Genomic DNA, 71,679 nt, shown 5'->3' with positions numbered 1-71,679 from the left:
TTTCTATGACTACACAGAGAGAGAGAGCGAGTGAGAGAGTGGGCTGCCAGTCACACAGAGTGGTTGGCCGTTGGTTTGCACATCTCCGCATTGAATGTGAAACACATGTTAATGTGTGGGTGGGAGTCAAGAGAATAGAGGAGAGGGTATCCATGTCTCAATATGAAAACACCCTGTCTGTCCATCTGCAGGAACATTTAATAAGACTTGCACACCAGCAGACCTTTTTTCCACCCTCCTTCTCTCTCTCTCCCTCTCTTCCTTAATCTCTCCAGTCTCAAACTCTCGTTATCTTTGATCTCCAACCTCAAATTCTTTTCTATGCAAACTAATTTTTCTGGAAACTGAAAGAAAGTGTGTTTTGGTAAAGTTGTGAATGTTTGCACCTGTATAATGTTTCACTTTTCACTGTGCTTTCTGTTTGTTTAGGTGTATAAATGTTTGTGATATGAACTCTGTCATATGGTAGAAGATTTCCTGTGTGTGTGTGTGTGTGTGTGTGTGTGTGTGTGTGTGTGTGTGTGCGTGCGTGCGTGCGTGCGTGCGTGCGTGCGTGCGTGCGTGCGTGCACTATCTACAGCATGTTTCACCATATGTGTTTGCTTGAAGAATGTGATATTGTGAGGCTGAATGTACAAGAGGGACCTGAGTGCATGGCAGCCCCCTGCCTGCCCCCCTCAGTGGTCTGGTGTGTCTCAGTGCTCTGCCGTGGGTTTATGATGTCTGGCAGAGAATGTAGAGAGTGCAGATGGCAAGAGTGAGAGAGAAAAGGAGGAGGGAGGGAGGGAGAGGTGTGTGGCTGCATTAATATGGTCTGCAATTCTCATTAGTGCTAATCAGGGGCTTCCTGTACCGAGAGTAGCATAAGTTCACCTTCCCCAGTACCCTAGCACCACACACTTATATACAAACAGAGACACATGCAGGCACACCTTCAGAAAATCTGATATACACCAACGCACAAAGGCAAGTACATGCACCCACACCTGCAAACTCTCTGTCAATCCTAATGGCTCAGTCACATCGTACTCCCTCTTGTTGAATGCGGTATAGAAGGCCCATCTCTGTCTTTGTGTTTCAGATCCCTCTCCCTGACCATTTATTCCTCTCTGTTTGTTTGGCTCCTCACGCTCTGAAACTGGCCATAAAATGAGTTGGAAAGAAGTCCAAGCAAAAGTGGAGTTTTTCCACTCTCGGGGTGACTTACCATATGCTAGAGTCACGTGAGACCGCAGCGAAGAGTTCATTCTCCCTGAGTAAGGGCCTGTCCCAACATGAACTATGAGGGGTCATGAACTTCAGCTGGAGTGCAGGGGGAACTGGCACTGAGGGCGGAGATCCACAAAGAGAGGCTAGTTGGCATAAAGGTAGCACAGTCGACATCCTGGAATGTGGCAACACAATGACACACTCATAAGCGGTAAATCACATGCTGACATTGGCATTTTACAGAAAAAAAGCATCTAAGCCTGACAGAAATCAAGTCATCTGCATGCGCACAAAGTGTGTAATACCATCTGTGACCGTTTAGCAGCTTGGAGCTTGTGTGGCCATGATGGCATGTGGAATCTTTGGGCAATATGTTGACCATAGAAACAATAGAAACAAGATTCCACAATGAAAATGTCATAAGTACCCTCGCTCCTTTTCCTCTCCCTCCTCCCATCCCTTCCCTTCCTTTCTCTTGACTTTAAAAGAGCCTCAGGGTAAGATAAATTAATGTATTTAAGATGTGGAAATCAGATATTGAAATCTTTGCCCTCACCATCCTCCCCCTTCTTCCCCTGCTTCTCCCCAAACCCCCAGCCTCCCGTACCCCTTCTCTCTGCACTGCTGCTCTCTTTAATAGAGTTTAATAGTGCACAGGGAGACAGTGTGATAGATAGACTGAGAGAAACAGAAGAAATTCAGTTCAAACTAAATTCTTTTTTTTCACAGTGCACTTTTTGTGTCAAATCTTTTTTTTTCTTTTACTGTGCCCTGGGCTTTGCAATTGATAGCCTCCTTGAAACCACCTCCCCTTCCCCTTCTCCTACTCCTCTTCTTCCCTCCACACCTTCCCTTCCCAGCCCCACTGAAACCTGGCCAGCCACAGCTGCCTGACCAGATGTGAAAGAGAAAGAAAGAGAGCAGAAGAAGAGATGGAGGACAGGGAGAGGCCATCTCCTGCGGGGAATGAGGATTGAAAAAGAGAGTGGAGAAGAAAGAGATGAAGAAAAGAAGAGAAAAATAGTATATATATATATATGTGTGTGTGTGTGTGTGTGTATGCGTATAAAAGTTGCAGTACCGTAGCTGGGAATCTAATGTGAGAGAGCAAGCATAAATTCTCTCTCTTCAGACAGTGACTGGCCTTGTCATTAGAGACCACCTACCCAGACCACACCATGGTCATCAAATAATGGCAAATTCATTATTTCTGCTGCTTCACACCTCTTTTCACAGCTTTAATCACCACGAGGACTGAAACATGATTGAAACCCCCTCAAAAAGTCACCAGAAAGGAATAACACTTTGCAGCTCCATCACTGAGTTAGTGGAGTCCGCATGTATCAAGGTCTCTCTATGGGTAGAGCTGATTTATGAAGCAGCTCAGCACTCTAAGCCCCGAGTCCGCTCTCACACCGTACTCCTGGGGACTGCCTGATTAGAGATGGGGGAGAGAAACCATGCACTCGCACACCCCACCATTTGGTTCTTATTACACACATGTACATGTACACCCAGGACACACACACACACACACACACACACATTCATACATGCACACATAAGCACACTCGCAGCTATGCAGATGCGGACTTGTGCAATTTCTCACAGTGCCATTTCTAATTTACCTGTGTATTGTGAAATTGGACATTGGCAGCTGTAGTGCTGGATACATGGTGCAACAATAAAATCTAGAAGTGGAACGGCAAAAAGAAAATAGCATCCCATTAAGAAAGAATGCAGCAAACTTTCCACACAATATTTATGATGCACATTTGAACCAATTCATGATCTAAAAGCATAAACAGTGTTCTCCTCCACTAAAGTCTGGATTTCATTGGTTCTACATCTCCACTTTGAAAATGTCCTACTTCTCCATTTTCTCAGTTTTCATTTCTCTTTAAAACACTGCTTCATCTGTTTAAAGCAATAAATAAATATAGGCTGAGGTAGTTTATTTAGACATGCTCGTCCTGCCTCACATAAGCAGATACGTGATTTTGGCAGGTACCATCAAGCTGATGGTGTCAACTCTAAGCCCAATTCTGTGCATCTGAAAAAAGCTAGTCCAGGATGGTACCCCATGCTGTTTAACACAAGTGTTAATATGGGAGGATTGTAAACACTTGGCTGTAATCACAGACCACAGCATGAGGTGGCTTTGAGTGCAATACGATGAGGAGATGCATGTAATAGAGGTAGAAATGAGAGAGACTGGGTGGTGCAGAACTAATCTACAGCATGAAATGCTGATTTTAACAGCTGACCAGTGTATGAAAACCCAGACGGGGTCTCTGAGATCCAGTGTAGTCTGTTCTGTTCTGGATCACGGGCCATTTGTAGCATATCATTAAAACCTTGTTAAAACTGTGTTCCCCAAGCACCCCTACCTCTTAAACATACACTGTCTCCTAACTCAACATGAGATATGTCCCTCTCCATGCTCTCCCCATCTTTGTTATGACAGACAGTGCCCACTAGTTTCCACTTCGACTGAATCCCCTTACGGGGTGATATCAGAGCTCAGCAATGGAAGGAAGCACATTAAACACGTAGCTTCACCGGCCTCGATGTGCTCCTCACCAGGTCAAGGATATGACAATGGAGCTGAGATTGGTAAACCAGATGCACACAAAGACAAACACACGCATGCATAGCAGAGACACACACAAAAACATAATAGATCACCATTTCAGAGAAAAGAGGAAGAAGATGGAAGGACAGAATCTGTTGTAAATAATTAACCCTTCTCTCCTCGTCTCTCATCTAACTATTTATTCCAAAGTTTGAACTATAAATCTATTTAAAAGCTACACAGAGGCTGTCTCATATCAGTAAATGCATGATTAGTGCTTAATTAATATTTCAGATAGCCACGACAGTGTATTTTTTTAGGTTTTATAGCACTTATTTATGGAGAAAAACATCTACTTTCACACAGTATCCTAGACATCAAAACATAACAGCCACAGTGACTAAATTAAATGCATTTCTACTCTCTTGGATTACTCAAAGTGCTCTATACAACATGCCACATTCACCCAATCACACACTTTCTCTGGACTGAGTACTTCGTAACTACATTCATTCATCAGTAGGTGACCTGCTCTACCGCCTGAGCTACAAGCACCCAGTGGCAAAGATGAGTAAATTGCCTATAGGTTTTGGATAAAGTGTACACTCACAAACCTGTCAAATATGCATTTGGAACTTTGGCTACGTTGGCAGTATAGTATTGCAACATGGCATTTGGGTCTTTTAACTAAAATAGGAAAATAGGAACATAAACAGTGGCATCATTGCCAGACCTGGCCCACATCTGGTTGACATACACCCTGCCATGACACCAGTCACTCAGAAGTGACAGCTTGATGCCAGATCTGGGCCAGACCTGTTTTCTATGAGCCTGGGCCACATAACCCAAACCACAATCGGGCCAGATGTGGCATGCCATCCCATAGACAGTGCCATCTATGCCAGGTCTGGCCCACATCTGGATGCCATACATCTTATCATGCCAGAAGTCAACTAGCAGTGCCAGCTTGATACCAGATCCGGCCCAGACCTGCTTGCTATGTGGGGTGTCAAGCCACCCTTTTACATTGGTTCCTTATGATCACTCCTATTTTGCTTTATTATTTCAGATTCCCCCATAATTTCTGAAAGACCATAAGGTACCTCTTTCTACAGGAACATGGATAAATATGTTGGAAACAGACAGTTCATGTAACACTGTCAACCCCCCCTTGAACTTTGCCCCAATAAGACAAACACTCAGACATGGGATGTTCAGGTTCACAGTTTCAAAAGTCCATAAAACCACCATTTTGCTTGAATATTTTTGTAAGAAAGGAGACATTACATTTTATTTGGAATTTGCTGTATGAGCAAATAGGGTACATTTCAATATATCTTTGGTTGCGTTTTGTTTATTTTCGTGTTTAAAATCATTTATTAACTTACTTATTGCTATTAGTTTTAGTTATTTATATGATTATCCATCAGAGTTATTTTTTTACACTGAAAAGGTTATTCTCACAGGAACTTAATGAGATGACATATATTATTTTTAAACTTTCTGACACTTGTGTTATAGCTAACACCTGTAGACGGCTGCCATCTTTTCAGCCATGGTCCCTTGTGACCATATTCAAGTGTGAAAAGAACAATGAGGTGGACAAAACTGCATAAGAGGATTCTGCGGGGGATGTAGTGGAGACATATCACGCTCTCTCTCAAAAGGGGTGTCCCTGCCTGACAGGAAGTGTATAGGTCAGTCCTAGACATGGATGTGTGTGTGCTTGTCTGGGTCTGTGTGTGTGTGGCCCAGTCCACACCAGGAGGTCAAGGCTTTACAGCTAGCCAGGAAATGACTGAAAACATGCACATTAAGACTTAACCCTGTATGTACTGTAATGTCTTCTTAACCTGAGGTTCTTATCCAAACAATAATTATTACCAGAGATTTCAGTTTTTGAGTAAACGTCTCTTTTTGTATCTAAAAACTGATAAGTACTGTGTAAAGTGGGGTAAAGTCTGAATAAATCGAGCAGAAGTTTTAAAATCACTAATCCTGGTCTGGCATAATGATGTAATTCTTGGAAACAGATGAAGTAACAACCTGTATACGTGAGCAACCAAATATACGTAAGAATATTTGGAATACTTGAGCGGAGGCGCTCTAAATTTAGCCTCTCCTTGACTTTCCCTCTCCCCTCCCAACACTTCTGCCTTCCAGTTTGAAACAATGGACCCCCTAATGTCCCTCCTCCATCCTCCCCCTCACCAAACACACACACACACACACACATGCACACACACACAAACACTGCGTGCCATTATTGGACATGCTGCCTCTCCCTACTTAGGTGTGTGTCCACTTGGAGTCCATCTGGCCTCTGGAGTCCCATAAGGAAGAGTACACTGTTTAGCAACTCCTGTAGTCACTTTGCAGTGTTGTTTCCGTGGCGATAGGGACACTATGCCTTGGCGGACAGGAAGTGACTCTAAGGGGCGAAGAAATTCTCAGACAGTAAGCTCTAACGGAAGCACAAAATATGTCACTGGAACCAAGAGTATGAAATTTTTGGACTGGATTTCTCTGCCTGTCAGCAGACACGTTTACATAAGTCCCGTCCAACTCTGATTGACCTATTAACTCATCAGGTTATGTAAGCACCGCTCTGAAAATGAAAAAGGTATTGAGTTTCAGCTTGGAGTGCCTATCTGTGTCTTATCCTGCTGCCACTCTGTAAGGGCATAGTCTACAGCAGCCTACAAACAGGAGTTGGTGGCGTGATCTAAGGTTCATCCTGTTTTGGAGAATGAGTGCAACCTTGAGAGTTTTTTTTTCTGGAGTATCTTGGTAAAAAAAAAGACATTTGTTATCATCCACTATTTGTAAGGAAGCCTTGCTGGCAGCTCATTAGTTTATCCTCCCTCTTGGTCCTTTCTCTTTCCCTCTCTTCTCCGCTCTCCTCCTCCAGTTTTTCTATTCTTACTGACCACTCAAAGCACTTTAGACTACAAGCCACATTTGCCCATGCATTATATATATTATGTACTTTATCCATATCCAATCCAATACCAAACCTAGCGTGCACGTCCATAGACTGCTGAACCCCAATTTCACCAGAGGAAATCCACATAATAAAAAAATGGACAAAATATAAACTCCAGAGAGAAAAATGACCTGTCTAAATAATCAAATCTTCCTAACATTTGCTTAAACATTGTTTATTAATTAATTTATAGATATTGTTTGCTTAATTTAAAAAAAAAATAAAGTGAAAAGACACAGTTTGGTGTTTTTGGGTTAGCCGTCTTTCCAGAAATTTCCCTGAATGCCTAAAAGTCTGTTTCGAGCTAAGAAATATTGGAATGACCACACAAGATGACATTTTCAGAGTTTAGTATGAATAAGAAACCTTTTTTCTGTTTTCGTAAATGGAGCATGTTACCATTGTTGTTGAACTGTCTTGGACAGAGCCAGGCCAGCTGTTTCCCTGGACAGACTGAGACTTACAAGCAGCCCCGGAGTTTGACCCAGGGCACATGAAGACAATGCAGTCCCTGGCAGGATTGTCTTATTTCAGTAAAGATAACATTACTTAATTAATATCTCATTGTAATGTTTATCATATCAGGGGCTAGCTACTGTTACTAAACATAGCTAAAGGACTTCCTTTGAACTTTTTCCCTGCTACTTCATCAGCTATCTATGTGGAGCATGGAAACCTACACCTCGTATCTCTTGTCTGACATGAATGTGACCAAGTTAGGCAAAAAACTTGTTGCAGAGAGAAAAAAGGAAAGCTCAAATTTAAAAGCAGTGTTTTTCCTTACCATTGTATGGCTGTGCAAATGTTATCTTAGATCTCTGTCCTTGTCCTGTAGCCATGCTCACCTTGTCCTTGATTTTCACTATCCATCCATCCATCCATTCGCTTCTGCTTATCCTTTTCAGGGTCACGGGGGGCGCTGGAGCCTATCCCAGCTGTCATAGGGCGAGAGGCAGGGTACACCCTGGACAGGTCGCCAGTCTGTTGCAGGGCATTTTCACTATTGTACAAAATTATCTCAGTATGCAATTCAAGTTATAATACTGAAAAATAGTAATGAGCAGTAATGATAGTAGCAATAATTATAATTTTGTTTCGAATAATGTCTAAAAACGAGTTCAAAATGTTAAGAAAATCTAGGAATATGCAGGAATTTGCAATGACAGAATGTCTTAAAAGGCAAGCAGTCATCTACATCATTTTAGCTCTGTACATCACTACAGTGGATTTCAAGTCAAACAGTCAAGATGAGAAACAAGAAATGCTGACATTCAGCTTCAATTCAAAGAGGTTAACAAAAGTACTGCATTAACTGCTCAGTAACATGACAAGTACTGGGGTCATGGTCAACTGGTCCTCAGTAGTTCAGAATATTAATAGGATAACTTCCAAGCCAACCATATGCCAACTCCCACTGACATTTCTGCTATGAATGCTTCTATTATTATTTGTACCAGCTTTGTGTATTTCTACTGCATCAGATCTAATTTAATTAAAGGCAAAATGTGCACAATGCAACATGAACTATGTTGCATTACAGACATCATTTTACATTGCTCTTCTCAAATTCTGAAATAGTTGATATCTATGGAAAGTATATCTCCCAGTATAAAGCTAATAAAATAAACTTTTGTAAGCTTTTACTGCATAAGTTTCCTAATGACTGTGCCCACGGAAACCAGCTGCTTGGGTTTTTTAAGAAAGATGCTCCTCAGAACTCTTTGGCCTTGCTTTCCCTCATCCCATACTCTCCAGTAACTCCAGTATCCTTGTTCTGCTCTCACTGTACAAATGTGTGCGCACGTGGTTGTGTGTGTGTGTGTGTGTGTGTGTGTGTGTGTGTGTGTGTGTGTGTGTGTGTGTGTGTGTGTGTGTTTGCGTCTAAAGCATGTGAGTCAGTGTCCATCTCTCCATGGCAGCATTCCAGTAAAACTGAGCCAGTGAGGGGTCTCTGTCTCACATCCCTCTTCAATCAAACACAAACACACACGTCCGGCCAGCCTGGCCCACGCTATCTTCCCCTGCCTCCCTGTGCCAGATGCACACACCCTGTGCTCTCCCTCCTCTTTCTCCTCTGCTTGCTTTTCCTCCTTCTCCTCCCCTCCAGTTCAGCACCCCTGTGCATCACATTGTCTCCCGACTCTTCATCTTTCCCCACTTCCTGTGTCCTGCTCCTTGTGCCCCTTACACCCCCTCCTCCTTCCTACCCCGCTTCTCTCTCTCTCTCCTCGCGACGTGACTTTTTGCACAGACAGTGGGGCCGCTGCCAGTAAACTAGGGCAGAACTGGCTGAAGATGTGCACTCACTTGGTGTGGTGTCCATGAGCACTGAGACATAGTGAATACATCCAGACACCTCAACACAGACATAGATATGTGGTTAGCACCAAATTATATTTGGCACCTTCACTTCTGCCTTTTCAAGGACAGATGGATGATGCAAAGGTAAACATTTCTTGAAGAGACTTTGCACTCATTTACTTGTATGCAATTACTTTTTCATTACTTTAGATTAGCCATGGTTACTTTAGCAGATTTGCAAAGATAAGACAAAAAAAACTAGCAGCTCCTCAAAGCTGGCAGCTGGTTTGCTGACCTTAGAATAAGACTAGAATGTGAAAGTTTACAACTGACCATGTTTTGTTTTGCGTGCAAAGCTGAAATATAAAAATTGAATCATCAGGTCAAGAAGTGGCTCACACTTGATCCAGCTTGAAACCGCAACCTGTAGTTTGTAAAATGTTGTTTTCAGTATGGATTAAGCCAACAAAACATATCCTGTTAATCATTGAGGGCACAGGTTTTTTTTAAAACCTTTAAATGTGTTGAGGTGGGTGTTTCCCCCAGTTTCCAGTCTCTTTATTCTAAGCTCAGCAAACCAGCTGCCAGCTGTACAGCCTCAGATACTGCACAGACCCACAAATGACTTCCTCATCTAACTGTCGGCAAGAGCGCAAATATGCATTTTTCTCAAAAAAAAAGAAAGAAAGAAAAAGAGTGAAAAAAAGTTTTTTAAAAATGTAGATGATTTAACAGATGGAACAAGACCTCCCTCAGTAATTTGATAAGAATGAAAACTTTGTGAATTGCAATGACCAGAACTCAGACCAGCTAAAATCCTATGGGAGCTCAACAACACACCAAATTAAGCAATATTGTTTAGAAGAAATGTGTTTATTCCCATCTGTAGAGCTCCAGAGGCTTGTAGAGTCTGTAAATATTCTTTTGGCTCACGGGCCAACCTTGCTTTATCACTTTATGTTTGTTTTTTTTAATGCATGACTAATTTAAATCAATAGAGCCTCACTGGACAACAACAACATGTTTTGAGTATTTACTATAACTCCTATATTTAGGTGTCTTACAAGAAATGCAGTTATTTTTAATTCTTTTAATTTTTTCCACTTTAAACCACCAACAACTGATAGGAGCATTGTGCTCATGACTCAGCTGACAAACACTTTTTTATGTGATCATGGGAATGAAAGAAAATTCAGATTGCCCTGAAGAGAGCAACAGGGAGAACGAGGCGGGGAGACGAGCTGCAGCTGGTACAGGAAGTGAGGAGGATGATGCCAGTGGAGGGCATGAGAGCAGTCCACAGAGCAGTCTCACTGGAGACCTCTTAGTCCACACACACTCACTATGTGAATAAAGAAAGTCTGGTTGCCCAGACATGTTGTTGTGTGTTTGCAAGTGTTATCGGGAGATTGAGGATGGAGAAACAAGACGTCGAGCCATCCCTCCCTCTGTGTTTATACTCAGTCTAAACAGCAGACCAGCCACTGAGGCTAATGGGGTTCTAATCTACAGCTGGATGACACACACATGTCATCCTCTGCATTTCTCAGACAGACGAGTAACCCCTCCGTGCCACATGTGCATTTACACATACTCTCACTCTTACCTTAATGTACTTTTTATACATTTTACTGGATGCAATGACCCCAGCGTGGAGAAGTGATATGTTTTTCTGGTCTGCTTTTTTTAAATAAGTTATTTACATTCCATTCATTTGGCAGATGCTTTTTCCAGAGTAACTTACATTTTTCACCCACACAGAAAACAATTTGGGGTTTGTGTCTTCCTTGAGGCTATTACCAACATATGGGCAGGAAGAGCAAAAGATTAAACCAGCAAAGTTGCAATTAATAGCAAGCCCAACTGAGCTCCTTCAAGAGCTGCAGTATTCCCCTTAGACCTTTTTGTTAACTGGAAATCAGTGTGACACTTGGAGATAAGATGTTCACACATAAATGAGCAGATACACACAGAGCCAAACTGAAATAACACTTCTGCTATCTTCTCACCTTTCTGCCATCTACGCCCATTTACTCAAGCGCGCGCACACACACACCGCACACACACATACACAAAGTGAAAGTGATGAGGCACTTGATAATTTATTACCCTTGTCAAACTGAATGGAATAGTAATGGACTGCTTTTAAGTGTGTAACTCCATGCTGAGAAGGTAATGGACACTCTGTTCTTAACAGGTCAGTGAATTTCTCTGTTCTGTGACACAAGGAAATACTCACACACACAAACACACACTCACACACACAAACACACACATGCTGGGCCCCAGAGCTTGTCACCATACACAATAGCGTCATAGTTCCAGCAACAGATCCGGTATTCTCACCTTCACACTTTGTGTGATACACAGAGCACATCTTACTGCCAACGCTTTCACATGAAGTAATTCTCAATAAATCAAAGGTCAAAGCCTGTACAGGCAAACACGTAGAACCTATATGTGCCTCTTACAGCAACACTCACGCTTTCTAGTTCACCTTGAACTGCAGTTGTTTGCATGCCAGCTCATTAGTTTGTTAAATTTGTTTCCCTTCAGGCCTACATTATAAAGGCTCTTTCTGCCTTTTCCTTAATAGATAAGGATCTCATTATTGCCTTCAGTGTTTGGGTTGCCTTTATTTATATGCATGTATATGTGTATCACCCAGCCAGGCTGGCCGTCAGCCTCTCTCCCCCAAGGCCAGACAACTTTGTCCTGGCTTGTCTACCCGATGGACCGCTCAGTGCTAGATGTACAAAATTTATGATGTAAAGTTCCTGTTTAGTTTAATGTGTGTGCTTCTCGCTGTAGCTTCCAGCATCTGTGAATGACTAATGCATGAGCCTCTTGTACCAGTTTATATTTTCAGTGGGCTGGTATGAAACACAAAGTTTCAGAAACACTGATCTCATTCTCAAGATCCGCTAATAGATGATATGAGGTCCAGATGCACAAATTTTATGTATGGTTTAAACATCTTTTTGTGTGTGTGTGTGTGTGTGTGTGTGTGTGTGTGTGTGTGTGTAGTTTGTGCTCGCTGCATGTATGTACAGCAGCAAAGAGCAATGCATTGTGAGCTGAAAGAAACAGGATGGGTGGATTTGTCAAGGCAGGTGCCCACATGTTAGTCAATCTGCAGGCAGGAAATTGCACTGGCATAGACACACAAATACACACGTTGCCCACAATATACACCCAATTTGTCACCCAGGCCTCCACGGCAGCTGAAGCAATACTTCCTTCTTGTACTTCTCTTGACCTTGCACTGCTTCGAACACTGTCTTCAGTTCTCTAGAAAATTGATTTCATCTTGTGATGTAAACACCTTAGAGAGAGACCAAGTTTTTAACTACTGCCACCGTAGAAGTGACAGTAGGGACAGAGTGACGACACTTCAAATTTCCCTTTATTTCCTAAGATTATGATTATTATCATGATTCAACTTTAAAAATCTGGCCTTTTAAACACAGCAAATATTTATTTACTTTTAATAAAGAAAGTTTAAAAGCATTCTCTTTGCTGTCACAGCACAGCAATAAAGATCAAAAGGATAGTAACTGACTAGCTGGTCAGCTTAATGGAGCATTTAGCAACTGAAGAGCCAGATATTTCTATCAGGGCTAAAAAGGCAATAGGAACTATAGTAGTCATTTTTTATTCTTTGGCTTAGAATGAGTTCTTTTATTTGTGTTGTTTTACTCAGCTTTCCTCATTTTGTTGTTTTCTGCTATGTTTTTATCTTTTGTGATTAATTTAGACATACGTCACTTTGGTCAAGAGCTGTTGTTTCTAAATGTGCTACATAAATAAATTGGACTCAACTAAATGTGCAAGCAGATAACACCAAGTTGTGTGACAAATTTTTAAAAGAAAATGGACATCAAGTGTCTCACTAAGGCATCAGGTCACATCCTGTCACCAGAACACCTTCAGTGCACTTTAGCGTTTTGCAGGAACAAACGTTGTTCTTCCAAAACACATTGCCTCATTTGGTGTTTTGATGACGGTGGTGGAGATTGCTGTAACACAATGGTTCACATGTTGAAAGATTTCAGGATTTCATCATAGGATGAAGAGGTCAACTAGAACAATTTTGCACTTTGACACTTCTCTCTCAGCTGGGTTCAAAATGCCCTCCGCAGTTAAACAAATCCCTCAGATGACCAACACAATCAAGAGTTGTCCTTGGCACTGTTTTTCTTGTCACAACAGTAGTGGTCAAAGTTTTTCCTTTAATTTGTCACCCATCCATACTATCATTACAAGCTCACATTAACAACTTCCTATGTACTTTTTGTGTTACCCTGTCCTGAGACTGAATTGCCATCCTGAATTATGTTTTGTCGACAGCAGACAGACACAGTTATCAGCTGGCTATCATTAACAATATGTCCCTGAGGTTTATTGGTTATAGTGTGAGTACTGGAAGTATTACTAGTAACACCGATAGCATCAGAGATGCTAAATTGGTTTTTAGGGATGGTGGTTCAAAAGACCAATGGCCACAGTTAAATTTTTTCAAAGCAAACTTTGATACTTTGAAACAACACGCGCTAACATGCATTTCATCCGAGCATCCCACTAGTCTACAGTGCGGTTTGGTGTAACCTAAAACATATTATTGTTCTTGGGAAATCATAGCAGAGTTTTATGAGTGTTTGTCTTCACACGATTCATCGTCTACCACAGCAGGTGAACTATGGGTATCGGGGCAAACTAATAATTCTGACACATTACTCTGTATTCATACTTGGCCATTCAGCTCAGCTGCATTATATCTTGGTGCTTTTCAGCTTGTCAAAAGCAGAACCAGCCATAACAGCAGAGTATCACCAGGGAGTAGGGTTGGGAAACAAATTCACAGAAAGGAGGAGAGGGAGAAAGTGTACCATATGTGGGTGAGAAACATGTTCTCATGCAGGCTGTTTTTCTTTTGTTTCAGCTGCACAGCCCCACCTTAAATGAGGACAGGGAGCAGGGGAGCGCACTGGACAGAGAGGGAGCGGGGAGAGGTAGATGGGAATTCATTGAAGAATTGGGCATAATGTGCTCTGGGCAGTCCCCGACCCAGCTGTTTTCCATTCAGTGGGAGTCTTAAGCGGTGAAATGTAGCAAGGGTGGGATAGACGGACAAAGAAAGAAGTGAAAAAGAGGATGAGGAGGAGAGAGACAATAAAATATGACGTGAGACACTTCATATCAAGGTCATGATGGGGGCTATTTAAGTGATCTGTTTGTCTCCTTTTTTTCCTTTTTCCCGATGTTGTCGTATTTTTCTCACAAACCTAATTGGAGCATATTTCAGAGTTCGGATCTTGAGTTTGAAATTCCTAGCCCTTGAACGAACGGTTTTCTTTTTTATGTAATATGGGAAAACAATGTACTGCCTTACAATTCCTTCATCCACTTCATGTAATAATGAGAAAGGCAGCAGCGCAAAAAGAGACCGGGGGAGCATTTGTTTTAGTTATTACAGCAGACTAAAGCTTCCTAAGTCAGACGTGTATATATGGTGATAATAAATGCCACTTCAGCAGTGGTTTAAAAGTTATAAGCTACTGCAAAAGTACAATTACCAACACAAACACAGCATTCCCAGTGATAAACTAAAAGCATCAACTAACCACAATAAAATTATAAAATGCGAAGCAGTTAAATAGCCTTTTTAACCTGAGAGTGAATTCAAAAACTGTGGACACATTTCTGAGGTCAAGTAAGAGTCAGACATAACTATTGTGCAAACTTTAGTAACTAAACATGTAAAGAACATACTAAACAAAAACTTAAGCTCCGCTCCTGATAAACATTAAGCACTGTTTTCATACCATCCTACTCAAGCACATAAATGTCTCACTTGTTTTCTCTGCCATTCATATTTGAAGCCCTCTGCATATAGATGTCACGGGGAGTTACTGGCAGGACTTTCATAATCAGTATCTGGCCATCCTGTTCTGAGTAAAGCAAATATCATAGGTCTTTAAAAAAATTCTGTGCTACACTTATAGAAAGGGCATAGTATATACACGATAAATAAATATTTAAACCCATTTGCTAGTTCTCTGGTTTGTTTCAAGTTTGCCAGAATCACTTTACAGCTAATAGGTACTTTATATTGCTGGTACATTCTTTATTTGAACACACACAAAAGAAAATCAGAGAAAGATGTCAATCTTAAACTCATTACTTATTATATGGACAACAACCAACTGAACTATCTTGCTTTGGTTTGATTGCTGGCTCCACTGAGGTGTGACTGACAAAAGAGAATGCCTGTCTGATTGTGGGCTCAAAGGACAGGAGCTATTGAATGAAAATTTAATTTGAAAGAGGAAAAAAGCAGATGTCAGTGAAGCAAGAAATAATCCTATCTCATTTCAGTTTTTTGGTTTCTGAGTGATTGCATATTGCTATAAAAGCGGGACTGAAACTTATGTTGACCTTTTGACAGCTCCAGAGCAAACTTTAGATGCAAAAATGTGTCATAATGTTGGAAACCGTATTAGGAGTCCCCAAGCAAATTCCTGGAATTTAAGAGAAGCTGCAGAAGTGTATGCACCTAATTTAAACATAAGTCATTTCTCTGTAATGGTATAGATACTTACTCTCTGGAGCACAACTACAGTTATGATTAAGTCCCTTAATGTGCCCACAGCAGACAGTCCCTGACTGTTTAAATGACTCAGCAGTCAATACCTTTGCCCTTCTCATGTCTCACCTACTGAAGAATGTTTGTGAGAAGGTTACGCAAACTTCCACTGGAAACCTACTGATCATCCACCTTATCTATTTATGTTTTTCCACAATTATCCCAGATCAGGGTGAAAAAGGTCTAGCACTTCTTCCAGTGTACATTTCCCCCCCAAGGAGGGCAAACATCCGTAATATTTCCATCACTTAGATGACACAGAAGGACTGACAATCTCTCACATTTTTTATTAACGTCTGCGAAAATTTCATTGACTATGTTTTGTGGGAGTAAACCAAAGCAAACTTAAGGAGAAGGTGTAAACTCTACACAGACTAGCGTAGAGTTTACAGCCCCTGAGCTTCTGGTAGTTTCTCTGACAGAGGGCACTGAAAGCTCAAAGGGATGGTGGAGTTTCCAGAGCCTGGCACCCAGTTTCTGTCACCCACTGAGGGAAACCAAACACCACAGACCTTTGCCATTTAATATGCAGTGTCTCTGAATGGAAGAGTGGCAAGAGACCAGAGTGGCTGTAGGCCACCTGCCATGAATATCCTGGTTTCTCAGAGTGAGCAGTGGGTACCAACTGCCCTTCAACTTTAGACCTAGTGCACCTATCTTCTTTCTCATGGACACATATAGCTTTCTGACTATGTGTGTCCACACAGAGGAATTTTTGCCAACATAACTATGTTTCAATTTTAGGCTGAAAGCACAAACTCTATCATTGCTTTGAATGAGGCTATCACACTTATTTATCAAGCACGCTAGCACAGGGCCAGACTGAACCAAGCTCAAATTCTGCCGTTCCTCATTATCACAGCTGCTTCATTAGCCAACGTGCATGCAAACACTGCTAAATATATACTATTCATTAAAATAAGTTATAGAATTATTCTGCATAAAGGTATAACCTGCTATGCATACATTTTTGGCCACAGATAGGTTTTTGAAAAGTCCTAATTTATCACACAGGTTGAACTTCCTGGAAAATATTTCCTGTCTTACTAGTATCTAAGGCAACAAGCCATCACACCGTGTAGTTTTTTGTTTTGTTTTTTTGTATGCAGGGTTGTTCTATTTACACAATTACACTCGAATAAAGCGGTTTAGATAATCTGGTTAAACTGCCGGCAGTCTTTATGACCTGTCTTCTGTTCTGAAAGTTTGTGCCTCATACGACCTACATGTAACAGGGCCATTTGATGACACATCTAAATAATTCACTGAGGAGTTTCAATGCATATTAACAGCTAATAATTGGGAAATGTCTGGGGAGGGGGAAGCTGTTAAGTTAGACATTCTGTTAATATTTTTGCTAAACATGCATACAATGACCGTAACTGATTAAACAGTACGTGGATTGTAATGTGAGGGGATTACCATGAGAGAAAAATGTTCCTGTTCCACGTTTGTGTAGCAGAATTGTGCGAGACTTGTGATAAATGTCATGCTGTTCCTTTTGTTTTCACCCACTGTTCAAGCAGCATAGAGCGGATGATGTCTGTCATTACACCTGGTGAATATGATCTCTCAGGAAGCACCTCCAGCTCATGAATGTTGATTTAATGCACCTGAGAGAAGAAATGCTAATTTGTTTAATGTCAAGAAGTAATTTGTGGCAAGTTGCTTGAATTATATAAAACATCTGGAAGGCACTATGATTTCTTATGTGCTGGTGATAATAAGGTGATTTTCACACAGTGGAAAAGGATGTGTGTGTGTGTGTGTGTGTGTGTGTGTGTGTGTGTGTGTGTGTGTGTGTGTGTGTGTGTGTGTGTGTGTGTGTGTGTGTGTCTGCCTGGCTGGCTTTGCTCCTGCTGACAGAGTAATGGATCTGTTCATTGTTGCATGTGGACTGTGTGTGATGTATGAGATTCATTTGAAATTCTCTGTCTTAAATGAGGCACTCACATGTCTCCATGTGGGAGAATACAGACCTGAAGGCCAGCGTGTTGTAGGAAAATGAACAGAAGTCGTTCGTTTTTGCGGTCATCATTGCTGTGAAATGGTCTCCGCTGTGGTCTTATGTCCCATTCTTTCTTTTAATGTAAAACTCATTTCATGCAAAATAAATTTTCCAAAAACACAAATCATTGCAGTGGTCTACAACAAGTTTTGTTATGAGAGATTTTGCACTGCAGTAATCAAGGGTAATTAAATTAATAAAAATATAAATGTGATCATTTACTGGACTATTTGATTTGGATGTGCAAATTAATTAAATAACTTGACAAACGTCCGTGTAAATCCGTTATGCAATTCATTTTATTGCCAAGTTGATTTCGAGTATAGTAACAAACAAACAAGAAAAGACATTTTTCACATTGGCTTTTAAAAAAAATAAAAGCCTTATCAACATTTTATCGAGACACCATAATCAAATAAAATGATAAAAACCCACAATAAGAATTTACACAAAAGAAATTACCTATAAAACTTTTGACATGCAATAAATACATTCATTTCACTAAAGCAAAGTAAGATCAATATAGACACTGAAATACGCAGAATGCACAAAGAGAAAATACTGTTTTGGTTTAAGTGTATTGCTTTTACTTGTCATTTTGGTATAAAAGGTAAAACCATGTAACAAAAACACCGGACGCTGCTGATGCTTCTGGCACGCCTGGTTCATGCTGCTGAAATATGATCCTGTCGTCTACTAAAAAAAAAAAAAAAAAAAAAAAAAAAATCTAATTTCCATTGTAAATTTGTGATGCATGTATTCTGCCATGCATTTTTCCATTTATTCACAGCTACAATTGTCTACGTGGCAGCCTGTGTTCCTGCATAACATATTTGTCCCTGAACCACAGTCGGGCACAACCACCTCAAAATGTCAAAGTGGTCTTCATTAGATCATAATCCATCATTTCTACACTTCTCCTTACCGATTTTCCAAAACCAAAATAGATGCTTGTGCCTTTGTGTACGTAAGTGTGTGTGAGGACCCTGAGGCTCTGTAACATTTTGGCACAGGTTTCAGCGTGTGACGGGTGAAAGCCGTCAGTGGAATCGCCTTTCTTTAAAAATGGGTTTTTCTACAAGAAGCGACACTCCAAACGGAGCAGAGCAAGCTAATTAAATCTGACCTAATCTGGAGCAGCAGTCTGCCATCCAGCTGTGTGTTTATGTGTGCGTGAGCAGGAGTGTGTTAGAGAGATATACAATCGAATATTCTCCCCCAGCTGACTTTCACTGCACCAAATTCCTGCTTGTTTTGTCCTAGCTCTCTGTTTGTCTTCAGATTTAAACTTCTGGAGCAGAAGTTGTGCACTGTAAACTAAGCAATTAAAGCCAAGGTCCACTCAGTGGACTTTGTATGTGTTCAAGGTAGAGAGAGAAAAAGAGATCCAAACAAAACAGATGCAGGAGGATATGGACAGACAGAAGCCCCTTCACTATTTCGCTACAAAGAGCCTACTGTAGGTCATGTGCTGATTTGGTGATAATTGCTAGGCCTGGAAAGAGGGTGTCATTTCCAATGTCACACTGACATGAACGTTAAAATTAAAAACCTGAAATTGACCTGCAGTGATAAAAAAAAAAAAAAAGAAAAATAAACATGTCCTCATAAGATTAAATTGGAAGCGGGTGGAAAAAGAGTGGTGAGCAGACACACACAACGCTGCCAGCTTTCCTTTGTTATTTACTGAAGGTTAAGACTATCAAGCACAAGCTATTTTTCTCTCTGTTTCTGCTTCTTTTCCTCTCAACCCTCTCTCTGTTTGTTCTCTCCATCTCAGCGCATGACTTGGCTGGTGCAGCTGAGGCCCGACTCAATTGTGCAATTTCATACATGTTTACTTTACTGGCATCTTTCTGAGCATATTTTCCCTGAACATTTCCTCTCACATTATTCTGCATTTCCTCTACAACAATAAGATGTCTTTAATCTCTCCTTTGTAAGCCATTCCTTGGCTTGAAGATCACAATACAATAATGTTGTCAAATACAGGGTTTTTTTGGGTCCGTCATTTGTTGTATTTTAACACATGCCACAAAGTTCATTTTGGAAATTGATCAGGGCTTAAAGAAAAAGAAAGTAGCTCTTCACATAAACATTTAGACAACTGTCTTCTTCAGCATGAAAAACAGCTGGAAGTAAGTGGATCATGGGAGAGGAGGGGAGGCAGCGGGTGCTGTGGGTCAGCGGTTTGTGTTAAGTGTAAGAAGAGAGAAGGCACAGAGAGAGGTGAAGAGGGAAGCTGTGCTTTGAGGGTACGAGGGCGGTGAACGAGTGTGGCCGAGCTCTGCACTGGAGGGAGGAAGAAAAGGAAGCAAAGTGCCAGAGGAAAGGCAATTGTGGGACTTCTAGGGGATCATAAGAGCAATAAAAAATCACAATACAATGATTTTTCCAGAAAAGTGCAGTTCAGAGAAATAAATCAAAAGCAGCTGCTTGTAATAAAGAGCCTCGAAAGTGTCAGGTATCTCCCTTGTACTTCACCCTGCTACACTGTGGGAAAGGCATTCAGACATGTAGATGGGCAGGTGCATTAAGTAGCCACATCAGAAACCTCCCCATGCTACAGTCGTACAATTTATTGCAGGATAACTTCATACTTTTTATACCGAAGGCACGTTTGAACTGACTGACTTCAGAGTCAGTTTTCCCATTTAAAGGACAAGCTTAGGCTTGAATATCAATATCTGACTCTAGCTTATATTTAAACATAAGTGCTCATAAATAGAAAAATATGTACTGTACACAGGACAATAGTAACTTGTGCTCACGTTCTCACGATTACCCACACTGATAATGACTTTCCTAACAAGGTAAAGATGGTTACAAGCTAAGCTCACCGATGCAAACCTCAACGTTTGTTGCTGAGTTTAGTTTTGTGCATCTGCGATGTCTATCGAAAGCTTCAGTCTTTTGTGGCACACCTTGCAAAATATAATAAATGTCAAACAGTGGTATGATTTCAGACTGTGATGCCGACAGGCGGCACAGAGGTGACCTTGGCCTCCTGCGACTGGAAGAAAGCTTAAAGGCATGCTTTGCATTTTTTAACGTTAAAGCCAAATCCTTTTTTGGTCCACGAGATGCTACTGCAGATCATCCAGAACCCTTTTAACTTCTATAATGTTAGTGTTACAAAAAGTTACAGGACTGGGATGGTTGCCATAAAAAAAGAAAGAAATTAAAAAAGGGGAAATGACATGACAAGTAAAGTACAAAAACAACCCACACCTAATTTTTTGTGGCTTTTGTTAGTGCATTCATTTATATTTGCATTCACTCATTTGATTCTAAAAATTCATTTAACTAATAAACTCTTTAGATGCCTAATTATGTTACGCTCCAAACATCTTCATCAAAACCACTGTGGTGGCAATAAGAGTTTTGCTGGGCTTACTTGTCATATAAATAACATTAACAAAGGCAAAGGGCATAAAACCCATGGGGTGGGTGGCTACATCAGTAAATTGAAACAAGGCTCTTCTAATTAGACTAAGTGAAACAACCACAGAGCAAAGGAAACACTGCCAAGTTTTTCAATTAGGCTCTACAATACACTCACTGGGGTCTTCCTATTATTTAGTCTTGCCTCAAATTTAAATAAAATGTTCAAAATATGGATATATAGCAAATAGAGGGGAAATTTATTTTAAAAAACCACGAGGATGCCAAAAGTATTGAGTCTACAATATCCTCAAATTCTAACAAAGCATCTAAATGTCTCACCATGCAGCCCTTGAAAGCCTTCAATGCAACATCACTGTGATACTGAGCAGAGATTTATTCCCAAAAAGCAACAAGGGGAAGGAAAAGAGAAGATACAGACTACTTGTTTTCTGAATGGAGAGTTTCAGAAGTGTGGACAGGCTTTCATATTAGGACAATGGCTCGCATCCACCCTGCTGTGCTCTCCCTGCTCCTCTCCCTCCCCGTTCTCCGTCTTTCTATCTGCTTCTGAGTAGAAACACACGGCACATCCTGCTCAGCACAACACACCAGCCAAAAGTTCACTTCCTGCTCCTCAGCTCTTCTCCTTCACACCAACCCTATTCCCAGGACATGCATTACCAGGCCTTCATGCGCTTAAATAGCACAGGGACACACAAACAGACAAGCAACTGCTTCCCCTTTCTAAAGACGTGAAACGCTCCCCTCCAGTAACATTCGCACATAAATGAAATTAAGCAGATTTCAAACAGTGCGCTTCCTACAGAAATGCTCGGGCATTATCTTGGTCTTCCCTCTTATACAGATTTGGTGTGACAGTGGAAGCGGTATGTTATTTTAACTAGTGAAGGGGAGTGTGGAAATTCTCACGACTGCCTCTGCCTGTTTTTTAGGTTTTGAACACATACACACACGTTTGTAGATGAAGCCTCTACTGGTTTTATTTTTATTTTTTCTGCTATGTTCTTTTCCTTTTTTTCTTTTTTTGCAGAGCACCAAACAAAACAAGCTGGCTTCCTGTGTGCTTGTGTGCATGAGCGACCTCCGTCTGACTCTTGTCAAAAGTTCACTAACCTCTGAGGAAAAGGGGGCCAAACAATACGAGGCTAGCTTTCATAGTCAACCAGCAAAGCCACTGCGTGTCTGTTTAAGGAAGTACAGATGATGCATCATGTCTTTCACAGAGAGAGCAAGAGAGGGAGAGAGACACAGAGAGAGAGGGAGATATTTCACAACACAAAGCTTGTCAGCTCAACTTTACTGTAATATATTGATCTCGCTGCCTTCATACTTACTAAACTGTGGTTCAGATATCGACAAGCACTTAAGGTACAAGCATAAATGGCTTTGCCTTATGTTACAACAATGGAACTGGTCAGACATAAATGTCATTGAAGAAGACAAAATAGAAAAAATGTATACCACGTACTATAACAAAAATGTTAATACCACCTTATCTCTCCACAACAAAACTGTAACAACAAATGGATAAACAAAGAATTAACCACAGGTTTAACACAGGACAACGATCCTGTTAATAAAAAAAAAAAATACTAAGGTGAGTGTGGGTGAGTGTGTGCATGTATGTGTGTTGATACTGTTGATCTATAGTTTACAAAAGATTAGCATCTCCACGCTGGGTTCAGTCCTGAGGTAAGCACCAATTTCACGTGCGCTGCTTTCAGTTCAAATTAAAATGAAGAAAAGTGACAAGAAACAACATGTTTGATATGATCATATGCTACAGAAAATAAGCCCTTAAATTATCGTTACATTTAAAAAGAAAAAGGAAAAGTAAGTAAGGCACACTGTATGATTTTTTTTTTTTAGCTTTTATGATTCACTACGTCTATCACAGTGTATTTATGGCTTTAATCTTCACATTCACCCTCTGAGGTTGGCATCGGCACTATAGTGGTCAAACATTTCTAATCTGAATTGAGGACTAGTAAAAGTGGACAAAGACCCAAAAAAAGAAGAAAAAAAATGCAACTTCTTTTTTTTTTTGGAATAAAGATTTACAAACAAAAATGTGCCTTCAACCCACAATCTTTAAGTGCTCTTTTGTTTTCAGGCTGCTCAGCCAACACACAAATCAGTCATTCATTGTTTCCGCATTTAATACCAGCAGGGCCGAGAGGCAAGGCCAGGACACATTTGCTAGGCTGGGATCTAATGTTAATAAGTGGATCAGAGGGGTACAATGGCAGGCATGAAATGGGACATCACGCCAGCGAGCAGTGTGAATTGTCCAGGAGAAAGTGAGATTTCACAGGGATTACTGAAGCACAGCAGCTGGGAGTGCTACTCACCCGCTGGCTTCCAAGGAAGACCCACAAACCCCTTCTTATGTTCATATCACTGACAGATTAGCAGCTTGCTGTGTGTGAAGGGGGAGCGTATATGCATCCGGTGTTTGGAGTGCTTCTAAGGCAAAGGGCTGAGTAGAGCACTCACTTTGGCCTGTCAACAGTAGCGGGGCTCCCAGACAACAGACTACAGGGGAGGGAGGTCAAATGAGAGGCCGGACGGTGGAACAGAGAAGCATCCAACAAAGCCTCTGACTACTGCTGCTCCACGATTAATCATCAGACCGCAATGAATGGTTTAACTGCTGATGACAGTAAATGACAGATTTCTGTGTCATTAAGCCCATCCTTACCCCTGCCTCTATGCTCAACTGTATCCATAATTGTAATAATTGCACAATGTCAGCGGCAACACCCATGCTTCATGTACACCATAAGATGAAGCTCCACTGGCCGTGAACGGGGATTAGTGTGTCATCAGTTGGGTATGTGCAATCATGTCCCAGTTATGAGATCACAGGGCTGTGCTTGCTGCATCTCAATAACAACTGAGCGCAAAGGGGTGGTTGTCGAACTGCACAGGAAGTTTCGGCTCATAAGTGGTTGAAAGCTGGGCATAAGGTGGATTCAACTGCTGTCATATAGTACAAGCCCTTTATCCACACAAATATGCAGAGTGGTGTTACTTTAAAATAAATGGTGATTGGGGAATATATTGCCCTGGTGACTATCAAAATGCTCTTATCATTCAGTCATTTCCCAAGATGGTGAGAAGCTGGAGAGCGAGATACATAAATTGTCCAGTACCCCAAAAACAGGAAATTAAAAAATGAAATAATAGAAAAAAACAGACGAAATGTACTCCCATTCCTTTAAAGTCCAGGTGAGTGGCCTTATTCATATTATAAAAGTTCTGGACAAACCCTGAAATTTGTCCTTATGTGCTTTTTCTTTCTTTCTTCTTTTTTTTTTTTACAAAGTTGAATAGTACACAGGTTTAGGGTCAGGGATAGTTTTTGTTTTCTTTGGATTCCACCATAATAAAAAATAAATAAAACAATTTTCATTTTGGTTTTCAATTTTTCACTTTGGCTCAATGGCTGTAATCATAGGAAAAAAAGTTTCTTTGCATACACTGTACATAAATACTGTACTTTTTTTTTAAAGTGAGTGTCCCTTGGTCACGTAATAGCACAAAGCTCCTTTATGAAGGAGGTCTTTAGGATACATTAGATGCATAGAAAGGCACTTACAGTCTACACATTTTGGTGTGCATTAGCAGACCAATTGTTTATGGCCTGAGTCTGAGGTGCAGAGATATTGAGTTGAGGTGAATGGAATAAGGATACTGCAAATTGTGTGTGCACACAGACTTATCGGTGATATCACATGTCTTAACTTGGTGAGTAGCGGTCGATGGTTCGGGCGTCAGAGAGGGCCTGTGGGGGCAGTGATTGGCCCAGGATGTCCATCTTGTCGTGGGTGAGGCCCAGGTGTTCAGAGGCCAGTTTGGAGAGTGGATACAGGCTCTCCATGACCTTTGCATCAGCCACCAGTTGCTGCTGCGCTTGGATGAGAAGCTCACTAGCCTTCTCTTGTTTGAGTCCAAGATGCTCTGCTGTGTATTTACTCAGAGGATAAATGCCCTCTGCAAAGTCCAGCTTCAGTTTCCCATCTGTGGTCAGGCTCCCTGCAGTCCCTCCACTGCTGTGCATCTTCATGTGGCTGATGAGATTGCGCTGCTGAGCGAACTTTCCTCCACACACCTGACATTCATAGGGCTTCTCACCAGAGTGAATGCGCATGTGCTCAGTGAGGCGGTACTGCCGGGTGAAGCGCATGCCACAGGAGTCACAGGCAAAAGGTTTGAGGCCCAGGTGGCTACGCATGTGGCGGGTCATGGTACCGCGCTGTGTAAATTTCTTGCCACAAATACTGCAGGGGTAAGGCCGTGTCAGCCAGTGGGTCTTCTCATGTTGGCGCAAAGTGGCTGGATCTTTGTAAGACTTGTCACAGGTGGAACAGCGGTAGGGTCGAATCATCTCCCCGATGCTCGCTGGATTCAGCTGGCTCGACTTGGTCTCCAGGTGTGACAAACTGTTCAGAGTGTTGCTGCTGTTGAGGCTTCCATAACCGTTTGTGTTACTGCTCATGTTTTTGCTGCTGCTGTTATTGCCGTTTCCTATGTCCCCGCCTGAGTTGCCGTACAGCTCCTCTTCCGTGTGTGTCTCCACATGTGCATTGAGCTGCTCTGAGCTTGGGAAGCCTTTGTCACAGGGAATGCACACATACAGATTGTCCCCGAAGCTCTCCGGCTCGTACGGCATGTGGAACCTCCCCATTGGTCCAGTCGGGGATGGGCGACCCTCACTGCTGCCTGTCTCTTCTGTGCCTGACCCGCTCTTGTCATCTGCTCCTTCACTCTCCTCCCCAGTCTTGTGATGGTTATGATGCTGATCTCCATTTTCACCCCCTTCCTCTTCATCTTCATCCTCATCTTCATCTTCAGCTGTGTATGACAGCGGTTCGTGTTTTACCCAGCGGTAGATGTTGCCCATTTCTCTGCCTGCCTCTCCGCCTTCCGTGGGGGTGTCCGGACTTGGGGGGCATGGGTAGCGGTCTGTCCCCTGGGAACCTGAGCGATGCAGGTGGGGAAGGTGCGGGGCTATCGGTTGGTTGAGAGGTGGAAAAGGTGGCGGAGTGAGGGAGCCTCCCTGGTCAGTTGATTCCATTTTTTCTGAGGGGAAAGCTCTGCCATTCATCCCATGGATAGGACTTGTGCGGTCACTCAGAGTCCCATCTCGCTCCTCGTCATTATGAGTGTTCCCCAGATGGGTCTGAGAAGGTGTGAGCTGAGACTGAGAGGTGGGGCTTTTCTTAGAGAGATCAAGGCCGAAGCTGGGTGAGCAGTTCCTGTCGGATAGGGCTGCACGCCCAAGCTGAGAAGGCAGAGGTGACTGCAGAGAGGGGAACACCTGAGAGCCCTGGGTGGAGGTGGGAGCATACAACTCTCCTGTATGAACAGCTAGTCGATGTGGAACAAGCTCCTCTGGTGGTAGTGCCCGGGGTCCGTGGCTGTTCAAAATTCCGCCTGGAGGACAGGATTGAATGACAGGAGTAGAAACCCTATACCTGCCACCACTCCCTAAACCCATGCTATTTGGCCCCATCTTTGAGTAGGGTAGAAATGCTGGACTTGGGCGGGGAGGGTACTTGCCATTTCTTCTTAGCTTCTTTTTGCACAAAGCCACTAAGTCAAGCAGTTGAAGGTAGCTGGCTGCTGCCAAGACAGCCCCTAGATTTGGTTCATTTGGAGAAGTGGGGTCTCCATCACTAAGGCGGCCTGTGTAGATGTAGTCCAGAATTACCCTGAAGACCCCTGGACTCACCATCTCGTGATCGAGGTTGATGAGATTGTCATGGACCACCAAAGACTTCAAGTAGAGGCTGCTGGCAGCCAGAATGTTCTTGTGAGCTCTGAAGAGGGCGTTCTGCACCACGATGATAACATCACACAGGAAGCCCTTGGTGCGTTGGCTGTTGAGTTGCAGGAGGAGATCCCTAGCATGACTTGGAACTTCCATGGCATCCAGCATTGTTTTCAGTCCACCACCTGCAACAACAGATATCTGTAAAACGTCATGCAGCAGTCATCATTTCAAGTCACAATAAGCCAATTAATGTGCAATTTTCTGCACCACTAAAAGTATTATTGATGCATTTCATAATCACAATCTATCAAAAGTTACAATAAACACATTACATTAAATAAGAGTATATTTTCAGAAGTTTGAGTGCCAAAAGCTTTAACAGCAAACGGGCTAGTAATGTAAACCATTAAAAAAAAGACCTCGCATATGGATGCACTTATTAAGATGAATTAACCGCTGTCAGATTTTCTTTTAAAACATAAACAATACTTAAATACGTCTTAATGGAAGCTCACAGTTACGCTTTTATGATTCGCTTATTATTTGCGTAACAGCTATTTAAGCAGATTGACCAGCTTTGACAGTAAAGTGCAAAACTTATGTGTGGAAAGTGCACGGAAAGGCCACTCGGTAGAAGTGAACTTTTGCAAAAGGTGAGCAGTTGCAGTGGTTTTCTCATTATAAGAAATTCAAGTCTTTGCATTCACTTCCTCTGCAGCAAGCAAAAAAAGAGAAAGAGCTCAAGAGAGAGAGCCACAAATATATATTTTGTAATTGCTGGCTTCCTGATAAAGTATTCCAGAAGTGCTGCACACAGTTTTAAACAAAGCTTAGGGACAAATGTTTTGCTAATATGACGAAGAGCAGGTATAAACCTGTGGGGGAAGGACACATCCAAAAAAAGATCGAGATTTCAGCTCCCCTTCTTGCCCAGTCATATAAGGAACACTGAGCGCACGGGATGTAAATCAACATTAGGTGTTTCAATACGCTACGTTGAGGTAGGTTTCAAAGATCCAGTGTGCGCCTACACACACGCGCACAAACATGCACATGTACACGCTCAAATCCCGACAGTAATTGTTCCACCAATCTTAAAACAAACTATATTGGCTGCACGAATGAAATCCCACGTATTGTTCAATCAGTGGCATCTGAGCCTAGTTTACTTACAAGATTAAACGTCTCAAACTGTCCCTAAAGGCTCAGTCTCACTGATGGGAAACAAGCAGCTAAATAAATATCGTGTCATCCATCTGATCGCTGTCTTCCTGACACCAGCTCATTCACTTCTTGTTTATTTCATTAAGTGTACACACTCAGCATAAGAAGGGAGAAGTATGAGTTTAAAAAAAAAAACCTGACAAATGAGTTACTGAGGAATTATGACAATTCCCGAGCAAAATGTGTCAATTTTTTCCTCCAAAAATCTTTTTGTTTGTTCAGCATTAGAGCTGCGAAATCAGACAGAAATGTCATCACTCACAAAATGGAAAATGACAAGTCACAGTCAAGTCCAGCAAGTGATCATCTGATAAGCATCATGCGATAAATATCAAAGGAAATTTCTGTTTTTAACAACAAATGCCATTTTAAAAAAATAATTCATTTTGAATTTTTTTAAAAGGTCATGTCGTCATTTCCACACGTACAGCTGAACTATTGTATGATCGGAAGTATATCTTTTAAAAAGACAGTTCTAGTAAGGGTAGTACGTGGGCTCACACTCCATCCTGTTTCCAGCTGACATGTGAAGTGCATCCACCGCCGGCTTCTCTTCTTTTCGGCTTTCAGCGGACATAATTTACTAGAAATTTTCATGACATCAAACGAGTTTAAGATCTAAGTAAATATGAAGAATTGACCGAGTAATTTCCATAACTTGCTGAGCTGTTGCAGTCTTCATCGCACTGAGCTGATTACTTGTTACTCTGAACCGTATGTTAACAGACTGTGTACATTCTCTCCTGTATGTGGTTTGTAGTGCACATTTAAGCATTAGAATTTCATCAGAAAGCCTGGCAGAAAACTAAGCCTTCTTTATATCCTGACTTCTGATTAAATACTTCTTCACAGTACATAAAAATCTTTTTCTTAATTGACATATTACAACATCTATGTGCACCTGCAATGTCCTGTGGATACAGCCTAACAATTTTTTTTAGTAATGTTTTGTGATAACAACAGGCACAGTGTTTGTGAGTTTACTATCAAGACAACAAAGACCTCTATGCTTTTGCTCTTTGAGTTGTTTGACAGGCTACAACTTGCCCTTTAAATAAACTCTCGACTTACTATAGCCCCTGACAAAAAGTGAAACATTACAGTAAAAGATGTAATACAAAACGCTTGATCTTGAGGCCATGTGTAAGCTGGCTGCATCCTGTTAGGAAGCTATCGATGATTGCAATATTTAGTCAGAGAACACATCTTAAAGAGAACCTGCTACATGCCGTGAACTTGAAAACACATTTTAAGCCTATAATAAGCCACAAAAACTGCTTGTTTTGTTATGTTAAACATGCGCTGTAATGTTATTCTTCAAGACTGCACATACAGTGCAGTTTCCTGAGGGAAGCTTACAGCTCCCTCGTAGATTGATAGCTTTCTTCTAAAAGACCCCTGAACAGGCTAGAAAATCTCTTATGATTGTTATGTAGTTTATGGCAATGACATTCACCTTTTTGCATTAGATTAATAGTCATTGTTTCTAAGTTTTGTCTGTTTTGTCACTTTTGTGGTTTGGGGTGAAGCAAGACTAAACTTCCTACCTCTGCATACAGCCTCAGTCATATAAACACGCCACACATCTGCTTAAAACGTTGTGCTGATGTTTTATTTTCTTTCTTTTCAATTTGGGACCCATATTCCTATAGCCTTGTTTATTTTAGAATAAATACAAAGTCAGTGTAAATTTTTCGCAAAGACTTTTACCGTACTTTTTTACAACTTCAGCCCACCTAATTTATTTTGTCATTTTTGTGACTCAATGGAGGCTAACTGTTTTAGAGTTTGAAGTTTGGAAAAAAAATGAATAGACTGGGTGTTTGCAGTGATGATTAGTGATTATATTTGACAGTTTGGGTTTTTTTTCGTCACATCAGTAAACAGGATGGGCAGTTAATCATTTTCCTGTTTGATTTCTATATTTCTATAATCCTAAAAATCATCACAAATTTAGAAATAGACTACTGATAAAGACATGAGGGTGACATCTTCTTCATGTAGATTGTAACTGAGTTAACAATGAGATAACGAGATGGTCATATTAACCATGACATTATAATAATCCAAACTTCTATGCTAGTATTACGGAGGTAACCTGTTTGCTTGTTTTTTAAATGATATACTAAAGTTTTCAAAGCAAGTCGTTCCTTTTTTTAATTTCCTTTTTTCCCCTAAGCAATTATCAAAGACAATATGTATGATAATAATTTCTGCAGCTTGCTTGGATGCAGTTATTATTATTGTTTTCCTGTGCGATTATTAAGGAGTAAATTCTTAACTTCGGTGTTGGCTTTGATTTCACTGTTAAAATATACATGTACATACACATCGGAATACTACATGTCGCAAAACAAAAAGTCGTGTCCCGCCTTCGTGAGTCGCCGAGAGGACCCGACCTCTCGGTTTCTAACGTTTTAACTTGCCCTTCACACACTGAGCAGTAAACCGAGTCACGAGTGAATGCATCTCCTCTGCGCTGCAGCGCCTCATCTACCCTCTGCTTCTCCTTATCTCCGCCAAAGAAGAAGAAGAAGAAAAAGAAATGAAATCATCTCCAGAAACAGGCCGATTTCACCTCATTGCGCTACGAGGTGTATCACACAGCTGTTTCTTATAGCAACTCTTTTTTCCCTTTTCAGACCTGTCAGCAGCATTGAGAGAGCATCTCTTTCCGGGCAGCTGTGTAAAGTCTCCACTTGTACAAAGGAAACCAGAAATTTATACACTGCAAATCACCCCCCACAAAAAAAAAAAGAATTCATATAACGCTCTCCTGCGCTTGTGTCCTCACCTAAGCTCCGCACTGCTGTTGTTACACATAAAGACAGATCCCCAGTGAGGACTTTGCTTAAGGATTTTGTTGCAGCATCCCTGACAAATTTATAAGACATTTATTTTACTAAATACAGCTTTTTAAAAATGTATTTATATTTTTAATTCTGAGTTTTTAACGTTTTTAAAGTTTTTTTCAAATACACTATCAGTCAATATAAAACACGTTAAAATCTCATTTTACAGAGGGATTTTTTTTCTTGTTTTGTACTCGAAGCGTGTCAGATTATTTTTATTTGAAAACCGCCGGTTACATCGGCGTGATCTTGAAGAAATATACAAATTACCAGCTTCCTCTTTACGTGACAATTTTTTATAACGTAAGGAACAAGGTATTAAACAATTCTATGTTTCAACCAATGCGAATTAAATGCGCTATAAAGAACATGTGCAATGTTCCGTGTCCGAATTAAAACAGGATTTAAAAAACAGAGAAAGACGCCATATGTTGTAAAACAAGTTCCACTAATATCTCATCGACTCCAGGAAGTTTCCTTCTGAAAGCACGCACAGAGTTCAGTCATTATTAATAGAAATGTCATCCTTCCCCTCTTCTTGCCTCTGTACATATCAGCTCTTACCTGCATGCCCGATGTCTTCTGCCATCCGATCTAAGTCTCCCTTAATGATCATCTCAGCAGTCTCTAGGAGTCATATCTGACGTTTCAGCTTTGAACTGCCAGCCTCCAAAAAACCATGCCAGTTTTCCGAGCTCGTCTGCCAGCTCTTTTTTTTATGATTATTAATTGATATGAATTTCTTTTCACTCCTTAGGTCCGTCCTCCCACCCACTTTCCTCCCTCTCCCTCTGTCTCTCTGTCTCTCTGTCCCTCCTCTCCCCTCTTTCTCGTCCCCTCCTATAAAAAAAAAAATACGTGCTTAGTACAGCATCATTTTCCTCCCTTTTTTTCAAGTAATTTCCTTAGCTATTTTTGAGTTGGAGCAATAACGCGCACAGGGATGATAATGGACCCTCTATGCGCCCTAAGTGTTTTAGCGCCCCGTGTGATGTCAGTCTATAATAAAACTAAAAGGTAAAATCGAGGGCAGGAACTTCATGTGACCCCGACTTGAACTTCTCAACACATCGTCTTAAAGAGACAGGCAGCAATTGTATACATATGTGTGTGTTATACCTATGATCCTTAGGTAGCCCACCTTAATTTTAGACAGAAGCGTAATGACGGAAATAGCTTGGACAGCGAATCAATAACATGTCAGGAGCTTAAAGCAGTCAGACTTCTTCCATAACGACGCTGATTTTATTTTTATTTTTTTCTTCAAAACTCAGCTCAAAATTCAATCAAGTTCAATCACAAATCACTGAGGGAATAAATGTGTTGATATTGTATAATTGAAGCCGTTTCATTGAATAAATCAAAAAAACGGTTAAAATAAAAGTGTCCGTGTCCTTTTCTCCAGACTTCCCCTGACAAAAACCTGCCACAATACGAGCCTTAAAGAAAACAATTAGCCTCCGTTACAGGGAAAGTTAAAGCAGGTTAGATAAACTTTGGGCACCTTAAAATTCTCTCTCGCGCGCGCGTGCGCTCTCCCTCACCCGCTCAGGTAAAACACCTGTTGCGCAGTTAAAGCCCTCGATCATGACCCGGATTGGTGACTGAACCAAACACCAGTACGAGTTTGGGATACAAAGGGAAACTAGCAACTCGATGACACGAGGGCCTTTTCTTGGCTACTTAAAAATAATCAAGCTCTTCCTCTGATGTCATATTTTTAAGATAAGTAATGAAGTCAAAGTTGTGCGCCCTCGCAGGTAGTGCCATGATGACGGTTTTTAGATAAACAGAAATTGTATTTCCCTTTTCTGAAGAAGTCCTTTGCAGCTTCTCTATAAAGTATTTAAATTAATTACGTGAAACTTTATCTAATATCTATTACAGTTTCCTATTCTGTGCCAGCACAACGTTTTTTCACCCCGTTTCCAGTTTAGTTGAATAACTTGCATGTTGTTTGCCAAATATCAACAGAAAACCTAAGTCTGAAATATTGCATATCAAATGAGCGGTGGTGCTATAATCCAGATGTTACCGTCTCTGTCAGTACGGGTTACATCAATCTGCTCAAAAGGAAAAGACCTGGGGAAGCATACAGTAATTGGATCAACTCATCTCTGTAATTCAATAAAACTGCTCATTCTGACACGTCTGCCTGTGTGCCATCCCCGCCTTTCTACCCGTTTCTCAATCTTACCTCGGACTCATGTCTGGTGCTCTGGCCGTATGTCTTCTCCCCTTTTCGGCATTCCCTCAATAAGATCTCCGCAGTTCCCTCAGTGTCCAGCTTTCTCTCAAAAACTTCTCTTCCGCGTAAATTTGCAGCCCCCTCTCTCCCGGTCTCCCCCTCTTTCACCTTCTTCCACACACTGAATTTCTCACGTGTTAACAAGACTGTCTGACACTTCAGACTGTGTTGAGGTCCGTTCGGACCAAACCTGCCGGCTGAGACTTTACGCGCACAGCGACACCCAATGGCAGTGAGTCCCAAAGGCCTTATCGAGAGTGGGACGCGGGTTGCAGTGATGTTGGGGGGATGAAAAAGTCGGTAAGCGCTGGCCTCTAATTTGTGAACGCCATATGACAAGCGTACAGTAACTTATAAACCAGTTATATTGATAAGATAAGATCAGCCACGTCGTTCGCCAGAATGTCAACGAGAGACGGCTGCATATTAAGGGTAAGCACAGGGAGAGTGCCATAGTCATTGTTCATTTTCACGATAAAATGCGTTGTTATGTAAGAATCATTCAGAAGTACAAACACCCCCCAGCAGCTTCCAGTTAAAAATTACAACAAAAAGCTTTAGGTACTTTTACTTCTAACAACTATATTACATTGTATGATTATCTTGTTGAGTCATTAACACGTTAAAAGGTCTTTAATGATGTAATGACTCGCATTTGAGTCGATTTTAAGTGCTTTATATGCTGCATAACAGAGTATTTATATGTGTGGTGTACTAATGCTTAATTTAAGAAGCGACTGCAGTTGCCAAATGTAGCTGACTACAAGTACAGTATGTCTCTCAGGAGAAGCGTAAAGTAGCAGTAAACGTTTAAGTAAACGCTGTACCTTAGTATCTTTTCACGCAGAGTAGTTGAGCTGAGCATTAGTGAACATTAGCAGTAGACTAATAAAAAGCCTTAGACTCCCTTTGTATCAGTTGCACTCTGAGCTGTTATTACAAATCAAACAAAACATGTGCACAAAAATGCTGTGTTTTTATGGCTCCTAATTAGTTTCAGTACCTTTGAAAAAGTACATTTTGATTCTGCTTGCAAACTATAACAAGCAGGAATCATCACCTTTAACTGCATTTGGACGGATTATGTTATTCAGGCCTCAAGCCTTTCTATAACCATCCAAAAGCTTCTTGTTTTTTTAAGACCGCAGACTGAAATTGATGAAACAAATTATTTTGCCATCATATTGAGAGAGACAGCCGATGTGATTCGGTGAAACACTTACCAAACTGAGGCCGATTCATGTTTGTTTTGATCACAGCAGCAGCATCTGACAATGTCATAAAGCACACAGGGCCTCTTCCTCTTTAAATTATCCAACCTCAAGGTGCTGGTCTTTCACTGAAATGCTCTGCTTCAAAACTTAGTGCCTGGTGAAGTTGGGGAAGGTATTGTCTCTGACTTCCATGTTCCCTTGATGAACTGATGATAACCTCACAGACAGAGAGAGACAGAGTTTTCTGTAGGTGGAGATAAATATCTTCTATCAAGGATATGACAGAGTTTCAATTCATAGTCCAAAATAGTTTCCACCAAAGGAAACGTTGTTGTGACGTCATTTTGTCAGGTAGGCTATATGTAGATTTAAAAAGGAGTATAGGGCTGGCAGCATTTTTACCCATTTAAATCCTAATAGTCTCAATATTTACACGATAACTGTCTCTGATTTTTATTAATTCCAATTATTTGTTGGCAGAAAGCATTTAAGATGACAGATTAGACATATGCAGGCTTTACATTTGCCTAGAAAATTTCAGTTGCTATATGATTTTTTTTATTAAGGAGTTATGACACATCTGTAAAGAACAATGAATAAAGAACAACAATCTAATTGATGCCTTCAAATGTAAACTATTTTTTAAAATGCTCTAATCACAAGGCTAGAATAGGTAAAATCTAAGAGTGAATAACAGCCGTTTAACAATCAGCAAACTGTGATGCTGCCTGTTAAGGAAAAGTCTCCGGTTTTGCAAAATTGATATAAAAAGAGACACAACCTTTTAATCTTAGCAGTATTAAGCAGCCTATCATTCACTACGTGCAATACTCAAAACTAGTCTTTTAAGGACAGGGGAGGGTGGAGGGTGGGAAGAGTAACTATAAATATGCAGTAAATATGTAAATGTAGTAGTTTCATAACCAATAAATGATACAAGAACTTGAATAGTTCCAACAATATGCATTCAATCAACTTTTGACAGACTTTATTCAAGCCAAACTGGAAGTCTGTCTTCAAAGCCCAGGGTCTGACCAGTTTACGGATGCATCATAACCAATTAATATCATTTTTTTAATATCACATGTTTCTGAGAGCGCTATAACAACACTTAAGGAAGAGAGCATGATCTTGTTTGTTGCTTGCAAACATATTGATACGCTGTCTAATAGTGAGCACCCCAGAACAGCTTGGACAGATGAGATTAAAGGCAAATACAGTGGTTTTGATATGAACAACAGTGGCATGTGCTCAGTCTCTGAGGAAAGAGTCATCACATGACAGCGCGGTCACGATTTCATTTGTAGCTAGGGACTTGTGTTGCTTGTCATCCTCTGTCTTTCCCTCTATGTTTTATGCCTCTTTGTTGCTGACTGTCCAATAAAAGCAAATATGCCATAAATAAACCATTTTTCCCAAATATAAAACTACATAAAAGTTTCTTAATTTCAGTTGTTTTGTGTGTCTCTAGGTACAACTATTGTCTTCCCAGACAGGCGTTATCTCTTTAATCAATCAGCCTCCTGAGGCTTGTGCTGGACATTAAACTTCAGCCTGTCAAAACACAATTTAACATGCCGTAATCTGGAGCACAGCAAACCTGAATGGCTGAACTTTTAATGAACTGAAAAGGCCTCCAAATTGCTGGTTGTAAGCAATGATTCAATTAAAGTTGCAAGCGCAAAGGCCCAGACACAGCCCAGGGAGCACATCCCAAAGCCTGTGCCTGACTACTTTCCCAAAGACCAACACTTGGTCAGGAACCAGAGCTGGAGATAAGGCAGGCTGAACAGCTAAATCCCTTAACATTTTGCTGTCACTCTCTAAATCACACACCTTTCCCACAGTTTCTCCAAGTGTGAGCATTGCAAGTTGTACATGTGACATATCTCACCGAAGATTGGTGGATATGGAAACACAGTGAGGCGTTGAATAGTCTGAACGACTGCAGCCAACTTCTTCAGACATCTTCGATCAGATATGTTGCAGGGTCATCGTGTCTCTAAGGCCCAGTCCACCTTGTTTCAATTAAGACTTTGAGTGACGAATATTGCAATTACCTTATTATTGCTCCATTTCTGTCTGCCAGCACAGACAAAGCAGGTCTGGACAATAGACAGGACAGTCTTAAAGTAATTTTAACACTTTGAAACAGACTATCTGAGTGTAATCTTCCACACTTTTCTCAACTACTAACATCAGGTCTTTTGCGCGCTCTCTTTTCTGTCTTTCATTCTCATCAATCATCTCTCCGTCCGTCCGTCCTTCCTTTCTTTCCTTCCTTCCTTCCAGTGGACATGGCCACACATATCTCCAGATGCTGGCTGTGGCCGCCTCACCATACCAGACGCACACCCCTCCAGCTTCAGATTCCCTTCACCACCAAAAATTGAATGGTAGGCTCAACATTTACACACAGACCTCTCTTAATTCATTGTAATGAGCAGTTGCACGACAGCTTTAGTACATAGGCGTGCAAGGCATGTCATCTGAATAAGCAGAGTTGTTGTGTGCGTTTGGCCTCTATTCTGGGTTGCCCATCTGATGGTGATGCACAATTATCTTGCCATGATTAGTGCCAGATAAGAAATACTTGAAAGGCAAGAGTGGTGTGGGGGGATGAATAAATGCAAGATAGTTTCTGGGTTGAGAACACTCACACCATAGCATATTTTATTCTCTAAACATTTTCGACTATTTGACCTTCACAGTTTGTTAATGTATCCAGTCAATTAATATAAATTAAATTAAAATATACAAAAATATTGGAGCCACTTAAAATAATAATAATAATAATAAACAAAATTTATTTAGCATTTTAGGAAACTGGATTTTTCACCTATTCTTGCAATCATTGAGATAAGAGCATTAAATAAATAGTATTAATTCTGTATGGTAAACAGACTTCATTTAAACGTTAATAATGGAAGCAAGGCAGCTTACATGTTGAAATCTTTTTTGATTGTACATATTAGATATTGCAGTGAAATTGTGTTTTAAAGGTGCAAGGAGACATTCTTTGGGCTACCATAGAGGTAAAAGCACAATTTCAAAATGTTCATTTAAGGTCTACTTCTGAGCTTTAACCTGAGCTCTGTGACTCTCCCTCAGCTGAGGGAGTTTATCCTGTTGTTTATGTAATTATAATTCAAATTTCCATTTTCTTACACTTGAAGAATCGAGAAAAATCATGTGAAACAAACATAATACTGACACTGATATGGCATCCATCCAGTGCTCACTCTCCGTTTAGCTGCGGTTGGGTTTCCACCGCCTCCTCAGAGATGCATATGTATCTAGCACTTTAGCAGTTAAATGCTCTATTATCACCAGATAGTTGCCAACTTTTTCTACAGTTTGAGGCTGAGCAGGCATGCAGTTGGTTTTTTTCTCTTTTTTTTTAATGAACATTTGCCTTCAGGACAGTAAAGTTGTGGCAAAAAAGAAAAATCCACATCATGAGCTGAAAGATGCTAAAATGCTCTTTAAAGCAGATTAACTGCTTTTAGGTTGTACTTTTCTGCCCGCGTATGACTGCCAGACAGTTATGTGATCTGGTGTTAAAGGGAGATTGAAATGGGAACATATTTTTTCGACTGATACTGAAACTGAGTAAGTAGTGCAACACATATCTGGCCTCCTCCTGAACTGCAGTGTGGGTATCAGTAACTATGTTAAAATCTGTGTATCTGTGTGTGCGCACATGTGTGTAGGCCAATCCAACGGGCGCCTGTGCAGCACATGGCTGTCCGATGCATGGTCTCTGCTCCCTGGTCTCTCCTCATTAGCCTCACACAATGCAAACATTCCCCTTCCCTCCCACTCCGCCACCCCTCCTCTCTCGCTTTCTCTCTCTACCTTCTACTCACAGTGCACACAGGGGGAAGAGCAAACCTTTTGTTTTCTGTGTCCAACCTGTGCACAGCTCCAGCCCTCCTCCTTTTTTCTCCTTCTCCCCTCCACTGACTAAATCTCTTTTCCGGCTTGATACTGCCGAAAACCATATGGTGTGTGACATCATCAGGGCAGGAAGCAGGGAGAAGGGAATGATAGAGCTGGGGAGAGATTGGCTTGCCAGGTCTCTGTGCAGTGATATCAGCAGAAAAGCACTCTTGGAGGCCCGTTGGGGGGTGAAAGCAGAGCAGGTTGGAATTTATTCTTTTCTTTTTTTAAAGATTTCACTCCCACCTGGATAATCAGAGGGTGAAGGAAGGCAAGTAGAGAGGCAGTGTGCACCTTAAAGGGAATATTGATGACATTTGTTAACATCCGAGGTCATGGATTGTTGGCCTTGTGAGCCTATTATAAATTGGTGTGCAGGTGTTGCTGCAGCGCTTTTGTTAAAAAATGCCCCAAACAATCTGGATCAGAGGGATTTCAGATTGTTGCAAACTAGGTTTGGACCATATTTAGATGCTTTGGACTCATCCTGTTATCCTTAAAACTTCTGCAGATCATCTGTCTACCTCTTCCTTTTCGTCGCTGGCAGTCCCAATCTGCTCACCAGGCTTTATGTCTGTCAACCCCCTTCCTCCTCCTTTTGTTCTCTGGGTGAACTCTCCGGCTTTGTTGTGAGATCCTGGTCTCCATACCATCACTCCGGACCCATCCAGCTCTCTATCAATACACACATAGATACACATAAACACTCAGTTAGACACTCACACAGTCAGCATCTTTGTCTTTCACACACAAACACACATGCACTAAAATACCCTTTCCCTTCTGATTAATGGAAGAGCTGGGGAGTGTGCCAGGCGAGAGGGTGGGAAAGGAAAGGAACGGAACGGAACGGAACGGAACGGAACGGAAAGGAAAGGAAAGGAGAGGAGAGGAGAGGAGAGGAGAGGAGAGGAGAGGAGAGGAGAGGAGAGGAGGGGCTGCTGCTGCAGCTGTGGTTTTGGAGTCAGTCTCAGCACCCCCTTGCTGCCCCCTCTCCATCTCCTCTCTGGCTCCTCCGAGGACACGAGCCTTGGCCAAGCCCCAGGAACCAGGGAGTCAGGACCAGGCTAAGAGGGAGAAAAAGGGGAACAACAGAGGGAAGGAAGGATAACACAAAAGAAAGAGAAAAACAGAGCTGACCTAATATGCAAGTATTGTCAGGCAGCACCTACAAAAACAGGGGAGCATGTGAGATGTTCATCAAACGTTTATGAAAATGTTACAAAAAGCATAATTTTTCCAAAACATTTGATAAAGTGTGTTTTTTAATTTAATACTGGTGCTGTCATTTGGTTTTACAATGCATCAAAAACATACTCAGCTCTGAGTTGGCACAATATTAATATTACTTAAAAGCCGGATAATCTTTTTTTGTTTTTTGAAAACATATTAACATTTTACTGGAATGTTTTTTTAATCGTTTTTAGGCATCTGCATTGTGTTTTTGATCAACAAAAGCATGCGTGAAAACTCATTTATATTTCATATGTACGGTAAGTGAGCTTCAATTTATTTATTTTTTGTGCTTAATACTTTATAAAAATTAGAACACCTGTGATATGCTTCAGCTTCTCTGCAAGCTGCATTTAGACAAGGGGTTAGGAAAATCGATGGATGGAAAATATTTAAGCAAAAATAAAATAATTAGTCAAATTTAAATATTCAGATGTGCGAGCGATAATACACATAATAACAATAACTTTATACTAAATCTCACTATTACTCAAGCAAATAAGCTCCATAGCACGTAGGCAGCATTGTTTCTAAAGAGTGCCTTAGAAATTTGTGCCAAAATAATTTTTGCCAATATCTACTTGATTACAGAACATTTTTCCCCTGTAAACACGCAAAGGCAGCTAATGACTGCCTCATATCCCACTTTTAAAATTTTGCTGTAAGTAAAGTTTAATTTGCAGTAAACCATATGTACTGTGTGCTGCTCAGAGTGTACATAGTGCCATATGTATACACAGGTCATCTAAAGATGCTTGCCAATTACTGTACACGTATGATAAACCTAAGGTTACTAATCAAATATATCTGTGCGCAGAGTGTGTCAGCAACACTCTCTGCTCCATTAAAACTTAAATAGGCCTACTTGAGGCAAATTATTGCAGTCATACTGTTCATTCTCAGAACTGTAACTCCAATGAGTTTGGCAAAGAAATAAAATAAAACAAGTACAGTTTCTCATTTTTTTAATAAGCATTTTTGCTTGGACCAGATCCAGTGAGGTTGGCCTGAGGATGGCATGAGAAATGGCAAACTTTACAGGATGAGCCTATGAGAAAAACCACGAGTTGAACACTTTTGGTCTACACTTGGCTAGCTTGCTGCTCCTTTGTACTGTATAAACTAAATTTAGCATTAAGTGCAGAAGTGGAAAGTTTTCTGTCAACAGAAGAGATGGTGTGACTTGTCATAGTTGATGGGTGGGGCAGATAGAGTTTATTTACAGAAAGCTCATCTTTTGTATCTGAGATAAGCTCATCAGCTCCGAGCTTTATTAACATATGACTTGACCCAAGCCTGACTCTTGCTTGGGTCTGCTTGTGTGTGATTGCACCCCAAATGTAATCTGCTCACCCACTCCGCAACGCAGTCCCGGCTTAGTGTGCGTTTGAGGCCTACCTTCTCTTTCTCTCGTTCCCCCCACTAGTCAGTGTTTTATGGGCTGTGTGCTGCGGTGCGGTGACCTCGCTCTCACCCCGGTGCCACCCAGCCGGTGCAGGATTCAGGCGCGCATGGCCCCTGCCAAAACCCCATAGCGCCACATCTGCAATCCATAAACGCCAGCCACTCTCGCTCTCCTTACTCCCTCGCCCACACCGCCTCAGACTCTCACACTCCTCCATTTCACTCTCTCTCTCACTGGCTCTCTCACCCACTAATGTTTTATTTTAATTTCCAAATTCTATGCATCCCTTTTTTTTTTTTTTAACATTCCTTTGACTGCTTCCTCCCACCACTTCTGGCTTTATTCAGGCAGAACATCAACTAGTTCTTCCCTTATCTCTCACTCCCTCGCTGCCCCTTTTCTCTCCTTCCGTTTCTTTATCCACATCCAACGGAAAAATCTCTCACCCATTATATCTTCTGTGAGAGCCAACTGAGTGTGGTGGCAGTGAACTGGGAACCACAAGACATTCCTGATCCAAACAGCACTAAGTCACCAGCATTCAAGTCTTCAGAGGGTGGCCTTTGCCAAACACACACTTCACTTATGGGCTGGATTCAGTCTTACCACGTCGCAGTTGGTCCCCAAACAGCTAAATGTTTATCTGTTTCAAATTGATAGTGTCAGGGAAAAATGTAGTGCACGCATCTAAATACAGTTCCATTTTTGTATGTGTTAGTGTAAGAGCGTTCTCCATCATCGGGGTATTGAAGTCCCCCTCCCCTTTAGCGGCAGAGCATACTCTCTGCCTCTCAGCCTGAACAAGATGTGTTCAACACATCACTGTTGCCGTGCCCCTGTAGGAATCCATAGTGAGGTACTAAATATATGAAGTGTTACCTCAAAACTGTCCAGTGCTCCCACCTTCCCTGGCTCCAAAAATAGTAGGGACATTTGTCTTTCTTGCATTGTCTTTTTTTCAATTTATGTAATTTTTTTTCCACTGTTCTCAAACAAAAATGCTCAGGGTGAACTTTTTTGCCTCCCTCCATCTTCTTTTCTTGGATCATGTTCTCCACTTCATCCAAAAGACTTCACCTTCAGGTTTCCCAGACACACTGGCATGCCTTTATGGTGCAATCCCAACAGAGTCCACGGATGAATCATGTTGCTCCAGGCATGCAGGGGCTCAGTTTTTACGATAAATATTGCAATTCATAAATCAGCGTTCTCCGAAGAAAGAAAGTACGGCGCAGGGGAGGACGCAAAAGTGTAGAGCATTTCAGCTTTAGTTTCAAATTAACAGGGGTTATGATCTGTGTGTATGTGTGTTGACTAGAACTGAAAAGAAGGCTACAGGTCAGGGCAAGACCACCATGAAGAGCCAAACTGCCAGAGTGTGTGTGTGTGGGGGGGGGGGCTAAACATTGCTGGTAGGAGGCACAGTCTTATCAGTGCTTTTATTTTTGAGTGCTCATACAATGTCATGCACTCGATTCGTAAATTACATCAGGGAATTATCATGTACAGGAAAGTGTAGCAAGAGTGAATTTTGTGGAGATCAATCAACCTTTTGGCTTCTCACTCATGTAATGGTGGCAATTCGTCTTCTATTTTGCACCATTGTTGTTTCACTCTGTGCTAAAATTCAAGTCATTTATTAGTTCTTCAGCCTATATTTTTTAAGTAAACTATACTGAGGCATGTGTATGATAAAAGATAACATAAATAATGCTCAAAGCTGTGATTTTTCCAAACAGCATTTCATTAAGCGATTACAGAAAAGAACGTTTCCTTAAAAGTGCGACTTGGGAGTTCTCTTTCCATGATTAAAGTTCCTCACGTATCTCGGTCATTATCAATACATAATTTCGTCCTAGCTTTCTACATTTTAATGTGCGTAGGCATTAAGCCACACATGCATGACTTCAAAGAGTTGCCCATGTAATGAGCTCGATACATGCCTAATGTTAAATTACTGAACTCACCCAGTCGTCGTGGTACCAGCTCTCAGATTTGTTTAATCATAAAGCACTCAGTGCAACTCAACTATTTGTTTAGAGGCAGTGACTCAAATCTTTTTTACCCATTTAGGAAAAAAGAAAAAGTGAGATGCTCTACAAACACGTAGGAAGCTTTATTAATACTTATCCATTCCTGCCATCTAGTGGTCAAAACAAACTCTGCAGCATGTTTGAGGCTTGGATGCAAAATGGAACAAGAAAGCTTAACTTTGGATCAAAATAGATTTATTTAATACGCATTCCACTCTTTTAAAGTGTCCTGAAACCACTTGGATGTTTCTGTTATTACATGGCTTGTCATTCTGTCCCTCCACTATTCCATATCCAAGTCTTCCATTTCCACAGTGCCTTCTCTCTTCACCCAAGTTAAAGGCGCGGGCACATAGGGGTCATACGTCCACCGAGGATACACTCTCTTGTACAAATTCATCAGCACAGTGTCTTGAGAGCGTAGCTGATTGTCAAACACGCATTTCATGTGACCGTGTGTTCCTGAAAAATAAGAAATGGCAGTGAGAATCCACAGCAAATAAGGCACAGAGACACAGACACAGGGTTTTATTCTTAAATTTTCTCACCTAAGGCCTCCTTGATGTGACCTCTCCGACCCCATTTTGTTCGCAGCTCCACTGGCTTGAACCACATGATATCATCTGTAAAAGAAAGTCAAGAAAATTTTAATGAAAAAATTAGGAATTATGTCTGCAGTGACAGTAATAACAGTATGAGAACGTCCTCTCACCCCTGTTAAAGAACATGTAACGAACAACAGCAGAGCGCCTGTTAATTTTGAATGGGTGTCCACTCAGAACAATCCTCTTCAGCACAACACGCTGAGGGTCACAACTGAGCAGACTGCCTGTAGCCACAAGGTCCTGGATGCCTAGAAAGACACAGTAAGAAGAACACGTGCTCAAAGGCCAGTACAGAATTTGCTTAAGTGGATAATTAATCAAAACCACCAACAGGATGAATGGTCTAAAGTTTAACTTGAGGGCAGCCAGGCCACTAATTCAATTTACTCGTGTTGACGTAAACAGGACTTTCCATCTCACCATCATTCCTTTGCTTAAAAAGCAGGACTCCTGAAGGGGGGAAGGTGATGGGGGCATACAGTGACACTACAATGGGGGCATCTGGTCTGAGGAAGCGCTCCATCTTATGCTTGTCAGCTAGAAAAAAAGGTGGAGGGGGAAAAAAAATATTTTATTATTAATAATAATAATAATAATAATAATAATAATAATAATAATAATAATAATAATAATAATATATCCAACAGATATCTTGTTTCCAGAAGTAGCTTTTAAGATCATTATACTAATAAAGTAACTTGATTAACAGTTCTTGTTTTGTAAAGAACCGAAAGTCGACCTTACATGGTGGAAAGACATTTTTCAGTTTCTGACTTTTTCAGCTTAAGATCGACACATCTTAATTAAAATGTCAATAATAATAATAATAATGATAATAATAATGAAAAGGTTATTTTAATAATAAAAAGGTTACGTTTATGTTTTTTACTGGATGATACCTTTTTATACATTTTTTTTCAAAAGAACACAGCATAGCATTATAACAACAAATATTACAGTAATAGCACTCCCGTAATGCAAATGCATAGAGGTGGTTCTGTTTAAGGACTCCGTCTCAACATCATAAAAAATAAAAAAAAATCAAGTGGTACAATGAACCCACCGAGTTCCAGGTGACCCATCATAACTAAATTCGTGGAATAATAGATACTAGATTAGCACCAGGTGTGTTTCAATATTACAAGATTTACTTGTAATATGAACCAGATGTTAAAACACTGCATTTAGTCTGCATGTTGGCTGGTTATGATATCTGATTTTTTTTGTTGTTGTATTTTTTAACCGATTTTTGCCCTCAACTGCAGTAAGTTACAGGAACTTCTCTCAGTGAAACAAGTGAAAATAAAGTGCTCTGCTTTTGCAAAGAGGCAAAACGACCTGCTGTACATCCACCTTTATCTGACATATTTTACCTTGGCAAACAGAAGCAGGTACAACATATTTATATAACAAAGCAAATGTCAGGTTCTTGTATAATTTTCAAGTGTTTATAAACTCACCAGATAACAGGATATCCTTTTCTCTCATCTCCATAATTTTCGTCATAACTGGTTGGATCTTTTGCTCATACCGAGGCTGCTAGCTTGCGGCTAGCTCTAAACTCTGGATAGTTTTCGCTTTAACCACGTTACTTTGTTAGCTTATTTAAAATGCCCATGTTCAGCTCGGTGAGGGCGATTTAACTGTTTGATTTGGTTTGTTGTTACAAACATTATGGCGGTTTGTGACTTAGTTTGGCAAGCTTTATCTCTTCTTGATAGCTATAGCCAAACAATAAACGATATGTTAGTTAGACTGATCAGTCAGTTACCGGTCAGTCAAGAATGCAGGAAGTTGGACGTTACAAGCCCTTAGCCCTGAATTGATACATCTCTGGCAATGCGTTTGATTTAAGTTTGTTTATGTAGGATCACTACTGCCGTTTGTTCTGATGAATGTACTGGATGAATTCAGCAGGTTTTCTACCTGATGTGTGTTGAGAGAAGATGGGAGAGGCTCGGAATCTCCGAAATCCACAATGGAACACAAGCTCCTCTTTAGATTTGATCGGTTCTGTGTTACTGGGGTGTCTCTGCACCAAAACATGCATGACTGACATCTATGCACAGAAGAAAAAAACATGAGGTCAGCAAAAATTATTCTGTGTAGCTGGTGCAGCTTTTCTTACGAAAAGGAAACATTTTCAGATGTGAATACCTTCTGTTCATGGGGCAAGAGAGACACGAGAACCAGAGGTTTGCCTGACTGGACACTCTCCATCACAGAAAAAGGCACATCAATGATGTGCAGGGTCACATACCAGCCATCCTGAAACGTGGAGGACAGCAGAGTGAGTGAAGCCAAAAATCATGGTTAAACATGAGAGCATTTACAGCTGAAGACAACTACTGTTGTCTACTTTACCATGGCTCCATCCTCCTCAGCTGCAGCCTCAGCCAATATGCGGCGGCGAGTGCGTTCAAAGCTCTGGAACTGGAATATACGCGAATAGTCGAGGGGCAAGTTTTCCATGGGGTCCCAAGGTGACGAGCGGAAACTTTTTAACCCCCTGTAACGCTGGAACCTGCGAGAACAGGACGGCAACCCAAACAAACAGGAAACAATAAATATTCCATCCCAAAAGGAAATGTAAAAGAAACAAAAAGCGTAAAAGAAACGCTACTGACCTGATTCTAGCTGGAGTGTCGAGGGGCGTGTCCACCTCATCGGGGAACATTTCATTGGCTCGAGCGTCACGGTAGCGTTTTAGGCCTTCTTCTTCGGCAGCTTCATCCATATGTTCATCATAGCGCTGATCTGCACCCGCTCGCTCTGTGGAGCACACCTCTTCCTCCTCCTCCTCTTCTGAATCACAGCATGAACCTGGGTCCTGGGCAGAGAGGACACAGGACAAATTTAGTACAAGAGGTTTGAACAAAGAATGCAAGCTGCTCTCTGACCATAAACACAACAATCATTGTACTCATTTTTAGTGATCAGTGAAGAAGCTTTGATGCTTTGGCATTTACTAACAGCAAATGCAGTGACAGAGATAACACTATTGGTTAATTCAAGGAAGGAAGGAAGGTCATGGGCCACAAGGGGAATACGGCTAGCCTCACAGTAGTTTTAGTTTGGTTGGCCTTGACTTTAAGACATCTGTCTCTGACATTTTTGCCACCCAAACAAAATTTTATATGGAATTTTCTGTGCCAAGGCCAAATTTCAGCATTATATAGTAGATATAACTCAGATAACAAACAAACTATATTTTCAAATTACAAGACCACTGAAAACATGTTTAAATAACCTTTTACCAGCTGTGAGTCTGGCTCCCTCTTTTTAAAACCCTGAGCTTCTAATCCTAATATACTGAGTTAAACAAGTGTCCTGGGTAGGCATGGGCGATATATTGAATATACTTCATGTATCAAAAGTTTTTCCACGTACGATGGTTAAAATGGGTCTATCGGAACCATTGAGTATGAACTGCCCTGGCAATATTAAGCTTTTCAGAGGTTTTTTTGGAGCGACTGCATGACTAATCCTCCCTCCAAAGCAGAAGGTTTTCTGCACGGCACACTGCGCTGAGCATGCGTGTTTATATTCTACCTTATAAGAAAAAAATATGGTGACAGCCGGAGTTTCAGACGAGGAAATGAATGAGACTGTAACTGAAGACGAGTCGGACAAGCTAGTTCCAAAGAGAAACATTTACTGGCAGTGGTTTGGTTTTCAAAAGGAGCATGTCAAACAAAATGCCATAATTTGCAAAACATGGCATAAAACCATTGCCACAAAAGGTCGCAGCACCACAAATTTATTCCACCACCTGAGAAATCATCCATTGCAAAATGAAGAATGTTTTAAAGTCCGCATGTCAACATCTCCCCACACACCACAGAAAACTCTAAATAAACCAGCCATGACGCAGATGACACTGGCGTCTTCGTTTGCCAAAGTGATCCCATACGACAAAAAAAAAGGTCTGTGTTGACCACAGACAGTGACTGTATGAATGATATATATGGTTGAATATAACATTTGTTTTTGGAGGCTAGTTAAACATATCGTGGTATATATCATATATCATGATATAGCCAAAAAACAAAATCGCCCAGCCTTACTCCTGGATAATGTTCTCTTGCTGTAATGTAATGTACAATATTGTTGTCCTACTGTTACCAAACACTTACTTTGTTAGTTGCTGCCAGTATTAACAATAACCAGACACAAATGGCAGGAAAACAAATGACATCAAAACGATCCTAATTATAGAAAATATTTATGTAACATAACCAACAACTCCGCCACAATAAACAAACAGCACTGAGGGGCCTTGTATGTGTGAATGGGATAAGCAATTGCCCGAATTCAAACTATGGGAATCCCTGCTTTGCATACATTTGAATTCAGTGTGTTACGTAAAGACACTCTCCAGTGCAAGACATCCACTCTTAAAACAATATCTAGAAATTGAGCATCCAAGGGCAACATATTTGGATAAGGAAATGAATCATCAAAGAAGACATGCTTTGCTGTGCTCCCTTGGCTGGCAAATTACAGGAGAAGCCAGACGCAAGAGCGGAAAGCTCTCAGCATGCGGCTGATACACAACCGTTCCAACATCCTTGCTGCAATAGTAATAATAATCATTATCATTTGAAGTACCCTTTCCACTATTGTTACCTTCGTCTAGATACGTATGCCTGTGCGCTAACCTTGACATCAAATGCATGCTAATAACAATCACAGATCGTAATGAACCTGTTGCATAAGGAAAGTTTCCCTGACTTCTTTTCAAGCGGAGTGGGAAATAAATAAATGGCCAACCCCTCCCTTCGTCCAGACAGGAAGTTCTGTTCACAAGACAGGAAGACAGGAGGCTTCTCTTGGGATTCCTGCTCCAAACACTATTGTTGTGGTGAGCAGCCTGGCACTACACGCCAGAGTCAGACACTGAGAAAATAAACAGTGCCTCTCAGCAGTGAGGTGCACTGCCTGTGGGTCACGTATGCACCGCTTCAGCCCCGGAACCGCCAACACTTTATTGCTTCTTCACAAATTACCATCCTCATCATCCTCCACAGGACTGCACCGCCTGACCTTAGCTACCGGTACACTGTTGCTATGACAACACGACCCCGCGCAACAAAATAACCATAAAAGGTATGTTCTGGCTGAACTTCTGGTCAAACTACTAAATGAGAAATGAAAGAAAAATTCCAAATATAACAACATTTGTACAATCACTGACACACAAACCCTCTACATCATCCATACTAGAATGAAAAACCTGTCGTAATCAAGTCATCTGAATCCTGTAGTGAGTCTCTGGTATTTTCCATGGAAAGCGTTGTTATCTAAGTAATTGGTAACTTACTGTACCTTGTTTTGCAGTAAAATGCTGTTAAACGTTTTATTAAATATGATACTACGGACTAAGGGCTTCTCTGAATTATTCAATTTTAGCATGTAAGCACGCTTTATTATTCTTACCACAGTGGTAAATTATCCAGCTTTAATTTTTGGTGGTGCGCCCACAGGTAGGCAGACTCGTGTGTTGTTGTTTTTTTAGTCTGAGCCTACTCAGGCCTCATGGCTTGAAACAGAGCACTTCTTCAATCATGGCGTGTCCACCCCAAGTTAGGAACCTGCCCCATTGAGAGCAAGTATCTTTAAATCTTGCTCACAAGTCAGGGAAGAATTGAGCAAGAGGTTGAAAGAGGATTAGTGCAGTATCTGCACTGAAACAGACTGCTGTTACGAAGAGAGCTAAGCAGGAAGGCAAAGCTGTAGTTACTGAAACAGTAAGAACAGGGATACAGGCACGGGAAATTAGTTTCCTCCAAAGGGGGTCTCAGCCTTAAAGGTAGGGTGAAAAGCAGAGTCACTCACAGTCGTGCTGCTTCTCCCCTCCATTGAAAAGAGCTAGCTGACATGGTGAGGGCATGAGCCTAGGATATCTCCTGCATGCTTCCTAGGTGAGTTGAATGTCCAACCCAGGAAGAGACCAAGGTAGACTGAGGACAAGCTGGACAGACATCTTGGCTGGCTTGGGAACGCCTCGTTAACAAACCAGTAGACCTCAAGACCTAGCTAGACAGACGAGCTGGCTAAACAAAGAGATGTCTGAGCATCTCTGCTTAGATTATATCCTGACCTGAGCTTTATTTAAAAAAAATATATATACTATTTATGTCCATTTCAATTAATGCCCACTTTTCAGTGTATCGCATTTTACAAGGCTAGGCTGTCATATCATTATAAACTTTATACCCGTCTTTTTTGTGAAAAGTTTTAAAAAAGGAAAATTTAAACTGATATTTGCATTTTATTTATCTTCTGCTTCACTGTGTCATTAAAGACTTATGTCAAAATTACTTTAAATGTGTACCTGAGAGTCAATCTCCCCATCCTCTTTATCCATGGCTTCATCCATCATGTCATCATCATCATCGTTGTCACTACTTTCTTCATCCATGTCACCATTCTCCTCCTCACCTTCATCAACAATCCACGTGGCCTGATAGTCTGATGTTCCTTTAGGGACCTTCATTACACGTTTTTTCTTCCTGGCTTCTAAAGAGAGAAACATCAAAAAACAACTTTGAATCCTGTGTTTTCCTGGCATGATAAACTGTATACTCTTGCATCAAGAAAAGCACATTACTCATTTCTATTTACTAGAAATGACTGAATTGCTTCAGCTATGTGTAACCATCCAAATTTTTATTGTACATCAATAACATTATAGCAAAGTCTTTGTTTAACTGGTTTGTTGTGTCTATTAAAACTGTCAATTAAGTTACATATATTTACATCAGTCAGACAGTTTCCCACTACTTGAAAGTATAAAGTGATATAGTTGTAACTTCAAATCAAGTGTGACTGTTCTAACACAAGATCTGTCATTTTGTATCTTAGTCATCATCATTTTCTGAGAGCATTATCTATAAATTCTGTTTCTTCACCTTCAGCTTCCAGCAGTTCTGATTCTGTTGGCCATGTCTGCTCTCCGTCCATGGGATCCACCTCAGCCTCTGCCTGCAGACTCTCCCTGTTGGATGGGTCCGCTTTCATGAGCACCCTCACAGGGGCCTCATTTTCCTGTGGGAAACGCAAATGAGCAGGTAAATGTGACCCATATCAACTAACACTCCAAAACAGTTAAAGGTGTTAAAGTTTCACTTCGCATTTAAACCAACTGACCACCATTCATTATATTCACTTTGAATTAGTTTTAATGGTTAAAAACAGCGTGGGGAAAATGCACAGAGTTTTAGCAGGGGTACATTCCAATTGTTATGCAACAGTAATATTACATTGATAAAAACAGATGCTGACAGTTGTAATGGATTACCTAACTTAAACAGGTTTCCATGCTTCAAGTTTGGAGCTATGCTTTGTATAGTGTGGAAAATGCATGCCTGAGTCCACAAGTGAGAAACAAATATCCATAATACAACTTATCAAAAAAGTCCAAAGCTAGGTAAAACTCCCCCAAAAATTTTAATTTTGGTGATGCAGTAGAGCAATAAATGAAGTCATTTATATAATTTATTGTTTAATAAAGTGTACGCTATCAGGTCTGCATGTACATTTGCAAAGTTAAAGTATTAAAAAAAAGCAGCAACAACTACCTGCATGTCAACATCTCCTCCTTTGCTCGGCTTCAGTGGTCTGGACACTGTTAAGTTCAGAGGAAGAGGGTCTACTGGGGCATCAATCTGGCTGAGCTGAAAATCACCATGACCACTGATGTGTACCAGTCTGTCAACCCGCAGAGGGCGGCCACGGACATACCCGGACACACAGAGTGTGCCCAGGCCAGTGGCTCCACTTGTACTATCAACAGGGTTGTTGGGTGTAAAAGTGACATGTTGAGCAATGAGATGTGACCGTTTGGAGCGGAAACCCAACTTTCTCTGTCTCTGAGTCCCCAGGTGTCTGAGAAGTAGTGTGGCATCTTGCTCGGAGTCCAGCGGGAAGAGACGAGCATCAGGAAAACGGGCCTCTGTGATCTTTGACAAAGCTCTTCTGGACTCAACCCTCTTCTTCACAGGGAGCTCAGACACACCCTGACACACCAGTGCTATGTAGGTTGAATATGGGAGAGAGACAAGGGCTTAGTAGAGGCACATCAGAAACGAAGTCAATTAAATTAAAAAAGAAAAAAGAAAGAAAGATTTATAATTACCATAGCTGGGGAGACCCTGAGCAAAGACGCAAGAGAGACAATAGTCTCCATAGGTGTCCCAGCCTTCAGTAGAATCCAACACAAATACAAGGCTATCTGCAATCTTTGTCACATCCAGTAGGGAGTGCATGTCAGCTATAAAAAGAGATTACAGAAGTGTTAAAGACACACACACACACAAAAAACAGAGTACATTTTTAAAATATTTGTTTTAGAATGTCATTTACTGAACACAACATCAATTTTACAACACAAAATATAAATAGATAAAAAAAATCGTATCTAAAGTACAGTAACATATCTGACTTAACTTCTTATTCTTCTATGGTATTCTACAGTATGTCACAAGTGTGTCAGCATTACCAGGGATGTTTACTTATTCTATGAACAAAATTCTCAAATTGTAATGTCTTTTACATTTGATAAACTAAAATTACATCAATAGATATCACAGAAGCAACACTACTTGTGCTTCTGGCTCACTTTTTTTTCCCCAAAGGAAATCTCTTTTCTAATGCTTACCTGTACTCTGACTTAGAAAGGTGAACCTCTGTTTAAAACGAGGCAGAATCAGCCCAAAACTGTCACTGACACCACTGATGCACCGGTCGTGATGTACAATGCCCCCAGCGCCTTCTCCATGAAGCAGCTTAGTGATGGCTCCAGCATCGGCTTGAGCATGTAGGGACACCACAACAACCAAATGAGGAGGACCATCCCTGCTGCCAAGACGTCGCTTTTCTGTCAGGACCTGGGAAGAGAGAAAGAAACTCAAGCAACTCCAGATTCGTTACATTAAGAATTTAAGAACAACGATCCATCATGTGATATTTTAAATTACCATGTCTTTCTTATTCTTGCGCAGCTGGTTGGCTTTGTGCCTTCTGTCCATCTTCTTTTGCTCCTTCCTCTGTTTTTTGGTAAGGACTGTCACCGACACTCTGCCTGTGAGACATTGCAACACAAGTTATTTATTAATTTATACAATGTGTATAGTATTCTTTTAATATAGGCCTTACTACAACCCACAACCTTGCTGCTTAGAAAGAACTTCTATTCTAACACACACATATGGATCATGCTCCACTCTGCTGCACAATGTTAAAGCAGCTGAAGTCTAAGATGTCAGTAAATCTCGGCAAATACAAAAACAGTGTGTGAACATCGGCCGTTTGATTTTTACAATATCTTTGCTGCTTTAAAACATATGCTGGCAAGACAACCAATCAAAAACACCTGCAGAATGAAGTTCAAGTCAACACAACAGCGCAGCTGTTGCAGCAGACAAAGCTTCCCCGCCCCCAGAGGGTCATGCTGATATAAATAAAGTAAGCAAAAGACCACACATTAGACAACTGGACTAAATTTTATATGCACAGTACTGATTTGTTTCATAGTCAATGAATTCAGTAGAAATGGCACTATACTTTGTTAGAATATTTTATTTTTTACAGCTATGTGTCAAACCTTATATAACAAGAGATAAAGCAGACTCTATAGACAAGAAACAGTCATTTTTCTTCCAAGAGTTTTCTGGTTTTCATTTGTATCCCACTTGTAGTTGAAACTGATATGCTGGTTTCACTAGGAGCCCCCAGAAAATTGCTGTTGTCCCCGCTGGCTAAAGTCTGCAGACAAGACTGTAGTGCTATACTCTGATAATCCAATAAAAAGATTACTTACATTAAACAGTCCACTTAAATTCTTGTTTAGCTTTTAAAGCCAATTGCCTACTGTCAATTATGCATTACTGCAGATGTAACTGATAAAACATATTACAATACAGACTGTACAATGACTGACATTTACCATTTAGTATTAGTACACATGTGCATCAATGAATGAATAATAATGAATTTCATATTGAAGACAAATTATGAACAAATCCATACTCATAATAATCATAAATATCAATTAACTGAAATAATTTTTCATTATGTTGTTCTGTTTATGTTAAACTATTTTTACTAACCAACTTTGATACCACTGCAATACATACAAGCATCAATGAACAACAATGAGACGAACATTCCTTTGTTGTTTTTAACTACCACACTGCCTTATATGTGAATATATTTTTCCAGTTTGAGACTGGGGTTTATTTATACCTGATATATTGATGAATGACACATCACTGCTAAGGTCTGACAGCATATATGATGTTGAATAACAGCACAAGCCGGCTGGATGATTATCCATCAGCCATAATACATAATACATTTATTCTCACACATTAGTGGAGCGCCCTCTGTTGGAATCCAGTTTAACTGCAGTGCAGACACTTCAGTCATTTAAATCAACATTCCTGGCTTTTATTGAGCAGTGGGGGTTATTGTGTGTACTCTTTAGGGCACGATTGCGTCATCTGGCTGTATGTTAATCACGTGTGCTCAAATAATGTTTTATTAAAGTGTCCACGTTACTTTGTATCTCAGACATTCCAATAAATGTAAAATGCCGACAAATTCACTAATCCACAAAATTTAGGTTTGTTTACAGATATAAGACTTTTGCCTGAATATATTTGTTTAAGCTACAAGGTGTCCAAATGTGTTTGTGTACTGCTTTACGCTGAATGAAATGAAATGAACATTAAATTATAGCATAAACTATCATTGCTGTACTGCTTGACATGTAGTCTTACTATCTGACGATCATTCAAATCAGGTGTAAAACGTGTACAAGTCGGAATGTGAGCTTGAATTTAAATAGAACAAAAATGTTTTTAATGATAAACTTTCTCGGTGTAATACAGAGTGTTAAGTCCTCTGATTTTCCAGTAACTGGATATCTGGAAGACCCCCGGACCACGTTTAAATAGCTGAAGCTCATTGGCAATCTCCAGTTAAACACCAAACGAGGCTCGCAAGCGAATACAGACTTTCACTAAATACCTTTAAAAGAAAAGTGCTACGATATAAGATACTGTACTGAAAGGATTGAGCACTTAAAGCCCAACACGTGTACTTGCAGAAGCAACCGCTACATGCTAACAACACACATGTAAGCCCCAGGTTTAACGCTGTGCAGCTGGACGCGACTTGCCTTTGTTTTCCCTTTCAATTTCTCCTTTCGTCCGGTGCTTGCCATGTTTGTGTCCTTTATTTTTTTGTTTGTATATGCCGGGTCTGTGGCCCTGTTGTTTTTCCCCATCAGCAGCCATTTCCACCATGTGGGTATGTCAGCTAATTTACTTCCGCACTTGCAGCAACGTCACGATAGGGACGTGTCTTCCGGAAAGCTTTTCTTCAAAATAAAAGCTTGGATAAGCATTATTTGAACTTGCTTTGATAGTCTTGATGAAGAGGTGTAAATGAGGTCAAAAGGAGCTGCTCTGTGCCTCGGTGGAGGCACAGAGGCTCTGAGCACCTTCTTGTGTGCAGTGGTGATGGACAGGTTGATATATGAGGTCAGGCAGGAGTTTCTGTGGACTGCAGTGTTTACAGATGATGTTGTGATCTCTTGTGAGAGTAGTGAGGAAGAGAAAGAAAGCCTAAGAGGTGGAGGTATGCTCTGAAGAGAAGTGGAGTGAAAAGTAGAAGCAAGACAGAGTACATGTGGAATGAGGAATGAGGGGGAGACGGGTGTAACAGTGAAAGTGCAAGAAATAGATGTTATGAAGGTGGATAAATTTAATTATCTGGGATCAACCACCAAAAGCAACAGATGGTCCACAAAGAGTGGTGAAAAAGTGAGTGCAGGCAGTGTCAGGGGTGATTTGTGACAGAAGGATGGCAGCAAAAGAGGGAAAGTTTACAAGATGGTATTGAGATCTGCTATGATGTATGGTCTGGAGAGAGTGGGACTAACAAAAAGACAGGAGGCCAAGCTGGAAGTGGCAGAGCTGAAGATATTAAGATTTTTAACGAGAGTGAGCAGGATGGAGTGGCAAGGATTAGAAATGAGCATATGAATCTTTCCTTTTTAAGAAAGCTGGGCTGGATCATGTCCCTTAGCTATTGTGCTATAGCCTCAGGCTTGCAGGGGATTTCCTATGATACAATGAGCATTCCTTCTCTATTTCCTTCTTGTCACACCCAATACATTTACATGTCAAATGCATGTCATTAACTCCAGTTGTAGCATGTGGCTGCTCCTCCTTGAGCTTGGTTCTGCCAAATGTCTCTTCCTGTTAAAAGGGAGTTTTTCCTCCCCACTGTAGTCATGTGGCTGCTCATGGCCACAGTGTGATTATGTGATTGCTGTTAGATACAGACCCTCTGTTGCATTGTACAATCTACCGAAATTACCTTGAGATCACTTGTTTTCTGTTAACTTGCGTTTGTGATAGATAAACTGCTACAACCTATCTTACATGTCTGTGTTAACATTCCCCCTGGGTGGCTTTGTGTATCCATTCATTTATTGTATTTTTCTGTTAGTTTTCATGTTCTTATTATTTAAGAAAACAAAACAAAAGCAACAAAAGGTGATGTGGAGCAATGAGTTGTTGCTTACAGACAGTTAACAATGGTGCCCCTATTAGGAAAGAAGTATTCCACTTCTGAATGGATGAACAAATAGATAAATTTAATATACAGTAAACTGCATACAATGCTTCCCTTACTCACAAGGGGTCGCCACAGCGGGTAGCTGCTTTGCATATTTGAGTTGCCGGAGTTTAACGCCGGATGCCCTTCCTGACGCAACTCCCAAGAGAGTTGTGTCTCCTCACGGAATCGAAACAGCGTTCCCTTGTTAGGCAAATGTGTAATAAGCCAAAGATGTTTTACTGCCTCATGAATATACAGTACTACTGTGAAATACAGCTACTATCCACCTTTGGGCTCTCTAACAGTCTGTCTCAGTTCTATAATGTTCTTGTATTTCCTCATCATCGATAACCAAGTCCTTTCATTTAAAATACATATTACATTTATAAAGTCCCCCCCCCCCCTACTCACATCTTATGCCAGAAATGTCAAAAGTGAAATTATTAAAAGTAACTTCGATAAAAATATGAACGTGATCGCAGGTCCAGTGTTCTTTAATGATGTTCCAGTGTCTCCGCCTCTGGATGTACATGGGTCAGGGAGAGTTTACAGCAAATTCAACAGGCAGGGCGGAACTGCTGTTTGCACTGAGGAGCACAGACAGCCTGGCACATACACACGTCTAAACGGCTGCGGTTAGTCTGCCAGTGTGAGAGGTTAAATCCCGAGGTTTTTTTCCCCCAACGATAAGGCGGACATTATCGCGGCTTGTTTAATGCGGTTCTGGAGGTGTTTGAACTTCCCTCACATTTCCCCCGACGCATTTCCACGAAGGGAGGCGGCAGCGGATCGCTCGGCAGCCATCTTTGGACCTGTCTGGGAGTGGGATCTCTGGCACCCCAGTTACTTGAAGGGTGGGGATTTTAACCTGTAACAATTCACAAATGTGCGCGTTATAATCGACTGACAGCGTGAAGAACCACAAGGATTTGGCGCACGAAGTCGCCTCACTGGCGATGAAACTGAGGGGATACTTTTCAAATCCCAAACTGTTTTGAATTAGCGACATTCTCCACAGCGCTGAAGCCTGGCCTGTCAAAAGAGGGTGAGTTTCAGCTAACTGGCTAAGCTAACTTAGCAAACATAACAAACGTTAGCCAGCTAATTTAGCTTTTTCTGATAAGCGAGTTCTTACAGGTCGCTTAATTCCACATTATCCATGTTTATGTTCAGCTGTTCACGTCGTAAACACGACGCCAATTATGCTTGGGCTGTTTCGCCATATGACACGTAACTTGGCTAACGTTAAGTTTGGTGTGTGTAGATGACATCACACTCCCAAGCTGCTGTCTTTTTATATTTCCGTCTTTTTGATGTGATTTTTTTTTAACACGACGCTTAAAACCGCTGTGGGAAAGTGTTAACTTTTAATGAATCCCAACCAAATAATCTGTGAAATTCCGGTTGTTTTGAAACTCTAGGAGGAGGAGACAGGTAAAAACGCAGCAGGTAATGCTGCGCTGCTGTTTGCCTCACCAATCTTAGTTTGGGCAAACGTTGGATATTTTAAAGGTTTTCAGATCTATCGCCCTCATTCCTCTTGGGTAACTGGTGCCTAGTTACCAACTAACTTAATATACTTGAAGGCATAAAGATACACTGGCTACAATGTTACAGTGCCGTTTCTGTTTGTTTTTGGGTGAAACAGACGTAAACCCTGTGCTATGTTGTGCCATAGATTGGCGTGCCAAACGGAGGTGTCTTAAATGACCTCCATTACGCTTACATTTGTTTAATGGATTCTTCAAAGTAATGAAAACTACCTGTATTTTTTTTAAGTTACTTCTAGGACATGGAAAGAAAAAATGTTTTACTTTATTAAATTGCGGCGCACTTAAGAAGGCGTGCCATTGCTGCAATACCAAGATAGACAGATAATCACTAGTGAAAATGCTCAGCAAGGCCCATTCCTACCTCCCTATAGCTGCACGAACAGGAAATGCTGAGAAATGCAGCGCAGTGAGGGCATACATTGAGAATTCCAGCCCTCCAGTTCTGTTGTCCTGTCCTGCTGCATTCTTGTGCATGCATTTGTGCAAGTTGGAACACCAGGGTATTTATATTGTTGTTGATCTTGTTGTTTGTGTTTGTTGTTTTCTTCTTTTGTTTAATGAAAGTATCAGTTATCATCATTCTCTTTTGTGCTCACATGTTCACAAGTTGAAAATGCTATCATGAGATATGACAACAAAGCTCATTCATGAGAAACAATGTAGTGAAGAACAATGGCAATAAAGAGCCACAGTCCCACATGGTAATGGGGCTTTATTTCAGAGCTGTGGCTACAACTGTGTAGTATAGTGAGTTGTTCAGTGTTGTTGTGAGACAAAAGATGTCTGCTTGGAACTGGGGGCTGTTTCTCCCAGGCTGGGAAAGAAGTCTTGTGACTCTAGCGTCAGCCTTGCATCTGTTTGCAACTGATCATCTGAGCCGAATGGACTCAGTAAACTTTTCTCGGTGATCTTTTACAGTCTACATTAGTATTAGTGAAGCTGTTTCAAAGTAATAATGGAAATTAACGTATTGAGCGTGGTGTTGCGGGCTTAGTAATAATCTTTTATTAATTTCTGTATTTTTAAAAGGCAGAGACATCATGATAACCTGAAATTTAGTAGTTGATATCAATATCAGTAGAATTGCACGAGTCTCAATACCCAATTTGATGTACTTGGACATAAAATACCTTTAATCGCACAAAAGTCATTTTAAATCACTGTCATGGTGGTTTAAAACATTTAAAATGTTAACATTTTATTGATAGTTAGCCACTGCAAACATTTAGGTGCATGAGTGATTTCACAATGGCAGTGCCAGGTGTCTCCAAAAAGAAAAGGTTAGTGTATTTCAGGATAATAACACAAAGTAGTTCCACACGCTACTCATACTGCCTTTTATATCAATGAGTAGAGCCTGCGCTATAGTGGCCGCTATAGTCGTAGCCATCTTCCATGTGTAGTTTTTCCTGGGCTCATGGGCATCCTCCTCCTCCTCCTTCATCATGTAAAGATAGACTGGAACACTTGTAGGCGTTTTTGCCCCCATCACTTCCAGAAGAGTCAATACATACTCTGCCAGTGACTTTTGGCTGCTCCATTATTTCCTAAGGGTCGCCACAGCAGATGGATCGGTATGTTTGTTTTGGCACAGATTTTACACTACATTCCCTTCCTGACACAACCTCTCCATTTATCTTTGCTTGGCACTAGGCTTATACTAGCTTGTGACTCCTTAAACTAAGTTTAGTGTCTCCACTCAGTCTCAAACCGGGTATCTATTGCGTATAAGGTGAATGTGTTACTACACGATGGAGCAGTTATTGTGATGTACTGAAAAAAACGAACTAACAAAATGACTGTTGTTGGGGTTTTTTTTCATAATTTTGGTATTGGCTTTGCTGACAATGAAGAGCTAACCATGTTAACCCCCATAACCCCAGTGAAATTATATTGAGCTTTTGATATATTATGTTAATCCACACACGCTACTGTGATTATTTTTTGGTTATTTTGATCTATTTATTTGTTTGTTTGTTTAATTTGTTTACATTCACGAGAAGGCGGCACACTTGACTGCTTCCAGTAAGACACCACTTATGAAAAGGCACGCTGCTTTTCAGATGTCATTTTCCCACATGGTGTGAATCACAAACAAGTAATTTATTTTAATTCTAATGAGTGTTTCTGTTGTGGATATTCCAAAGTCAGGGCAAAGGAAAACTAAGCCGTTACTGTGGTATGACACCACTTTGAATAAGTGGTTTCAAACAATACTTTTAATAAACTAATAAATATAACCTTTGAATAAACTTTTTTTTTTTTGCTGAACAAACCCTTTGATCACTTTTAGGAAGATGCATGTACGCTGTTTGCTGCGTTTGAGAATGTTTTCCATGTACCTGCAGGTTTAACCAGTCATCCCGTCACTGGAATACTGAGTTTTCCTTCAGTCATTAACACTGTGAAGGTGCTCAATTTCTCTTCCACGTTCAGGCTGGAGATGGGCAGCTCTCAGGCACGTCTTTGTATCCTCCTCACATCTTTTTGTGTACACACCAGTCACTGAAGGTGTGAGGCCAGTTTTGTTGGCCTGATTTCATTGCTGTGGTTACTATGGAAACAGGAGACTTATCTCTTGCTACCTCAGGATTTCTGACATCATGGTTAAGTTCATGCTTTGTTTAGCCTTCTCATGCCCACATTATTAGGCATGTCTGTTGCTCATCCGAACAACTAAGAGCTTTCTCACTTATATAGCCTTCTAATATGATATAATCAGTGTTAAGAAGTATTATTAGTAATTCAGCATTTAAGTGAATCTTACTTCATAACATCCAGCTTTCCTTTTCTTGTAGTGTGCTGTGCTTCACAGTCCATACAGTGTTGCTGTAGCTTTCTAATTTAGAATAGCAATGCATGTGTACATCTCTGCTAGTGTGTTTACTCTTGTTTTTTTTTCTTGTACTTTCAGTTCTGAACACATATGAAACCACTGTCCTGCAGATGAGTCATCAGTGGGGGCTTTCACGTCGCTGTCGCAGACCCAGATAGTTCCTGGCGGCAGCGGCATTGCCCCCAACCCCTAATTATGCCCAATAACAGTCGGGCGGGGAACCTCAAAGACCCCGAAATTGCTGAACTCTTCTTCAAGGAGGACCCAGAAAAGCTCTTTACGGATCTTCATGAAATTGGACATGGCAGCTTTGGTGCTGTATATTTTGTGAGTATTTAACAACACATGCATACAGACATACCCACAAATCAATTAGATGCGTGTAATGGATTTAGAAGGTTTTAATACAGATATTACGCCTAAACTTTGCTTATGTTAGTCAGCTTAGAGAGAACTGATTACCATAATGTTGTTCCCATGTTGCCCCAACATGTCTGCTTGTAGCTGTTGTGCATGTGACTTAATACCGATTAGCTCAGGTATCATGATATCACAATGGGGCTTTTTAATGTTGATTCAAAGCACATAGATATAATTTAATCTTTACAGTTTCATAATGCAAAGTTAATTAAGCTATATGGAAGTAGGACCTTTATTGCCTTATTTATCTCGCCGTAGCTTAAATCACAAAAATCTTGACAATCAGTTTTATGTAATGTGTTTTTTATTCAGGCACGGGACGTGCAGACAAATGATGTGGTGGCCATCAAGAAGATGTCATATAGTGGGAAGCAATCCAGTGAGGTATGATGACCTCAAATGTTCTATATTAGGTTAATAAACTGTTTATTCCTGAATAAACTTGTTCTTGCTGTAACAGTCCTTTTGTTGTTTTACTGTTGTCCCAGAAATGGCAAGACATAATCAAAGAAGTGAAATTCCTGCAACGAATACAACACCCAAACACCATAGAGTACAAAGGATGCTACCTACGAGAGCACACTGCATGGGTGAGGTTCTACAACATTGTGTTAATGATGATGATCTTGATGTAAGACTAATATTTATTAATTATTTAAGGGCCAAATATAAATTCACACAAAGCACTTCTGATTTCCTTACAGCTGGTAATGGAGTATTGCCTTGGCTCTGCTTCCGATTTGTTAGAAGGTGAGTGGAAAACCTTGGAAGAAATTACATTCCTGTATTTGCCATTTTTATCCCCATCACCTTTTTTCTTGATTTACATCACTTATTATACATCTTCTTCAGTTCACAAGAAACCTCTGCAGGAAGTTGAAATAGCTGCAATTACACATGGTGCTCTTCAAGGTTTGGCTTATCTTCACTCCCAAACTATGATTCACCGGTGAGTGTTTCAAGTTTTTTTTAGGAGCATGCTGTGCACAGATTGCTTTAGCCCTCATGCACTGTGTCTTCTACGTCTTGCTATAACCATTTCCTCTCATGTGTTTGACAGAGATATCAAGGCAGGAAACATCTTGCTGACAGAGCCAGGGCAGGTAAAACTAGCAGATTTTGGCTCTGCTTCCATCGCCTGTCCTGCGAACTCCTTCGTTGGGACTCCATATTGGTAAAATTCAAAACATCTTACTATAATAATTTATCTATATATGTCTGTATATACCCTGTCTCCTTCTTAACAGATGGGCAATCTGTTTACAAGAACATTGTCACATATTAAACATAATTAACATCTATATGTGAAAAAACCTTCTAAATCCCCATTCTTTTCACTAAATATGGAAAGAAATGCTGCCAGACTAATGTTATTGCTACTTTCACACTGCGAGCAGCCAAGTTACCAGTGACCAATCATGGCCAGCGACATTTTCACAGCGTCATGGATAAAGTGCATTGCCTGAACAGAGTTGAGGCCAACTCAATTTTTACTTGTTGAGATTCAGATCCGTCACGTAGCGACAGCTGTCAGGTGCCCATTTGCAGCTTCACATCCCTGCCTTCCACTGGAATATGAAGTTAGCATTGTGAATGTGATGCCTTCTTTGTTTTTTGTTATTTTTTTCAGGATGGCCCCAGAAGTAATTTTAGCCATGGATGAAGGTGAATATGATGGAAAGGTGGATATTTGGTCTATGGGTATAACCTGCATTGAATTAGGTATGTCCTAGCTCCTTTGCTGTTGCATTGTTAGAATTCACACATCTGCTTTTATACTTCAGTTAACTGCTCACAGTCAGCAGCAGTGTTTCTCACACCATTAGGTTCATTCAATTACTGATGTGGCTTTTTCTTCTTTCATCCTCACTTTCCTTGTATGCATTTCTTAATGTAACCTGTTTCTTGGTTCATAGCTGAGAGGAAGCCGCCACTCTTTAACATGAATGCAATGAGTGCCTTATACCATATAGCACAGAATGACAGCCCCACACTGCAGTCGAGTGAATGGTGAGTTTAGAATTGGATCCATATTTTGTTTTTCAAATTGAATAATGTCTATTTATTATTTATGTTGTTCTTCTACATTCTAAACTTTGTTCATATATGATCTCCCAACTGTAGGACGGATTATTTCCGAAACTTTGTAGATTCTTGCCTTCAGAAATTACCCCAGGATAGGCCAAACTCTGAGGAGCTTCTAAAGGTAATCAACCAAAAATGATTGTGACCGATTTGTTATTGTGATGAATCCTTATAGACAAATTCATGAATTTAACGCAAAATGGCTTTTCTGTTGCTCGTCCAGCATGCATTTGTCCAGCGTGAGCGACCTGAATCGGTTTTAATAGACTTGATAAGCCGGACAAAGGATGCAGTACGGGAGCTAGACAATCTGCAGTATCGCAAGATGAAGAAGATCTTGTTTCAGGAAGTCCACAATGGCCCAACAACACAAGATGAAGAGGAGGTCTGTTTGAAATTGTGTTAACCCCTCCTTGCTTGCCTCTCTGCCTTTCATAGTATTGTGTCCTCTGACACAAGATGTGTTGTAATCTTGTTACTTTCTACTTTCTTTTACTTTTAGGAGCCAGAACCAAGTGTGAGTAGGACCGGTACAGTGAACAGTGTAGGGAGCAACCAATCCATCCCCAGTATGTCAATCAGTGCCAGTTCGCAGAGCAGCTCTGTTAATAGTTTAACAGATGCAGGCGATGACAAAAGTGAGGCAGACATCGAAGGGGACCACACAGTAATGTCCAACAGCTCTGTCATACATGTCAAACAAGTAAGACATCTTTCTTTCACTTTTCATTGAGTAAAGTGTTATTAGTATTATTCTCACTGGAGTATTGTTTAGATTGGTTCTAAATAGCCTGCAATGTCTGTATTGTTGTGCACCTTTTAGGGAGAAGAGACGTGTAACCAAGATTTACAGACTCACAACCAGCCAACTGAGCAGCAGTCCCCTCCTCCACACACGCCACGGCCAAGAAGAAACCGTGAACACTTTGCCACAATACGCACAGCTTCAGTGGTAATGATGCTGTCATTTCATTTGTACATCATTGCTAACGAACTGTTTAATATCTCAGATAACCATGCATATACCTGCTGGGTGTTTCTGTGATTGTAAAAAGGCAAAAATATTTTCACCCAGTGTCCTCGTGATTATTAGAAGCGTTTACCTTAAGGCAAGCAATATATTTTTTCATGTAATCATCAGAAGTGTTTTGAACAAGCTTGCAATTAAATCTATTCACAATACTTGTGTGCCTTATAAACTTCATGTCTAAAGATAAGTATTTTGTCTTGTGTTTGCTAGCTCACTCGCCAGATTAAGGAGCATGAGCAAGATTCTGAGTTAAGAGAGCAGATATTAGGCTACAAGCGCATGAGGCGACAGCATCAAAAACAGCTGATGGCTCTGGAAAACAAGCTGAAGACTGAAATGGACGAGAACAGACTCCGTCTGGACAAGGAACTGGAGAATCAGAGGAATAGCTTCGCCCAAGAGATGGAGAAACTGATCAAGAAACACCAAGCGTCAATGGAGAAAGATGTATGCTTTCAGCTTCTAAGTGTTCATTAAGTGTGTTGTCAGTGTTATCATTCACTCACTGTTATTGTGCATAGAAAAAACTGATTATATTTGTTTCTTTATCAGGCAAAAACCTTTAGCAATGATGAAAAGAAGTTCCAGCAACACATCCAGAGTCAACAGAAAAAAGAGCTCAACAGCTTTCTTGAAAACCAGAAACGGGAATACAAACTTCGCAAGGAGCAACTTAAAGAGGCAGGCAGATTGGTGTTACAGACACAGAAATACATACAGATTTCTTTTTTCTTTTTAAACTAGCAGTTAGTAAACATTAATCAGTATAAATTAAGTGCTGGTAGTGACCTTCAGTCTGTTATTACTTTAGGAATTGAATGAAAACCAGTCAACTCCCAAGAAAGAAAAGCAGGAATGGTTGTCCAAACAGAAGGAGAACTTCCAAAACTATCAAGCAGAAGAAGAGGCCAATTTACAGCGCAGACAGAGGCAGTATCTGGAGCTAGAGTGCCGCAGGTTCAAAAGGAGGATTTTGACTACTCGCCACAGAATCGAAAAGGATCTATTGCGAGAGGTCTGTACCTTTCTCTACCACTATACTGTTGAACAGTATGTTACAAATATTAAGTAATCCACAAACTAAAAATGGTCTGTTGTTCTGGAAGTAATCTTATCTTGTAAATGTTATTTATCTCCATTTGGACATCATTAGGAGCTAAGTAAGCGTCAAACCCAGAAAGACTTGGAACATGCTATGCTTCTCCGGCACCACGAGTCCATGCAAGAGTTGGAGTTCCGCCAGCTAAACAACATCCAAAAGACGAGGGCTGAGCTGACCCGACTACAGCACCAGACGGAGCTTACCAATCAGCAGGAGTACAACAAGCGAAGGGAGAGAGAACTTAGACGCAAACATGCTATGGAGGTTCGCCAGCAACCCAAAAGTCTCAAGGTCAGGAGAAGTTTCTGAACATGGGTGTATATTAAATATTCAGACGCTGATTTTAGTAAAAGTTCTTGTCTAGGCACTATTTGAATTATACTTCATCATGCTTGGGTCAGGACTAGCTGGAAAAAAAGATGCACAGATTTAGGAATAAAATGTCAGCCTCAGAATTAGGAGTGCCCAGCTTTATACCTCTTGATATTTTACTGTTTTAATGAAAAAAAACAGCAACAAACTGAATAGACCGTAACCCAGAATTACTTTAATGTAATGCTTTGTTTTCTGGTTGTACTTCCTCACTTCTAAGCATGCTAGCTATTATCTGTAGATAGTAGTTGGGAAGTATAGTGCATATAGTATTTACTCCTTTCTCTACAATCTAGTCCAAAGAGCTACAGATCAAGAAGCAGTTCCAGGACACTTGCAAGATCCAAACTAGGCAGTATAAAGCACTGAGGAACCATCTGCTGGAGACGACACCAAAGTCGGAGCACAAAGCTGTCCTTAAACGGCTGAAGCAAGAGCAACACCGCAAACTTGCCATTTTGGCCGAGCAGTATGACCACTCTATCAATGAAATGCTTTCTACTCAGGCGGTGAGTCTGGTAAAACTGTAAGACTGTTAGTCTCTTACCTGTAATGGATATGGCCACATCAGTAATAGTTGAGTATATGTTTTACTGCTTGGACCCTGAATGTGATCTTCTCGCTGGTCTTAGCTTCGTCTGGATGAGACTCAGGAGGCTCAGTACCAAGCCCTACGAATGCAGCTACAGCAAGAGCTGGAGCTTCTCAACGCCTACCAGAGCAAGATCAAGATGCAGACAGATGCCCAGCATGAGCGTGAAAAGAAAGATCTGGAGCAGAGGGTGTCACTCCGAAGGGCCCTGCTGGAAACAAAGGTTCTCCGCCATAAATTATGTTCATGTTAAGATTTACATTTATATTTTCTTAAGCTATTGAGTCTCAGAGTTTGGATGTAAAGGGGCAAAATGCTCCTACCTTCAGTTAATCCAGTTTGTTTTACATGCAATGTGGGTGAAGTGCTGATGGGATTTACATGAGGTCAGTGGCCTTCTCATCGTTATAATGATAAAGAGTTAATTCGTCCTGCCATACGAGCTGCAACATGATTAAAATGAGAGAAAGGGAAAGCAATAATGTCCACTGTGTACATGTTTACTATTTACCTTTAAGCAGGTTAAAAAAGGGGGGGAAACTATGGCATAGTAGAGAGCGTCCTGGGATTTTAAGAGTCCTGAACATTACTTTAGTTGCCATGTTTGTAAGCCATAACAATATTGCGAACAGTTTAATATGAATTTCATTTTTTTCCCTCCTTTTCTGCTATAGATTGAGGAAGAAATGCAGTCCTTGCAGAATGAATGCTCAGCGCGAATCCAGAGCGTGCTGGAACGCCAAGCCAGAGAAGTTGAGGCTTTTGACTCTGAGAGTATGCGCCTAGGCTTTAGCAACATGGTGCTATCAAACATCTCTCCAGAGGCCATGGGCAATAACTTTCCCGGGGCTCAAGTAAGTTGGTGTCAACATCAGCAGCAGCACCCATCTGGAAGCTCTCAAGGTGCACACTGGGGCAGCAGCAGCTCAGGTGCAGGGTTCAGTCACCAAGGCAGTTACCATCGATATCACTCCAGTCCAGGAGGGGCATCTATGCAACATGGCTGGGGACAGGGCATACAGGGAGGAGGGGATTCGACACCATGGGGCCACCCATCAGCTGGAGTTCTGGGCGCACGCACTAGTGGTATTCAGAACAGCCCCCAGGGGATGGGAAGGACACCCTCGGGAGGGCACAGTGAGCAGGGAATGAGCAGGAGCACCAGTGTGACCTCTCAAATATCTAACGGGTCCCACCTCTCCTACACATAGATCCCTCATCAGCCATGGAATCAAGAATCCAAGTGCGGGGAATCTAAAAACACATCAAGGCAGAGCTCTATTGCTCCGTCTTTCTCAGACACTACCCCACCATTTACCATTTCTCCCATGTACAGATGTGGATGTGTGATGAAATAAATGTTGCTCAGGTCAAAAGGGCTGGAAAAAGCACAGCCCGCCCTCACGGCAGTTTATCGGCACACATACAGATCCTTAAAATTTATGTTGCATAAGCAGTTTGAGTGTCAATATGTTACTTTCATTTGTGTTTAGTTACAGTTCTCTCCTAAGGAGGATTTAAAAGAATAAAATAAAGAAACAAAAAAAACATAAGTTTGTGCTACTCACAGCCATTGCTCTCATTTTGCACATGAAACACTGTTAAAAGCCTTTGACATGTGTTAATTTTGTCCTTTTTTTTTAAATGTATCAAACAATCACAGAACTGATTTTATTCAGGACCTCCCTTCTTCACTCTCCCCATTCGTATTCAGTAATACACTGGGCAATTGTTTGATGGTGGTTACGAACGCAGCAGAGTGAGTGAAGATGCTTGTGATGCCAGCCTGCTGTAATGGTCGTCATGATGACTTCGATTCCTCTTATCTTAGTTTTCTTTCCTCTACCAAAACGAAACATTACAGATTCAGAGCCAAATAATCTAGTCTTAACTGTTTCACACATGCTACAACTATCCTACAGTGCCTTTTTAACCTATGATAACTGAAATTAGTCTCAGATCTTTATAGTTTAAATTTCCTTCTTCCATTTCTTATCAGTGTTAGCTTCTTTTGTTTAGCCTATTTTAGCAGGTTTTCAGACATTTTCCTCAGATTCTCATATTCAGTACAGTTTAAGTCCTATGTATGTCGAGAAACAGAACATTGCTGGTGCATATCTGCAACCAGTTCTCATGCCTTCACATGGTACTTGAGGGGGAAACCCTTGCGTTACAGAGAATGTCACTGTACATGTTCTCAGAAGGAATTGTGACTTATTGGCCTTCATAAAGAATCCTAATAGACATCTGTTTATTTTTATTAGTGCCTTTTAAAACTGCTGCCTTGTTCAAAGCACTTTATACAACTAAATGTGTGTGAGATTTAATAGTTGACTTCTTTTCGCAAAACACCTGGTGAGTGATCATTGGTACGCATATTGTTAAGTTTAGGAGGCAGACTTAGATGTGCTGTGATCCATTTTCTTTTTTTCTTTAGAGCAATTTCCCAAGTACAGAGTACAACTACACCCAATACAATTGTAACTAAGGAGATTGCCAGTCAGTGAAGCTATGGCTGTTGTTGCTCTCAGTTGTGTTTATGTTAAATTCAGAGTGAAGAGAATATGTGAGGATGGTGCTTTTTTTTTGTGTGTGTGCGCGTATGTTTTGGCTAGAGTTTCTATGAACTGAAGCGAGTAAACTGGAGAGTTTATTATGGCAGGCAGGAAGTTAGAGTTAATTGTCATGACCATAACAGCAGGCTTGGCACAACTAAATATGAAAACACTGGGCCCAAGTAAGCAACACTAATAATTTAAAAGGTGCTAAGTTAATAATGTTACACCAAGTCATTGAACCCCAAAACTTGGGTGACTGAATTGAGCACATGCTTGCATTTTGACGTTGTAGCATGTAAAACTTAGTCAGTGCACAGTTTAAAAAAAAAAAAAAAAAAAAAAACACAAGCCAAGTGCGAAATACATGTGGCAAAAACACTTCCTTTCCTCCTCTGAATTATATTCATGTCTGCATTCTTTCTCTCTCTTCAGTTTGTAGTTAATGAACTATCGCTGGAGAAGTATGTTCCCATTTTACCTTTTAACAGCCTCTCCATTCAAGTGAGACTTGGCATTTTGACACTGAGAATATAAAACACTTTAAAGATAATTCTCTGGAGTTGGCAAAAGTGACTGCTCCTCCTCACAAAGCTGGAATTTATGTGTGTGTATGCGTGTGTATGGGGTTTTTTTTTTTTTGGTTTTTTTTTTTTTTTTTAATTACAGGAATTTTAAATGTAAACCCACATTTTAAGAAAATGATTTCTAAAAACTGACAGACTACAGTGACATGTGTAAACCTTTCACGCTCAGAGTTTAGGTGTTAAGTTGTGTGGACATATCTCAATGTTACGCTTGGTTTGTGTACACTGACAAATTGCCTTTACTATCATCTTTAAATACCACTCGTTTAGTCACCATCTCTGAGTATTACCACTGCGGAGTTAGTTCTCTGTCGCTGCACACATTCGACCATTTGTCTCCATTCCACTCTGATTCAGAGCCGCCCTTTCTGGCTGGCTCTTTCTGAATGTTGTTTGTTGCTCTATTCCTATCATATTTGAGGACACACAAAAATGCTGGGATATTTTTCTTTCTAGGTGGGATTTTAACTTTCATTATGTATATATTCTGCCTAGAAAGTATGCATTGTATCAAGTTACATATGGTTTGAACCCGAAACTTTTTTTTTTCTGTTATGCCAACTGATTAGTTCCAGCTACTGTAACAAAACAGGTTGTAGTCATCATTTTTTTTCTTTTGAGTTATTCATGTTGTAAAGAAGATGAGAATGTATTTATCTTTATTGGATTGTTACTATATTCATAGGCCACGGCCAAGAGTTTGAATGTTAGGTCGATCAGACCTCACATAGATGCCAACTTTGTTTATGCGGACACATTTTGTTCACTTTTGTGTCATAGTTTTGTGTGAGGGAACCTGGATTTTGTTATCAGTCGAAAGACTTCTCCACCAGCCTGGATTAGATTTTGTTTTGTTTTATTTGTTTGACTTTAACTTTCAGATATTTCTCCTACTGACTGAAAGCATGTAGGATACTGAATGAGAATCAGCGACAGAAAATAGCGATCCTTTTTATGGTCCAACACTGTGCCATACCTTAGTTGCCAAGCCCAGATACCACTGCATTTGTTTCATCTCCATGGTTGTAACCTATCATTGGGCTGACCACATGTAATGTATGAAACAAAACAACAAGGTTCTGGTGTAGTGGCCAAAGTAAAAAGGCTTGAAAAGATGATGGGGTGACAGGCAAATTCTGAAAAAGATATTGCATTTCTTTGAAGATGTCAGTATTGTTTGCCACATTACCACTACAACTTATAACCTATAATAAAATGTATAGATGGTGGAACTTGTTATTGAATGTCAGAGAGATTATGAAGATACTACATAAGATATGGTAAAGTACAAAAAGTGGATTTAAATTGTGTACAAATATTGAGCAGAATTTAAAAAAATAGGATCAAATTTACTATATTGTTTGTATTGTATTTACTATTGTGTGGGCAGAGGGATATTGAACAGAAATCAGCTGTAATAAAGTAATTTTAGTATGGCTTACTTTGTGGTTGTGTATTTTTTTTAATGTATTTTGCTTCAATGATCACATTAAACACATTTATTTAAAAAAAAAAAGGCATGATTAAGTGGAAATGAATAAGGCTGAGTCCATGAACAGAAACTGTTTAAAAGTACCCAGGTTGGAACCCTATTGACTGTCTTAATTGAACCAAAGATTCAACAAGGTGCTGGAAACATTCCTCAGAGATTTTGGTCTTGATAGCATCACAATGTTGCCTCTGATTTGTCGACTACACACATCCGTATTGCAAGTCTCCTGTTCCGTCACATTGCAAAGGTGCCCTGATCGTGTTTGGCTGGAGGTCATATGAGTACAGTAATCCCTTTGTCATGGTCATTGATCTAGATTTTTGATATGGAACATTATCTTGCTAGCAGAAGCTATTAGAAAATGGATTCACTTGCTATAAAGAGATGGACATGGTCACCAATAATACTCATTGTTCCAAAGTGTGACAAGAAAACGTTTCTGACATCATTACACAACCTGCACCAACATATGATACAAGGCAGGATGGATACACAATGTCATGTTGTTTGTACCAAATTTTGTCCCTCACTGAATATGAACTCTTTCCTAGACCGTTCTTTGTGAACCCTAGACATGGTTGTGTGGCAGGAGACCATCAATTTCTGAAACAGACCAGCCTGTCTGCCACCTCACAGTGTTCAAAATCACCTTCCTTTCTTGTTCTGATCCTCAGTTTGACCTTTAGGCAAGCTTGACCAAGTTAACACGTCTGAGTAGTTACTGTGTGATTGGTTGATTAGAAATTTACCTTGA

The 71,679-nt window shown here is 40.7% G+C and overlaps 3 protein-coding genes across 6 annotated transcripts; 1 reads left to right on the top strand and 2 right to left on the bottom strand.

The window, feature by feature from the left end:
* Positions 1 to 18,006: 18,006 nt before the first annotated feature.
* On the bottom strand, positions 18,007 to 33,318 carry hic1 (hypermethylated in cancer 1). Of its 3 annotated transcripts, none has more exons than XM_085243761.1 (2): positions 33,186 to 33,318; positions 18,007 to 27,094 (listed from the first exon to the last, which is right to left on the bottom strand). In XM_085243761.1, exon 2 carries the CDS (start codon positions 27,075 to 27,077, stop codon positions 24,876 to 24,878), a length of 2,202 nt encoding a protein of 733 aa, XP_085099887.1. In that variant the 5' UTR covers positions 27,078 to 27,094; positions 33,186 to 33,318; the 3' UTR covers positions 18,007 to 24,875. The 3 variants fall into 3 exon arrangements, with proteins under 3 accessions (XP_085099887.1, XP_085099888.1, XP_085099886.1); XM_085243762.1 differs by having other exon boundaries at positions 18,007 to 27,110; positions 33,186 to 33,272; XM_085243760.1 differs by lacking the exon at positions 33,186 to 33,318 and adding an exon at positions 31,553 to 31,769.
* A 9,923-nt stretch (positions 33,319 to 43,241) lies between these two features.
* Positions 43,242 to 55,018, bottom strand: tsr1 (TSR1 ribosome maturation factor). The gene is made up of 15 exons (XM_085243758.1): positions 54,850 to 55,018; positions 52,650 to 52,749; positions 52,331 to 52,559; positions 51,809 to 51,943; positions 51,252 to 51,703; positions 50,583 to 50,718; positions 50,006 to 50,190; positions 46,296 to 46,498; positions 46,033 to 46,192; positions 45,826 to 45,936; positions 45,595 to 45,727; positions 44,089 to 44,205; positions 43,776 to 43,916; positions 43,612 to 43,686; positions 43,242 to 43,525 (listed from the first exon to the last, which is right to left on the bottom strand). Exons 1-15 carry the CDS (start codon positions 54,978 to 54,980, stop codon positions 43,347 to 43,349), a joined length of 2,487 nt encoding a protein of 828 aa, XP_085099884.1. The 5' UTR covers positions 54,981 to 55,018; the 3' UTR covers positions 43,242 to 43,346.
* Positions 55,019 to 56,872: 1,854 nt separating this feature from the next.
* On the top strand, positions 56,873 to 70,874 carry taok1a (TAO kinase 1a). 2 transcript variants are annotated; one of them, XM_085243757.1, is made up of 21 exons: positions 56,873 to 57,346; positions 60,203 to 60,312; positions 60,769 to 61,017; positions 61,423 to 61,494; positions 61,599 to 61,700; positions 61,815 to 61,860; positions 61,963 to 62,059; positions 62,171 to 62,284; positions 62,741 to 62,832; positions 63,027 to 63,120; positions 63,235 to 63,316; positions 63,419 to 63,580; positions 63,698 to 63,898; positions 64,019 to 64,147; positions 64,436 to 64,672; positions 64,778 to 64,906; positions 65,037 to 65,240; positions 65,379 to 65,618; positions 65,996 to 66,208; positions 66,332 to 66,514; positions 66,966 to 70,874. In XM_085243757.1, the coding sequence occupies exons 3-21, from the start codon at positions 60,886 to 60,888 to the stop codon at positions 67,500 to 67,502; spliced, it is 3,066 nt and encodes a 1,021-aa protein (XP_085099883.1). In that variant the 5' UTR covers positions 56,873 to 57,346; positions 60,203 to 60,312; positions 60,769 to 60,885; the 3' UTR covers positions 67,503 to 70,874. The 2 variants fall into 2 exon arrangements, with proteins under 2 accessions (XP_085099883.1, XP_085099882.1); XM_085243756.1 differs by lacking the exon at positions 60,203 to 60,312.
* The last annotated feature ends 805 nt before the right edge of the window (positions 70,875 to 71,679 follow it).

The sequence above is a fragment of the Mchenga conophoros genome, linkage group LG14 (genome assembly GCF_057382185.1).
Source record: "Mchenga conophoros isolate Kocher_MC1m ecotype Shallow Benthic linkage group LG14, M_conophoros_male_GT1.1, whole genome shotgun sequence".
Classification (NCBI taxonomy): Eukaryota; Metazoa; Chordata; class Actinopteri; order Cichliformes; family Cichlidae; genus Mchenga; species Mchenga conophoros.
The sequence above is the reverse complement of the archived record's forward strand: the minus strand, read 5'-3'. Positions and strand labels throughout refer to the sequence as shown.

Coding starts and splice junctions, on each gene's coding strand:
- hic1 (XM_085243760.1), bottom strand. CDS start 31,604: ATGATCATTAAGGGAGACTTAGATCGGATGGCAGAAGACATCGGGCAT. Junction 27,095..31,552: donor AGAAGACATCGGGCATGCAG/GTAAGAGCTGAT, acceptor CTGTTGTTGCAG/GTGGTGGACTGAAAACAATG.
- tsr1 (XM_085243758.1), bottom strand. CDS start 54,980: ATGGTGGAAATGGCTGCTGATGGGGAAAAACAACAGGGCCACAGACCC. Junction 46,499..50,005: donor ATGGGGAGATTGACTCTCAG/GTACACATTTAA, acceptor CTCTCTGCCCAG/GACCCAGGTTCATGCTGTGA. Junction 43,526..43,611: donor TCACATCAAGGAGGCCTTAG/GTGAGAAAATTT, acceptor CTTATTTTTCAG/GAACACACGGTCACATGAAA.
- taok1a (XM_085243756.1), top strand. CDS start 60,886: ATGCCCAATAACAGTCGGGCGGGGAACCTCAAAGACCCCGAAATTGCT. Junction 63,121..63,234: donor ACACTGCAGTCGAGTGAATG/GTGAGTTTAGAA, acceptor TCCCAACTGTAG/GACGGATTATTTCCGAAACT. Junction 63,581..63,697: donor CAACACAAGATGAAGAGGAG/GTCTGTTTGAAA, acceptor TTTTACTTTTAG/GAGCCAGAACCAAGTGTGAG.